This window comes from Vigna unguiculata, chromosome 10 (assembly GCF_037176805.1).
Source record: "Vigna unguiculata cultivar grain cowpea cultivar isolate G323 ecotype 2 chromosome 10, ASM3717680v1, whole genome shotgun sequence".
NCBI classification, from domain to species: Eukaryota; Viridiplantae; Streptophyta; class Magnoliopsida; order Fabales; family Fabaceae; genus Vigna; species Vigna unguiculata.
In genome coordinates, this window is record NC_140801.1 from 45,077,765 (window position 1) to 45,149,853 (window position 72,089).

At 33.0% G+C, this 72,089-nt stretch overlaps 4 protein-coding genes across 4 annotated transcripts; 2 read left to right on the top strand and 2 right to left on the bottom strand.

The window, feature by feature from the left end:
- The first annotated feature begins 7,908 nt into the window (after window positions 1-7,908).
- On the top strand, window positions 7,909-10,459 carry LOC146883316 (uncharacterized). The gene is made up of 4 exons (XM_085667616.1): window positions 7,909-8,031; window positions 8,481-8,565; window positions 9,042-9,275; window positions 10,115-10,459. The coding sequence occupies exons 1-4, from the start codon at window positions 7,915-7,917 to the stop codon at window positions 10,138-10,140; spliced, it is 462 nt and encodes a 153-aa protein (XP_085523742.1). The 5' UTR covers window positions 7,909-7,914; the 3' UTR covers window positions 10,141-10,459.
- A 19,502-nt stretch (window positions 10,460-29,961) lies between these two features.
- LOC146883317 (uncharacterized) lies at window positions 29,962-32,612 on the bottom strand. The gene is made up of 4 exons (XM_085667589.1): window positions 32,490-32,612; window positions 31,953-32,037; window positions 31,243-31,476; window positions 29,962-30,428 (listed from the first exon to the last, which is right to left on the bottom strand). The coding sequence occupies exons 1-4, from the start codon at window positions 32,604-32,606 to the stop codon at window positions 30,403-30,405; spliced, it is 462 nt and encodes a 153-aa protein (XP_085523715.1). The 5' UTR covers window positions 32,607-32,612; the 3' UTR covers window positions 29,962-30,402.
- Window positions 32,613-49,902: 17,290 nt separating this feature from the next.
- Window positions 49,903-51,771, top strand: LOC146883318 (zinc transporter 3-like). The gene is made up of 3 exons (XM_085668354.1): window positions 49,903-50,499; window positions 50,643-50,792; window positions 51,466-51,771. Exons 1-3 carry the CDS (start codon window positions 49,903-49,905, stop codon window positions 51,769-51,771), a joined length of 1,053 nt encoding a protein of 350 aa, XP_085524480.1.
- A 14,470-nt stretch (window positions 51,772-66,241) lies between these two features.
- On the bottom strand, window positions 66,242-69,293 carry LOC146883319 (uncharacterized). Its single transcript, XM_085667570.1, has 4 exons — window positions 68,804-69,293; window positions 68,267-68,351; window positions 67,557-67,790; window positions 66,242-66,708 (listed from the first exon to the last, which is right to left on the bottom strand). Exons 1-4 carry the CDS (start codon window positions 68,939-68,941, stop codon window positions 66,683-66,685), a joined length of 483 nt encoding a protein of 160 aa, XP_085523696.1. The 5' UTR covers window positions 68,942-69,293; the 3' UTR covers window positions 66,242-66,682.
- Between the last annotated feature and the right edge of the window lie 2,796 nt (window positions 69,294-72,089).

The following is a 72,089-nucleotide window of genomic DNA, read 5'->3' on the forward strand; positions in this document are numbered from 1 at the left end:
TGTAAGTCAGTCGAAACTACCAACGTTGGTAAATTCTAATCAAGTCATCAAATCTAGGGGTGGCAATTAGGCCTGGCTCGGTGGGTCACCCTGTAGGCCTGCACAAAATACGCGGGGTAGGCCTAGAAGTTGAACCCGCAAGTCCAGCCCGTCCTGCATAAGCCCATGACCCAAACTGGCTGGCCTGCGACCCACACGGGTCGGCCCGCACGCCTGCATAAAAAAAGGATTTAATTATGTCTTTGGTCCCATTTTCATAGCAAAATCTCAATTTGGTCCCGTTATTTTTTTTTATCTCAATTTGCTCCCTGTTTTGAGAATTTTGATCTCAATTTAGTCCTTTCTGTTAGTGGTACAGTAACAACGTTAAATGGGACTCCACGTGGATTTTTTTATTTATTTTTTTTGAATTTATTTATTTATTTTTTTGAATTTTTTTTAAAAATAAAAAAATTTGCCACGTGTCAAACTGTCGTCGTGCCACGTGTCAGTGACAGAGTGATGTGACAGTGATAATGTCAAGTGTCAGTATTATGCCACGTGTCATTTATTCATAAATTGTTTCAATTTAGTCCCTATTTTTGTAAAAATAGTACAATTTCATCCCTCTCCAAATTGAAACAAAAATTAATTTTTATATAAATGTTATACAAATATTTTTATTAAATTTGATATTTTATTCAAATTGATATTTTATTATATATTTTTAACATAGCTAAGTTTATTTAAATTTGTGTTTCACATTCAACTTTACTTAAAATTGTTTTCAAATTTAAAATTTATATGTTTTTTACTGTTACATGAACTAGTTAATTTATGAATTTTTTTCTATTAACATTATTTTCTATTAACAACTTTAAAACAATTTTAAATAAAGTTCAATGTAAAATATTAATTAAATGAACTTAATTTTGTTAAAAATATTTACTTGAAATATCAATTTTGATAGAAATATTTGTGTACATTTATATAGAAATTAAATTTGATTTCAATTTGGAGAGGGATAAAATTGCCGAATTTTTACAAAAATTGGAATTGAATTGAGACAAAAATTAAAATAAAAGGACCAAATTGAGAAAGTGGAAATGACACCTGACATATAAGTGACACATGTCATTGTCACTACCACATCACTCTCACTACCACGTGGCACAATGACAACTTAACACATGGCAAATTTTTTATTTTAAAAAAAAAATCAAAAATAAAAAATCAAAAAAATTAAAAAAAAAAGTCAAAAAATCCAAGAACTGACACTTGACACTCCCTCTAACGAAAATGGGGACCAAAGATATGATTAGATAAAAAACAAAACTTGCATTTGTGTATATTAGTTACTTTTTTTATGGATTGTTGTACTAACGTTCCAAATTCTTGTATAATTGGAAAACAAAAGTATTATGTATTTTTTAATGTGCTAAAAATTAAAGAATACATTGTGTATGTCATAGTATGAAGATGAATATGATGAAAATGTTGAATTATCAATTTATCATCCAACTCCCCAAAGTCTTTACTTAATTTTTGTGAACTTCTTAAAGTTTCCGAATTTTTAAATATTGAAAGTTTTATCATAAAAATTAAAAAATAAATAAATAAACAAAAGCAGGCTAGCCAACGGACCGACAAATCAAATAATGTGAGACGAACCAGTGATTGCAGCTCGCATAAATTATGCAGAACAGGACGAGCCAGTCCGCGATATATGAATCTTATGCGGACCGAACCAGTCAACATTACCATCCCTAATGAAATTTCAACATTATAAACAACTTGGTAAAATGTAATCATATGATCAAATCTCAACATTATTAACTCTTATCTATAACAATTCAATTCATGAAAAGGTTCACTTCTTTAATTTACGTATTTCAAAATACTCATTTTACCATTTAATATATAATTATTTATTAAATTTTTATATATTGTTAAATTATTATTATAGCCGATAGATGAACCCAAGCGGCTATCAGTAAAAAAAAAAAAATCAAATTAGCAGGGAATTCAAATTCCATTTAAACTCTTCTTCTTCTTCATCGCACACAAATACTTTTTGATGAACAATGTCAGAACTACAACCACCTTCTTCACCTTTTTCTTCATCCGCCATGGATCCTCTCGGCTTGCTCAAAAATAAACTCAACCCCGACGGTTCCCTCACCAAAAACGACATCATTCCGAGTGAAAAATCAACTACTTTAAACTTTAATCAAGCTTATTCTTGTTATATGCTGAATATAACTTTTATTTGTATATAATGCAAACAAAATTACATGATTTACACAAATGTCAATATGAGTGAAACACTTGTACGATATATATGTGATGCAAAGTGTCTTTATTGGTGTAGTTTTTCATCCATATGACATATGATGAACCCAGTTGGCAGAATAGGTAAAAAATATGATGTCCAACCTCATCTTTTTTTTCTTGTAATGCATGCGTAATAATTAACAAATATATTATGAATCTTGTTTTAATTTTTATTATTTGACTTGTATGTTTTAATATTCTATACAGGGATCATATATTTTTATCATAGAATAATTAATTTTTTAACATTAAAATTAAACAGTTAATTTTATATACCATCAAATTAGCTATACTAGATTTACTAGCGAAAATTAATGAAATATAGATTATCTAACATAGATTTACTAAGTTAGATATAGATTAACAGTTGCTATATATAAAATAAACTGTACAATCTACGGTGATAAAATTTACTGATCAGGAAGCTCTCAAATAGATTATTAACGTATTGAATCTAGCACTGGACTAAAGGAATGAATCCAATAATTGTCAATGTGTACCAACTTGAATAAGTTCCTATGAGTGGATATTCTTAAGATGGTACTTTTTAGTTGTACTTTGAATATGTAGGTCCTCTATTTGCCTTTGATATTTTTGCTACACACATCTATTAGGTTGTTTTTTTTATCTAAGAACCTCAATGTAAAATCAGGATCTGTATAAGGGTTGAGACACCCCTAAAGTGTCTCTGTATATATATTAATATTCTTTGCTGATAAAAAAAATATACACAATAAAAAAAAGAAAATATACATATATATATATATATATATATATATATATATATATATATATATATATATTTTAAAGACGGCAGTTTGTTGTTTCAAAATCTTGAATTCGTCATTAATTAAATTAGAATTAAAATTTTAAAAGATATAATTACTAAAAAATTTTTTTTGATGAATAAGTTATAGTTAAAAATTAATTATAAAAAATATATAATATAAAAAATTACATGTATAGGAAAATATTGTTCTATAAAAATAAGATTTCACATTCAAATAAGTAAAAGAGTTGAATAATTTTATCTTATTCGATTATTGAAGATAGCACATGAAAAATAAGTAGAAACCAATAGTTTGTGATTTATTTCCACCGTTTCTTCACTAAATAATACAAAAACATATAAGAATTGAGAAAAAAGAATGCATAGTTTGAAAAGAGATTTTTTTTTACAGCAATAAGTTTGAAAAGCAAATTAACTAGACACCATTGAAGAGACAATACAAAAAATTATCTTAATTTTCTTCCTCTATTCATGTCACCAATTTTTTTATTCTTATTATGTGTTCATTTTTGTTAAAATTGAATGACTTGGATTATAAAATAAATGTTAAAATGTCATTTTGGTCTCATTTTTGTCAACTTTTATTAAATATAGGTCCCAATTTTTGTTTTGTACTCAAAAATGATCCTAATTTTTGTCATTTTGATTCAATTAGGTCCTAACGTCATTTAAATTGTTAACGTTTCATTGTGCAGTTGGCATTTATGTGCTACATGTCGCATTAGTAAACCTGTGTGGCAATGTTTTAAGTTTAATGAGATGTTTAATCATATATTTAAACAAATTATTTTAAAATAAATGAAAAGGAAAAGTAAAAAAATAGAATGTTTAAAAATTCTTTGTCTTGGTCTTAGGGTTTATAAAAATTTAAGAGGGCATGTTCTTGCTCGTGATTGGAACGTTAAGCTTGAGTGAAATAAGTTATGTCTCGGACCCAATCTTCTTCATATATTGTAATAACTGTGTGCAGCATAGTCTTACCTCGTCTAAAGGTGGGGGGCATAAGGTTTTGGGGTTAAGACCCATTTGTGATTGTGGAGAAGTTATAGTTCTACGGACAACAAGAACTCCGAAAAATGTGGGTAGAAAGTTCTTAACATTTAAAATTAACCAAAATTAATTTTATTGATGATTTGATAAATTATTAACATTTAAAATATAAATATAAAAAAGTACATAATGTTGAAAAACGAAAATACATAATGTTATAAATATAAAACCTGAATATAGAGTTTAAAGCTACTCAAACAAAGATTAATCTATTGATCCCTTCGTTGTTCTTTTTCCTAGTCAACTATTGATTCTTTCTCAAAAAGAGAAAGATAACTCTTTGAATAGGGTTTACATTATTAGGTCATGAATATTTCTGTAGAGAGTATTTCTGGAGATGATCAGAGAGTATTTCTAGAGAGCAATGGCAACAATTTCTTATGCTATTGGAAAGTTCTATCAGTAATTTCGATACCTCTAATGCAAGTCAAATGCAAGGATCCTTGAACATGGCTTTCACAGATCATGGTGTCTAAAAACATTCTCAAATCAAATTATGTAAATTATAGTGTTAGTTAAACTGCCTATAGTCTAAAGCACAATATTATAGTGAAAAACAATGGCCAGAGCCATACGAGTATTTCTAAATTAACCCACAAATAACAATGAATTATCAACACTTGCTATATTATTAGCATGAAAGCTCACATGTTGGATAGCCAGCGGTATGATGCCAGTACAATTTTGGTCTCCCTGCAAAAATCATTATTAAAATGTAAACAAAAAAACACAACTTTAAAGATCTAGTAAATTTATAAAAATACATCATGAAGAAGATTCTAGGGAAATACATCAATGTGTTAATTTCACAAGAAATGGTAAAGAGCATACGTAGATCACTAACTTTTACCTTTGATTTGATCATATAACTTTTCACAAAGAAAATAGTCATGTTTATTTTAATCTGTAAATAGATTATTTTTAATCTTTGCAATTTTAGAGGATAAAAAGTAAAATAGAAAAATAAAACTCATGTGCATACATATGAACTAAAAATTATTGAATTGATATTTATAAGAATCAAAATAAAATAATTCTTCATTGTAGAAATCTAAAGGAAAAGTTTTTAAAACTATAAATGATTAAGCCTAAAGTTAATATTACTCTACTATAACTAAAAGATAATAAGAGATTAAAATTAACATGACTGTAAACATGACAGAACTATGATTTCTCAAGTAACATGAAAGAGTTCAGACATTAAGCAATTGCTAGCAAAAGGGCATTATGAAGTTTTGAAGTCAATCTTTTTCATTCTCCATTGAAAAATAAGTACATTAATAGTTCTTTTAATTTCTTCCTGATGGTAACTTAATTACCTGGTGTAGTGGTGCTTTCGGCACAAATACCATTATTTCCATTAATTTCATGTTAAGAAAAGAAAGTAGTAGTTCAATTGATTTCCATTAATCTTATGTATAGTACCTGATATCCTCCCACCGAGTGAATAACAATGCAAGCATTAGCAAAGTCAATAAGCCAATAAGGCTCATAAAATCCAAACCCTTTTAAGAGTCTCTAGTGTTTGATTTCCAAAAGTTGCATATCCAAAGCATCCACACAAGGCACAAACAGACAGATTATGATTAAGTAGAGCATGTTCATACAACTAACAAGGGCATCTTTCAGTCTTAATAGAAATGCAAAAATCCTCACCTCATGTTTCTCCATTTCTTGTTTCCACATAGCAGCGTCCCAAAAGTCAACTCCAATGGCTCTGCAATACGTTCCCACTTTTATATTGGTGTGGTTTTTCACGACTTCAGATTGCTAAAGTGAATCAATAACAACAAGTTAAAAAGACAAAATACAAAATGCCAAGAAGCAAAAGTATTGATCCATCACAACTACAAGAAAAATGCTTATTATCTACGAAAATTTATCAATAAATATAGTTCATAAATAATTTTATTTTATCTACGAAAGTAAAATACATTATCTACGAAAGTTTCCTAGGTAACCATAAAATATATTATTTACGACATTTTCGTAGGTAACTATAACAGAAACTTTTCATACGAAGTATTATCTACAACATTTAGTGTAGACAATAAATATCATTTAAAAAAATATAAAAATTATTTAAGAAAATGTTATTTACAAGATAATTTCGTATGCAATCTTATGTAATTTATTTTTTTATTAAAAATATGTTTTTAGTATATAGCTTATTGTAAAACAACGTTCAGTCGTTCATCCCCTCACTTTGTTCATCTCTTTCCTTTGATGCTCGCTGTTCAATATCTCTCTCATTGCTCACTGATGCTCATTCTTGTTAATCCTGCTCATCGAACGTCTCACTACAAGTTGTTCATCAAAAGCTCACTGTGGTGTTCGTCCCAGGCTGATGCTCACACTTATGCGAACCACTATGTGAACGATTGTGTGAACGATAGTAGTGTGAACGATTGACGCTCACGCTCACGCTCCCAAGCTGACGCTCACACTCTATATCTCGACCCAGCTCGCAGGTGTTTGAATGCCATTTTTCGTGAGGAAAGCAGAGATCGAACCCAATTCGAGACTGTGCGAATGAGGTTTACAGAGTGGGGTTCTTTTTTCAAAAAATAAGAAATTGGGGTTTTTAGCAAGTAAGTGAATGGTTTAGGGTTTTAGATTTTACATTTTTTTGGACAATTTTATTCGATCTTCCACTTTTTCAATGTTAATCTTAGTAACAATTTAATTTTAATGTAGGGTCTGTTTTATGAAAAAACCAATAATTGCTATGCTGAATCCACCTCTTTGGAGACTCTCTTTACAGCTACTCCTTGTTTTCCAATAGCCCCTTATACATAGTTCCAAATCCACCTTGTCCAAGCTTGTTTTCAAGGCTGAATCCATAAGTTGCTTTCGTGAGATCCCTTAGCCTAAACTTTTTCGGAGCCATAGAGGAGTATTGAATCTGTTGTATGGAGTTGATGTTGTTTATGTTGATGCCGACATGATTGTCAGGGGCATCTTCTGTGAAATTGTGTCCTGTGTCAAACTCCACTACTATAGGATAGCAGCCTGTGAAGTTCCATTGGAAGTAGCATTTACAATGCCAAGCCATTGTCTATCACTGTTTTGTGGGACAGTCCTATCTGAAGTTAAGATAAAGGCCAAGCCTTCACCACCAAGGGTAGTTTCTGGAGTTGTGTTGAGCACAAAAGTGGTGTTGAAGGAACCAATAATTGAATAAGAAAGAAAAGAAAGATTTTATTAAGAAGAAGAGCACAAGAAATAGGAGAGAAATATCGTCCAAGGATTTCCTCTTTACGAATGATTTTTCGTTTCAAAAAGAGTCAATGCTCAATCTACAAATCAACATATATCCATCCACGTTTCCCTTTACTTCCTCCTATATATTTAACTCATTAACTCCCCCTTGCCCATGACTTAGATGCTGCCCCTTTTAATAATTCTAGGAAGTTTGAACTTTAATCCTTCCTAAAGTGCACTATTTAGAATTTAAATTTTGGATAACTTCTTCGTTTTGTACCAACATATCAATATTATGACTGCAGTTTGAGTAGTGAGGAAAAGGAAAAACATAATGGTATACCGTTTCAGTTTTACAAGATATATTTGTTCTGTCAGGTTGAAGTTACAAGATATACATGATACTAATTGATCCTGATTACCAAAGATAATTACTGACACTTCTTTTGACATTTTATTCCTTTGAACTTGTTATCCATCATGAAAAAAATGAATCTACTCCTTTTAGCTGATATTTTTTTGCTTTTTATGATTTTATGTTGAAACAGGTTGGTCGAATGACATTGGTGGGCTGTTGGCTCTTGGGTATACTGTTGTGGTTAGTTATAAGCGTGCATCGACAACTGTCAATAATGGCAAGGTTACCATCTCTTTTGAGACCATTGATGTTCTTGGTGAGACATTTATATGGTGATGAGAGGAACTAATAGAAATGTATAGTTTTTTCTGATCCCATTAGACATGTTCTATGTAAGATGCGATCGTTTTGAGGACTCACCAGTCACCATGTATTTTATGTAAAGCATCTTATTGTAGATTTCATTATACTTATTGTTGTTTCTTTTTTTTTTTTACGAAGGGTCTAGTCATAGTAGTATAAATAAGGGTTAATTCTTATATCATATTTAAAATACCTTATTTTCTCATTTTTGAGGATTTTTTATCCTTGCACTGTGAACTCTTTTTTTGTTTTTACAGTTTCTTATATGAAAGACTTTCCATGGTTTCTTCCATTTTGTTAAATAGAATTTTTTTTTTATACTTTCTGCTCAGTCTGATTAAGCCTTGTCTGGTTGATAATATGGTGAGTTACTTATCTGAAAAATTGAAAAAAAAATCTCAGACTGTTGGAACGGAAGCATCAAGGATGGGTATTGATGAACCTTGGATTACCAAATCATATCTGGAAATGATTCTGGAGAGAAAAGGTAGGGATTGGGATGCTCTCCCTTTAATATAGTTTATGCACATTTAGTTAATTCAGTTGTTTTCCTTACAAGTGATGATAACTGGTACAACATGAAAAATATTGTGTTTTGAAGAGTGTGAGGACAACATATGGCCAATTACCTTCATGACTACTTGAATTGTTTATTTCCAGTAGATTATCTTAATTTTCTAGACTAGTGCAAAGATAAGAACATTTGTACACATATTTAATCTTTTTTTAAAACAGTTCAATATAATTAATTTGACAAGAGGCTATGAAAGAAGCAAATATTGTGCAGTGAGTGGTTTAGAGAGTTGTCAAAGCATGAAGGGGTCCAATAAAATGTGGAGAGCAGAAAGGGATATTTGCTATGTTGTAGTTATAGATTTAAATTATAGATATATTATAGTTATAGATTACAAATTGGAGAGAAGTTGCATTTACTTGTATTCAACTTCTCACTTCCATTTGTAGGTGTACCTCGTCTTAGTACTCCACCACTTGTGTCTAATACTACTGAGGCTGGTAGTCAAGAAACAACGATCATTGCCCCAAAACCAATACGCGTTACTCCTGATGTTGTTACTGGGCTTGAGGATTTACCTCAGCCATGGACTCGATCACCAACAAAATCTAAAATGGAACCTGTTGTGGCTGCATGGCATTTCATATCTTCAGATTCCTCCCAGCCTGACAATTCAGTCCTAGGTATTTTTCCTTGAATTGGAGGATGCAAATAATTTTGTAGATAATGCCTTTACTTTATGTATTTAAAAGAATGTGCACATTATATTAATTATTCAAACAACCATATTAAAGAAAATAAGAGTTTTCTTTTTATGTAAACAGTGAATCAAATGTGATCATGTCAATAGTTTCAGTATTTTGTCAAATACACATAGTTATGAAAGATTTTCTATCCATCTAAGACTAGAGATCATACGATCCATTTGCATATATATATATATATATATATATATATATATATATATATATATATATATATATATATATATATATATATATATATCGACCTCTAATTAAAATTTGCAATTACATTATTTATTATCTCTGCTTTTTTTTCTAATTCCACAACAAATAATTAATAATAGAATAAAAATATTTAATATTCGTTGATATTGAGAACAGTACAACATCAAACAAAAAAATATTTAACGAATTAAAATAAAAATTCAGTCTACTTTTTATTTAATATGTTTAATTGGTTGAATGGGGCCACCCAGGTTAGAATAGACTAAACATTAACCCACCTTTTCGAAAATTTATTGCATGCAAGGGCTCACAAATAGACTATACATTTTTTATTATTTAAAATTTATTTAAAAACTCAAAAAAATATTTATATCTTATTGCTTAACTAATAACTCTCTCATCTGATGTTATAATTCATAATAAAGTATTACATTTGTACACTTGATGGCAACAAGGTTGTTCTTTCTAACATCTTTAAAAGTATTAAATTGGCAATTTTGTAGCAGTTTTGGTAAATTCTTAGTGTTTTTCTCACTTGTGATGCGATTATGCAGGGACAAGAAAGTGTGTGATGGATTAACAGACGAAAGCATGGAATCAATGTGTGGAAGGTCTGAAATTCAACAGTGTGACTTGTGATCTGTACATTGCAGATGCATACTTCGGGCTTCTAATGGTAGGACCAGGTGGTGGAGTGGCTAAGCAGTTAGCCACTTCTGCAGAAGGGGTTCCGTTTAGGTTCACAAATTCCTTGGACATTCACCCCAAAACCGGTGAAGTTTACTTCACAGACAGTAGCATCCTATTCCAGAGAAGCTAAATTCTGAACCCATGTTAACTTGTTAAAAATTCGAATGCTTTGTGAGTGATTACAGTGTGTTGTGCTTTGTGTGAACGAATGTGCATGTAAAAGTCATATTGAATAATTTTCTAGTTTATTTTATATTTGTAAGTTTGTAACCTTATATAAATATTTGATTGATATTTAGTGCTAATTTGGAGTTATTAAGGTTCATAGAGTTTCAGAGAATTGAAGCTTGATTTTACTCCTGGGGGAAAGAATTATTACAACAACATTGATTGTTGTGATATAGTTATGTATAGCTAAGAAAGGAAACTAACTTCCAGGAGACTTCAAACAACTACCACTCAGCTTTCAGTTAGATAGATGAACAACCAACTGACTTAAAAACTGAAAAATACAGAGATTCTAAGAAAAACTACAGGGGGTAGAACTCTATATCTTTTAGCGCTCTCCAAGACCTGTACTTTGATATTATAATATCTCTCTACAGACCTGGTTCTTCATTCACAAGTCTCCATTTCCATTTGCCAAGTAAAGCAAAATTAAAAAATCTCATATCTTTTAAGCCTAGTCTACCCTCTTCCTTAGGTTTACACATTTGCTCCCACTTCACCCATGCAATCTTCCTCCCCTCAAACCCCATCCCCATAGGAAATCCCTTTGTATTCTTAACTTTATATCAATTTAAATATTAACTTAAGAATAAATTTATATTTACGTAGAATTAATGTAATATTATCATTTTATATTTTTATATGATATTACATAACATTGAATTTACATTGGAAACTTTTTTTTTTATTTAATGTCCTTCGAAACCGAACTTTTTTCATAGTTGATTTTTTTAAACATCAAGCCGTAGATAATATTAGGTAATATATTCCTTCTGTGTGTTTTTAGAATAAATTTCAAAATTAATACATTGAAAATCAAATCGTTTTTAATTGTGAAAAATTAATCATAATACATATAATAATATTAATAAATTTTGGATTCAAATTTGAAATCGTAACATACAATAAAAAAGAAAAAAATGTGATAACAAACATTAAATTTAACATTTAATGAAAAATATATACAAAAAATTAATTTTTGTAATAAATACTTTATAATATTTCTGATAAAAATATATAAATTCAAATATTCAAAAATTTTCGTTGACCCATAATGATATAATAATATATTAGAAAATATAATAATATATAATAATGTAAATATAAAATATAATAATATTAATATAATAAAAATATAAGGTAAAAAATAAAAATTATAAATTTTTAAACTTTTAAAGATATGAAAATAATTAACTATTTCAATTTCAATATTATTGCAAGATTAAGATTCATATATATTGTGAAAATTGGAATTCGAAATATATATATATATATATATATATATATATATATATATATATATATATATATATATATATATATTAACATTTTCTCTAAAAATAATCACCAAACTAAAACTTTAGAATGAAAGTGGTACTATTTGACTAATTAAATCAAAAATATACCAATAAAATTTGAATTTTAACATTAAAAAAAATTGTAAAATAGTGTAGGTTGTTTAATAGATTCTTATAATATCTCTAAACAACTTTCAAATATTTTTAAATTATAAGAAAGGTTCGTATTTAATAAATTATCAAAATCTGAAAAATGATAAATTGAAAAAATTTAGTGGAAATACATTAATATGCAAAATATAAAACAATAAAAGTTAAAAATATGATATAGAATGTTCCTGCAGAGAACAAACAAGATATGTTAGACACAAGTATTACCTTACCCTGGTTCGCCATCTCCTCAGCAGGCTTCTTCCCGGTTGATACATGTCGCTCATGGATATCTCGGTGTGATCGGTTTGGTCCGGAGAGGGGTTACGTGCAGAAGGGACTCCGAAGCTCAAGTCAACAAAATCTCTAAGAAAGTCAAATCTGGTGATTAGGGAAGTAATGAATAATCTAATTGCAAATTTTAATTAGAGGTCGATATATATATAAATATATATATATATATATATATATATATATATATATATATATATATATATATATATATATATATATATATATGCAAATGGATCGTATGATCTCTAGATAACTCTTAGATGGATAGAAAATCTTTCATAACTATGTGTATTTGACAAAATACTGAAACTATTGACATGATCACATTTGATTCACTGTTTACATAAAAAGAAAACTCTTATTTTCTTTAATATGGTTGTTTGAATAATTAATATAATGTGCACATTCTTTTAAATACATAAAGTAAAGGCATTATCTACAAAATTATTTGCATCCTCCAATTCAAGGAAAAATACCTAGGACTGAATTGTCAGGCTGGGAGGAATCTGAAGATATGAAATGCCATGCAGCCACAACATTTGGATCAAGATTTAAATCCAATCCACATATTTAGATCAAGTTCAAAATCCAGAATTCATTTTTTATAAAAGAAATTTAAATTGAATTTTTTAAAACTTGTGTCATTAAGGCCCGGATGACCCGGATGAGACCGATGACCCGGACGGGCTCGACGAACCGAACGGGCCGGACAACCCGGACGAGCCCGACAACCCGGACGGGCCCGACAACACGAATAAGCTCAACGACGTGAACGGGCTGGACGACCCGAATGGGTCCGACGACACGGACGAACCAGACGAACTAGACAGACCCGTCCAAACAGTCGGGCCCAATCGGGTAGTCAGACACGTTCGAGTCGTGGGGCTCGTCTGGGTCGTCGGGTACGTCAACGTCGTCAGGCCCGTCCGAGTTGTCAGGCTCGTCCGAGTTGTCGGGCCCATCCAGGTCGTCGATCATGTCCGGGTCGTCAAGCCTGTTTGGGTCGTCGGGCCCGTCCGGGTCGTAGGCCCTGTCCAGGAGGTCGAGCCCGTCTGGGTCGTAGGGCCCATCCAGGTCGACACGCCCGTTCGTGTCGTCGTGTCATCTGGGTCGTAAGGCCCGTGTAGGTTGTCAGGCTCGTCCGCGTCGTCGGGCCCATCTGGGTCGTCTGAGTCGTTAGGTCCGTCCGGATCGCTCGGATCGTTCGGCCCATCTGGCCCGTTCGTGTAGTTGTGCCCATCGGGGTCATAAGGCCCAAGTAGGTCGTTAGACCAGTTCGGGTCGTCGAGCCCGTCCAGGTCGTCGGACCCATCCGGGTCGCCGAGCCCGTCCAGGTCGTCCGCCCCATCCGGGTCTTTGGGCCCGTTTGGGTCGTCGGGCCCGTCTGGGTATCGGGCTCATCTGGTTCTTTGGGCCTTCCTGACCCGTTTGAGTCTTTGGGCAGCCTGACCTGTTTTCGTCATTGGTCCTACTTGGTTCGTTCGGGTCTTCGGGTCCACGTGACCCTTTCGGGTTTTCAGGTCATCGGGCCCGCCTGACCCGTTCGGGTCTTCGGGTCTTCGGGCCTGGCTGACCCGTTCGGTTCTTCAAGCTCGCTTGAGCCATTCGGGTCATCGGGCCCGCTTGGCCCGTTCGGTTCATCGGGCTCACTCGAATTTTCGGGATCGTTGGGCTCGATCGACTCGTTTGATTTGTCGGGCCCGCCTAGCCCGTTCATATCTTTGTCTGCCCGATCTGTATAGGTCATCGAGCAAGGCCCGTCCTAGTCTGAATTTAGCATAGTCCATCTCAACCTTTAGTCTAACCCAACTAAAAATTTAAATTGAAAATTTGGATTGGATTTTTTGGATTATCCATATTTAAAAATCTTGATTTATAAAATGGATATCCAATCCATAAAATATATAAAATGTAGATTACATTGAAATCCAGATCCATTAAATGGATTAGATTTTTAATAAAATGGATTATAAATGGATTGGATTGGAGCAAAAGTGGATTGGATCAAGAAAATTAGATTTTTTGTCCACCCCTAATTCATGAGGTGGCTCAAGCACTTGACTACCTTCATGATGGGTGTGAGAAGAGGGTTCTCCATAAAGATACCAAGGCCAGCAACATAATAATGGACTCAAATTAAAATGCCAAGTTAGGAGACTACAAGAACAACATTGTGTATTGGGTGTGAGATTTGTACAGGGAAAAGTACTTGGTGCTGTTGATGCAAGGTTGGATAAATAGTCAGTTCAGCATAGCAATTATTGGTTTTTTCATAAAACATACCCTACATTAAAATTAAATTGTTACTAAGATTAACATTGAAAAAGTGGAAGATCGAATAAAATTGTCCAAAAAAATGTAAAATCTAAAACCCTAAACCATTCACTTACTTGCTAAAAACCCCAATTTCTTCTTTTTTGAAAAAAGAACCCCACTCTGTAAACCTCATTCGCACAGTCTCGAATTGGGTTCGATCTTTGCTTTCCTCACGAAAAATGGCATTCAAACACCTGCGAGCTGGGTCGAGATATAGAGTGTGAGCGTCAGCTTGGGAGCGTGAGCGTGAGCGTCAATCGTTCACACTACTATCGTTCACACTATAGTTTACATAATCGTTCGCATAGTGGTTCGCACAAGTGTGAGCATCAGCCTGGGACGAACACCACAGTGAGCTTCTGATGAACAACTTGTAGTGAGACGTTCGATGAGCAGGATTAACAAGAATGAGCATCAGTGAGCAATGAGAGAGATATTGAACAGCGAGCATCAAAGGAAGGAGATGAACAAAGTGAGGGGATGAACGACTGAACGTTGTTTTACAATAAGCTATATACTAAAAACATATTTTTAATAAAAAACTAAATTACATAAGATTGCATACGAAATTATCTTGTAAATAACATTTTCTTAAATAATTTTTATATTTATTTAAATGATATTTATTGTCTACACTAAATGTTGTAGGTAATACTTCGTATGAAAAGTTTCTGTTATAGTTACCTACGAAAATGTCGTAAATTATATATTTTATGGTTAGGAAACTTTCGTAGATAATATATTCTACTTTCGTAGATAAAATAAAATTATTTATGAACTATATTTATTGATAAATTTTCGTAGATAATAAGCATTTTTCTTGTAGTTGTGATGGATCAATACTTTTGCTTCTTGGCATTTTGTATTTTGTCTTTTTAACTTGTTGTTATTGATTCACTTTAGCAATCTGAAGTCGTGAAAAACCACACCGATATAAAAGTGGGAACGTATTGCAGAGCCATGGGAGTTGACTTCTGGGACGCTGCTATGTGGAAACAAGAAATGGAGAAACACGAGGTCAGGATTTTTGCCTTTCTATTAAGACTAAAAGATGCCCTTGTTAGTTGTATGAACCTACTCTACTTAATCATAATCTGTCTTGTGATGGATCAGTACTTTTGCTTCTTGGCATTTTGTATTTTGTCTTTTTAACTTGTTGTTATTGATACACTTTAGCAATCTGAAGTCGTGAAAAAGCACACCGATTTAAAAATGGGAACGTATTGCAGAGCCATGGGAGTTGACTTCTGGGACGCTGCTTTGTGGAAACAAGAAATGGAGAAACATGAGGTGAGGATTTTTGCATTTCTATTAAGATTGAAAGATGCCCTTGTTAGTTGTATGAACATGCTCTACTTAATCATAATTTGTCTGTTTGTGCCTTGTGTGGATGCTTTGGATATGCAACTTTTGGAAACCAAACACTAGAGACTCTTAAAATGGTTTGGATTTTATGAGCCTTATTGGCTTATTGACTTTGCTAATGCTTGCATTGTTATTCACTCGGTGGGAGGATATCAGGTACTATACATAAGATTACTGGAAATCAATTGAACTACTACTTTCTTTTCTTAACATGAAATTAATGGAAATAATGGTATTCGTGCCGAAAGCACCACTGCACCAGGTAATTAAGTTACCATCAGGAAGAAATTAAAAGAACTATTAATATACTTATTTTTCAATGCAGAATGAAAAAGATTGACTTCAAAACTTCATAATGCCCTTTTGCTAGCAATTGCTTAATGTCTGAACTCTTTCATGTTACTTGAGAAATCATAGTTCTGTCATGTTTGCAGTCATGTTAATTTTAATCTCTTATTGTCTTTTAGCTATAATAGAGTAATATTAACTTTAGGCTTAATCATTTATAGTTTTAAAAACTTTTCCTTTAGATTTCTACAATGAAGAATTATTTTATTTTGATTCTTATAAATATCAATTCAATAATTTTTAGTTCATATGTATGTATATGAGTTTTATTTTTCTATTTTACTTTCTATCCTCTAAAATTGCAAAGATTAAAAATAATCTATTTACAGATTAAAATAAACATGACTATTTTCTTTGTGAAAAGTTATATGATCAAATCAAAGGTAAAAGTTAGTGATCTACGTATCCTCTTTACCATTTCTTGTGAAATTAACACATTGATGTATTTCCCTAGAATCTTCTTCATGATGTATTTTTATAAATTTACTAGATCTTTAAAGTTGTGTTTTTTTTTATTTACATTTTAATAATGATTTTTGCAGGGAGACCAAAATTGTACTGGCATCATACCGCTGGCTATCAAAGAGGCTTTTAGCATTATCCAAGATGTGAGCTTTCATGCTAATAATATAGCAAGTGTTGACAAGTGATTGTTATTTGTGGGTTAATTTAGAAATACTCGTACGGCTCTGGCCATTGTTTTTCACTATAATATTGTGCTTTGGACTATAGGCAGTTTAACTAACACTATAATTTACATAATTTGATTTGAAAATGTTTTTAGACACCATGATATGTGAAAGCCATGTTCAAGGATCCTTGCATTTGACTTGCATCAGAGGTATCGAAATTACTGATAGAACTTTCCAATAGCATAAGAAATTGTTGCTATTGCTCTCCAAAAAAACTCTCTGATCATCTCCAGAAATACTCTCTCCAGAAATACTCTCTCCAGAAATACTCTTTCTAGAAATATTCATCACTTAATAATGTAAACCCTATTCAAAGAGTTATCTTTCTCTTTTTGAGAAAGAATCAATAGATGACTAGGAAGAAGAACAACGAAGGGATCAATAGATTAATCTTTGTTTGAGTAGCTTTAAACTCTATATTCAGTTTTTATATTTATAACATTATGTATTTTCGTTTTTCAACATTATGTACTTTTTTATATTTATATTTTAAATGTTAATAATTTATCAAATCATCAATAAAATTAATTTTGGTTAATTTTTGTGTACTTTACAAATTTACATATTTTATTTATTTATTATTATAAAGATAATTTCATTAATTAATAAATTGTAAATGCAGGTGGGTAATTACAAATAAAGGAGGTTTCAAACATTCACAAAATAATAGACAACAATAGAAGAGGTTAAAACCCTCCACAAAATAACCTTTGCAATATAACTCGGATACCAGGGGTCACTCAAAACCTCCACAAATAGCTTGTGGCAACTCTAACTATAGAGGTTTAAAAAATCCCCACAAATTAATTTTGATCACCGTAGATTATACAGTTTATTCTATATATACCAACTGTTAATCTATATCTAACTTAGTGAATCTATGTTAGATAATCTATATTACATTAAATTAAAAGAACATAAATAACTGAATTCATCGATAATTTTGGAAAGGTTTGTACATCATTACTTTCACAGTTACAACCCTTTTCTATCAATTTTTCAGCATCATAGACAACATCACTACATTTATCAATCTAACAACACAAACCACTCCTGCTAATATAATGAACCATTTTTTAAGAACCCTATAACTACATTCTCCAGATGTTGTATCTTCATGTTTTGGCCGACGATAATAACATCTTTTTCTTCATCAACGTCTTCATATCATCATTTGAAAAAATTACACCAAACACCAACTTCACTCTCGCCTTGTTATTGAACAAAAAAACATCAAAACGAACAAAAATTAGAAGATTCATCAAATCAGACATACCCAAAAGAATAACAATTAAATCAATCTTACCTTGTAGTTAGCACAACCCAAGAACTTTCTACCCACATTTTTCGGAGTTCTTGTTGTCCGTAGAACTGTAACTTCTCCATAATCACAAATGGGTCTTAACCCCAAAACCTTATGCCCCCCACCTTCAGACGAGGTAACCCTATGCTGCACACAGTTATTACAGTATGAAGAAGATGATTGGGTCTGAGACATAACTTATTTCACACAAGCTTAACGTTCTAATCACGAGCAAGAACATGCCCTCTTAAATTTTTATAAACCCTAAGACCAAGACAGAATTTTTAAACATTCTATTTTCTTTACTTTTCCTTTTCATTTATTTTAAAATAATTTGTTTAAACATATGATTAAACATCTCATTAAACTTAAAACATTGCCACACAGGTTTACTAATGCGACATGTAGCACATAAATGCCAACTGCACAATGAAACGTTAACAATTTAAATGACGTTAGGACCTAATTGAATCAAATTGACAGAAATTAGGACCCTTTTGAGTACAAAACGAAAATTGGGATCTATTTAATAAAAGTTGACAAAAATGAGACCAAAAAGACATTTTAACATTTATTTTATAATACAAGTCATTTAATTTTAACAAAAATGAACACATGATAAGAATAAAAAAATTGGTGACATGAATAGAGGAAGAAAATTAATATAATCTTTTGTATTGTCTCTTCAATGGTGTCTGGTTAATTTGCTTTTCAAACTTATTGCTGTAAAAAAAAAAATCTCTTTTCAAACTATGCATTTTTTTTCTCAATTCTTATATGTTTTTGTATTATTTAGTGAAGAAACGGTGGAAATAAAACACAAACTATTGGTTTCTACTTATTTTTCATGTGCTATCTTCAATAATTGAATAAGATAAAATTATTCAACTCTTCTGCCTATTTGAATGTGAAATCTTATTTTTATAGAACAATATTTTCCTATACATGTAATTTTTTATATTATATATTTTTTATAATTAATTTTTAACTATAACTTATTCATCATAAAATTTTTTTTAGTAATTATATCTTTTAAAATTTTAATTCTAATTTAACTAATGACGAATTCAAGATTTTGAAACAACAAACTGTCGTCTTTAATATATATATATATATATATATATATATATATATATATATATATATATATATATATATGTATATAACATTATTTTATGATTATTATTGATTATTATTACTTATATTATATACTATTTTTATTATTTTAATAATATATATATATATATATATATATATATTTATATATTTATTGTGTATATTATTTTTATATTGTACAGTTTATTTTATATATAACAACTGTTAATCTATATCTAACTTAGTAAATCTATGTTAGATAATCTATATTTCATTAATTTTCGCTAGTAAATCTAGTATAGATAATTTGATGGTATATAAAATTAACTGTTTAATTTTAATGTTAAAAAATTAATTATTCTATGATAAAAATATATGATCCCTATATAGAATATTAAAACATACAAGTCAAATAATAAAAATTAAAACAAGAATCATAATATATTTGTTAAATATTACGCATGCATTACAAGAAGAAAAGATGAGGTTGGACATCATATTTTTTACCTATACTGCCAATTGGGTTCATCATATGTAATATGAATGAAAAAGTACACCAATAAAGACACTTTGCATCATATATCGTACAAGTGTTTCACTCATATTGACATTTGTGTAAATCATGTAATTTTGTTTGCATTATATACAAATAAAAGTTATATTCAGCATATAACAAGAATAAGCTTGATTAAAGTTTAAAGTAGTTGGTTTTTTACAACTACTTTTATTTATTCACATTCTCGAGTAAAAGTATAACCAAAATGATGTGGCAAGGCAGTTTTATTTTTCAAATTGAATTTCATTAAATGAAATTAAGTGTGGCATGTGCGTTAGTTTTGGACACAAAGGCAAAAGGGAAAAGTTTTTGGCAAAAAGAAGCGAAAACTCCTATGTCTAGCTTTTTGGAGACAACGGCTTGAAGAACTCCTCGATAGGAACACTTCATCCACATCACACCAGAAGTGACAACAACGGGATTTATCACCACTCTCCATTAATCTACTTTATACTCGCCACTTATGAAATGATCCATGCATCGTACATTATGTACATAAAAAATTTAGTCAGTACGACAACATTCACTACTGGTTATGTGGATGGTAGACCTTTTTGAAATTGTGCTAATACTGATATTGTTTGTAAATAGGAAGTACAGAAGTAGTAAGTGGGAAGTTGTGATGACTATTTGGGTCTTCATTACCCAGTTTTTATATATAAATCAAACTTCATTGTGAACATAATATCCTCACACTAACAATAACATAGTCACTAGTGCAGAATTCCCATTTTACCTCGCCTTATATACCTCGGTTGGCCAGAAACCAAAGCATATAATGGCGCGGTGGCATTTTTGCAATTAGAGCCAAGTTTTAGGCCTCGGTTCTCCAAATACCCGAGGCCAAAGAGGGGTATAGGCCCCGGTTCGCTCAAAACCGGTGCCAAAGAGGGGTATAGGCCTCGGTCCAGTAGGACCCGAAGCCAAAAGGTTGTTGGAAGTCAGGGGTATAGGCCTCAGTCCAAGGAGACCCGGTGCCAAAAGGGAGTCAATGGCTTCAGTTCCTCTTACAACCGAAGCCATACTCTTTATTTAGGGTTCGAAATTCGTGAACCCTTCTTCCTCCCCGCACCAGCGCCTCTCTCTCTCTCCGGGAGCACGAGCCCTCCCCAAAATCTCTCACAAAGTTTTCTGGCGATGGAGTGGAACCCTCAGACTCTGTAATTCCTATCAGAATGCTTTCTCCACACGCTGTCACTGGCGCCCGAGCCCCACCGCCGCGTCGAATCCTCCCTCGTCGACGCCTCCGATCGCCCCAACTATGGCCTCGTGGTCCTTCGCCTGGTCGCGGAGACCTCCGTGGACGAGCAGATCAGGCAAGCCGCCGCCGTGAACGAACTGCAGGAGAAAGGATGTGGGGTAGTGAGGGAGGGTTTGAATTGGAGGTAAAAGGAGGAGAGTTAGCAGAAGCGTCACCGTTTGGACGTTTGAGACGCTTGTTTTTTCTGCAGCCACCACCAACGGCAACGTTTCTGAGAGTTCCACCTCGGGTCCAGTATCGCTTGCAGGCTTTGCAGAAGTGTCTGGGCTGTGACAAACTGTAGTTGTTGTAGTAGCAGAACTTGGTGTTTGAAGAATCGCAATGAGGGCACTTGAGGGCTTGTTGCTGCTGGTGAAGAAGATCTTGGGTTGTTCTACTCTCCTGCAGTTTGTGTTTTGGTTTGAATGCAGGGTGATCAAGCACGCGGGGTTGGACTTGAAGCAGTTCGTGGAGGGTATCAGAGAGGGTGCTGCGGGTTCTAAAGCGTTGGAGATATTTGGGGAGAGAATGATCGAAGGGGATTTCCGACCAGGTGGGTTTGCAGAGTACCAGGTTAAGGATTTGGGAATGGGAGTTGATGTTGTTGAAGGAGCCGAAGACGATGATGTTGTTGTGTTGCCTGGGGCTTCCTTGTGGAAACAACTTTTTACTAGTATGGTGGCCAATGGACAGGGGAAGCTTGGCACGCAAGGGGTTATCTCTATCATTCAGAACATCAATGGGATGAATCAATGAATCAATGAATCAAAATCCCTGTTCTATGTAACCAAATAAAATGCTGATGTTGTAGAATGCTTAAGGTGGAGCAAGTGTGTTGTGTTTTGTTTAAGGTTTTTTCTTCTTTGGTTATGTGCTGTGATAACTCTGCAGCAGCCATGAGTAAGCAAAAGGGTGAGGTTCAGTCTGGCATGGTGGCCTGCGAAAATTTGAATTAAAAAAAATATTTATCACCTATGGCCTCGGTCCTAACTGACCCGAGGCAGAAAGCTGTGTATATGGCACCGGTTTCAAAACAACCGAGGCATAAAACTGGGTCTATGGCTTCGGGTGATAACCGAGGCCAAAAGGTGTACCTTTTGGCCTCGCCCCAATATGCCTCGGTTCCAGACCCGAGGCAAAATGTGGAAAATAACCGGGGCAGAAAGCCCTTACTGCACTGGTGAGTACAAATTCATTTCTATGACCATGACACTAAATACTAGGTAATGTGGCCATGGGGATTTTTTGGAATTTTCGAGTCACTATGTTTGAAAGTGAGGAGTGAAGAACAATTAAGTGGAAAGTTATGTTGAATATTTTGGTCATCAGTACTGGTTTTTGTTTCATATTTTGAGTTACTACAACTGATAATAAAAAAAATTTACAATAACTCTCCAGTTAATCCAACACGGCTCCCCACATACCATTTACAATACTTATGGGATAATTTGTAATGTTCACCATCGAAATAAGCTACTATTTAATTTAGTTGTCATGGAAATAGTTTACTTTTGCTGTTCATAACTCAAGATCAAAATGTCTATCATAACTCCCCACTTAATCCATCATTAGTTATGAGACCTTTTTCCATTATCCCTATCCAATTAACATTTAGTAGTCTTGGAAATATTATTGTGCTATCATATGATTACAATGAACATTTTTTTTTGACTCTCAAGTTTTTTATTTTCCATTGAATTATTGCAACTGATGTTTAAAATAATAAGAATAACTCACAAGTTAATCCAATAGGAATCCCCACATACCTCATACATATTTTAAGGGACATCTTTTCATTACACCATCCAAAAAACCTGCTTAGCGATGTTCATAATATTAAGAACATTTTATAGTTTTGTCCTATGATACGATGACAACGAACATTTTGTCTTAACACTTAAGTTTCATATTTTTGCATTAAAAAAACTATTAGTGATGTTCATAATATTAAGAAAAATTCTCCACTTATTCCAACACTACTCCCCGCATACAAAACCCACCACGAATGAACGTTGACGAAGGAAAGATTCCAACAACAACACTCAAAAAACTTGATTCTCCCAACCTTGTAATCACTCTTACTGCATTCCTTGCTTGCAATGATTCCTACTACCCAAAGATTTGACCATTTTGCTTAAATAAATCCAATGTTTCAACTTATCTGGTGAATCTCACACAGACCAAACATTTCGATGTTTGAGTTGTGGGTTCTCGGTGCCAAAGAAATAAACAAATCATGATTGGGTTACCAACCCAGAAATGATGAAGGTGTGAGAAAGTTGTGAGATAAAATTAAAGGAAACTCACAAACAACCGTGGGCATGGATGACGACAACGGAAACCCTTCTTCTCAACGATGTGTTTTCGTCACCTCTACCTTCTCTCAGCAAAACAAAATGCCTTTGTCTTCTCTCTGTAAAACACAATGATTTTTTCTTTTGCCTCCAAAATTGTCCGCACATGCAAGAATTAAAAACTTTTAATGAAAATCAATTTAAAAAACTTAACTACAGTGCCACCTCTTTTATGTCAAAATTGAGTCCAGAAATTTTGTTTAAATATCATTTTTGAAAGTATAATTAAAGTATAATTCATGGATTCAGTTGGTTTTTATAGATAAAGTTTTCAAAAATTATGAGAAAGATTTTATAAAGTACGATTACTGTAAAAATTATATTAAAATTTAGAGTTAATTTATTATCAATTAATTTGTAAAATTTATTTTTAAATCTTTAAACTTTTATCGTCGTGTTAATTAAATTATATTATATTTATTGAACAATATTAAGTATTTTTCGTATATCTTTATCTTTGCCATTGACTTTTTGGAATTTTTTTAGGGTCATATAATCTTCTGGTACAATAATTTTTTCCAGTGGACAAAATTTTAGAATAAAAAATTGTAAACAAGATTGCAAACACTCTTTTTAATTTTTGGGTTAATTATATTTTGAGTCTTTGAATTTTGACCCAACATTAGAATTTATTTTCGTCAGAAACTTCAATACATTTTGGTCCCTGAACTAAATAAATGAATGAATACAGTCTTTTTAACCTAATTACGTTAACTTTTTTTAGGTGTTGGTGTTTTATGTTAGTATTTGACTTTTTTATAACGTTAGAATATGTGAATGAGGATCCAAAATGCTTATATGTGAGTGAGGATCCAAGATGCTTTGTGTGAAATGATTTGTGACTGGGACCATGTGTGTTGTTGTGTTGGTATGGAACAAACAACCCAGGATTTTTGAACCTGTTTTTTTTTTATCTAATACTATCCCATGCCTGCTTTCTAACCCACTTTTTTAATTAAATTAATTAATGGCTTGATCCATCATTTACAAGTACAATATATGTGGGACCATATACGACTTTTCAACGGTAAATATTTAACTTTTAAATCAAAATATTTCCTAGGTAAAAAAAAATTGTTTAGATGTATGACTTTGATGAACTATATTATTAATCACCACGCAATTTTTGTGTGATGTTAGTCATTATACATGACAACTAATGGTTTGGTAGATGGTATCCATAAGCTTATAAGTGTATGTGGGAGGAATTCATATATATAGAGACTGTTTGTATCGTTTAAAAAGTTGGTGAATAATTATAATTTAGCGAAGAAAATATGGTTAATTCTGTAGTTATGTCTTCTATCTGCAACTTTATGTGTATTTTTGAGAATTTCACTCCTCAGGAATGGAGAGGGATAAAGGATCTAACTTATAAATAAGTTCTATTGTTGTAGGCAAACTTCAAAAGAGTATCTGTGACAGTAATGGGATTGTTCTTTGCCTTGACTACTCCGGTGGGAATTGGAATTGGCATAGGAATCTCACGTATTTATGATGAAAACAGTCCAACTGCTCTTATTGTGGAAGGAGTTTTGAATGCAGCTTCAGCAGGAATCTTAATCTATATGGCTTTGGTTGATCTTCTTGCAGCTGATTTCATGAGTCCAAGAATGCAACAAAGTGGCACACTCCGTCTTCGAGCAAATGTTTTTCTTTTGCTTGGAGCTGGTTTTATGTCTCTCTTGGCTAAATGGGCTTAAGAAATACTTTTATTTGTATGACTGTTTTTTAGACTTCAATAATCTAATGAACTTGTTTTTTACGGTTAATTTTATTATTCAATTACTTTATATTTCGAAGTATATTAAAACTGATTCATTTCCGAGATATGAATTTTCAAGTAGAAGTATGAGAGATTTAATAAAACATAACTATCTGTATCATCTAGAAATTGTATTGAAACTTGGGACGATAATAATTTTAAAATTCTTTTATATTTAAATTTAATTTATTATAAATTAATTTGTAACATAGATGCCATCAGATAAAGTGTTCTAAAAGTATAGAGTTTCAATATTGATAACAAGAGCATTTGTTTTAGGTGAAGGATTCGATATCGGTTTACGGATGAAAATGCTATAGCACAACAATTTCACCCATATTGACATTTGTGTACATCATGTAATTTTGTTTGCATTACATATAAATAAAAGTTACATTCAGCATATAACAATAATAAGCTTGATTAAGGTTGAAAGTAGTTAGTTTTTTACAACTACTTTTATTTTATTTATTCACATTTTCGAGTAAAAGTATAATTCATGGATTCAGTTAGTTTTGATAGATAAAGTTAGTGGCCATGACAGCACAAATTTCAATGAGTTTTTTATTTTGTTAAAAATTTAATAAGTTGTTTAGTCTTTAATGGCCTAATTGTCAACGCAATTTAATAAGGATACTATACAATGAGTATTAATTAAATCAATCCTTGTATAAAATAAACAAATCTAACTTCCAAAATATTATGCTTAGGGAGTGTGTTAACATTGCTAGTATGTTAAAATATAACAAATTTTCTGTAAGCTATCAGTCATAAGCAACAAACATTTTGGCACTTATCTTTGGTGAATGAAATAGGAATTTTACCTGCAGAGGACAAGTGAATCAATTTAAGCAACATTACTAACTATGAAATACATCTAAAGGAAGCAACAATAAATACTTGCCAAGCGCAAATCATTATCAAGATCATAAAAAACTTCTTGTTCTATTTATCTATAGTTTTAAAGTTTTATATCATTACTGTACACTCGTTAACTTCGAATATGTTTTTGTTTGTCCTTTTTTTGTTTTTCAGGGTGGTGACTCAAATGTGGGAGCAGCAGAGGCAGTGGAGAATGTGGGAGAAAGTGGACACTGCTTTAATTTAGGAGTTTTGCTTTCAATTGTTTGGGATTAACGTGTTAATCTGCATCTTTCCTCGGTAGAGTAAGTTTAAATTCATCTTTGTAATTCTCATTTTAATCTTGCTAATCTTCACGCACTGCTTTAACATTCAACAAAAGCAGAGCTAAACAAGGTCTCAGTGGCAACCGGTAACAAACGGAATCTCTTAAACAGTTACCATTTTCAAGCTATGGCCAACTAATCAACGCAATAACAGTGGATTTTGGGAGATGATTTACCAGATTTGTGACATTTTCCCGCTTCAAAACAACCAGCTCCGCCCCAATTTTCCAAGACCTTCCAAGGCCAAAACCATAGCTCAGTTAGTGATTTTTATATCTTTACAAATTTTAAGAATGTATAATTTTAACTTGTAATTATATACCGATGTCTATGTTATAAAAATTATTTTTTAAATTATTGTTTAAGTTTGTGTAAAATGTCAAAAATATGTGAAAATTATTTAAAAATATTTATAAATTCATATTTAAATTTTACAATTATTTATTTATTATTTTACACCATATTTTAATTATTTTTACTATTATTTTTATTATATTAGGACTAATATGTTAATATATTATTTTATTATTATATTATTAAGAACCATAGAGCTTTTGTTCCTAAATATTATATTACTTGTTTATTTTTTATGTACCACACCTAGCCGGCCTAGTCGAATAATAACTAGAAAACCCGTCCATGTAACTACCAAGGCTATAAATAATAACAATTACCATACACATGCTAAGATACCCGGACTAAACCGCTAAGGAGCAACATTGATCAGACAAACCAAAGCAACAATAACTGCCTAAGCCGCTAAAGGGTAACCGGCATAGGCCGTTAACTCCACGAAACTAACCAAGGACTTGGCAAAACTAGAACATTCCCATAAGATTCATCAAGCCCACAATAATCGAACTAAGGGTCTGGGCTAGGGTCCAGGCCCACCTATAGCCCAAACAAGGGCTCAGCGCATGACGTGGCCAGACATAATTATTAATCTATAAATACGCATGGACCCTACGAATTAAAGGTACGCATTCATTACTTCCCTAATCACCAGATTTGACTTTCTTAGAGATTTTGCTGACTTGAGCTTCGGAGTCCCTTCTGCACGTAACCCCCCTCCGGACCAACCCGATCACACCGAGATATCCATGAGCGACATGTATCAACCGGAAAGAAGCCTGCTGAGGAGATGGCGAACCAGGGTAAGGTAATACTTGTGTCTAACATATCTTGTTTGTTCTCTGCAGGAACATTCTATATCATATTTTTAACTTTTATTGTTTTATATTTTGCATATTAATGTATTTCCACTAAATTTTTTCAATTTATCATTTTTCAGATTTTGATAATTTATTAAATACGAACCTTTCTTATAATTTAAAAATATTTCAAAGTTTTTTAGAGATATTATAAGAATCTGTTAAACAACCTACACTATTTTACAATTTTTTTTAATGTTAAAATTCAAATTTTATTGGTATATTTTTGATTTAATTAGTCAAATAGTACCACTTTCATTCTAAAGTTTTAGTTTGGTGATTATTTTTAGAGAAAATGTTAATATATATATATATATATATATATATATATATATATATATATATATATATATTTCGAATTCCAATTTTCACAATATGAATCTTAATCTTGCAATAATATTGAAATTGAAATAGTTAATTATTTTCATATCTTTAAAAGTTTAAAAATTTATAATTTTTATTTTTTACCTTATATTTTTATTATATTAATATTATTATATTTTATATTTACATTATTACATATTATTATATTTTCTAATATATTATTATATCATTATGGGTCAACGAAAATTTTTGAATATTTGAATTTATATATTTTTATCAGAAATATTATAAAGTATTTATTACAAAAATTAATTTTTTGTATATATTTTTCATTAAATGTTAAATTTAATGTTTGCTATCACATTTTTTTTCTTTTTTATTATATGTTACGATTTCAAATTTGAATCCAAAATTTATTAATATTATTATATGCATTATGATTAATTTTTCACAATTTAAAAACGATTTGATTTTCAATGTATTAATTTTGAAATTTATTCTAAAAACACACGGAAGGAATATATTACCTAATATTATCTACGGCTTGATGTTTAAAAAAATCAACTATGAGAAAAGTTCGGTTTCGAAGGACATTAAATGAAAAAAAAAAAGTTTCCAATGTAAATTCAATGTTATGTAATATTATATAAAAATATAAAATGATAATATTACATTAATTCTACGTAAATATAAATTTATTCTTAAGTTAATATTTAAATTGATATAAAGTTAAGAATACAAAGGGATTTCCTATGGGGATGGGGTTTGAGGGGAGGAAGATTGCATGGGTGAAGTGGGAGCAAATGTGTAAACATAAGGAAGAGGGTAGACTAGGCTTAAAAGATATGAGATTTTTTAATTTTGCTTTACTTGGCAAATGGAAATGGAGACTTGTGAATGAAGAACCAGGTCTGTAGAGAGATATTATAATATCAAAGTACAGGTCTTGGAGAGCGCTAAAAGATATAGAGTTCTACCCCCTGTAGTTTTTCTTAGAATCGTTGTATTTTTCAGTTTTTAAGTCAGTTGGTTGTTCATCTATGTAACTGAAAGCTGAGTGGTAGTTGTTTGAAGTCTCCTGGAAGTTAGTTTCCTTTCTTAGCTATATATAGCTATATCACAACAATCAAGGTTGTTGTAATAATTCTTTCCCCCACGAGTAAAATCAAGCTTCAATTCTCTGAAACTCTATGAACCTTAATAACTCCAAATTAGCACTAAATATCAATCAAATATTTATATAAGGTTACAAACTTACAAATATAAAATAAACTAGAAAATTATTCAAAATTAAAAAACAACTTTTTTAAAAAGAGTATTTCCTTTGCTTTAAATCCTTAACTTCCACTGATTTTTAGATGTAATTAATGGCTTTGTGTTACTGAGTTGGATTGTCATATTATTCAGGGATAAGAGTTTTGGGCAATTGACAGGACAAGTTTTGGAGCAATCGCTAGGACATGTAGACTCTGTAAAATTATACAAACAAAGCTCATAAGTAGATCAAGTCTAACCAGAGTTTGTCCCCAACCATGCAAAGGTTTACATCTTCTAAAGCAAATGCTTCATATTAAGTTGTTTATTACTTCAAACCATGAAGTAGGGTAATAATTAATGGGAACTAAAAATAGTGACACTAAATTAACATATCATGGTAAAAATAATTACTAAAAAAGATTGATTCCTCAGAAGAAATAAAACCATTTTTATTCATAAAAAGTAATGTGTTTGAACGTGTGACATCAATCAATATCATGCAGAGTGACCCAATCAACTTCATCTAAACTGCTCAATTACCTTACTTTAGATACCAAAGATAAATCAAGTGCGTTGAAGTCATCATATTTAAAATCCTTTACTTGTTTATAATAGCTTCCCAGGGAAACTACTTCACAACCAATTATATTTGCCATTTTATGAGCCAAACTAGTCTTCACAGACCCACTTGGACCTCCTGAAAAGCACAACTTCTCCAAGATAAGTGATTCTATCAGAACTACTACTGTTAAAAATGCATGCTGAGACTGAGATGAAGCAAAATTGATTCAGCATTATTCAGTACAGCAGTAACCAAAAGAAAAGTCTCAATATGACTTTTACATGCACATTCGTTCACACAAAGCACAACACACTGTAATCACTCACAAAGCATTCGAATTTTTAACAAGTTAACATGGGTTCAGAATTTAGCTTCTCTGGAATAGGATGCTACTGTCTGTGAAGTAAACTTCACCGGTTTTGGGGTGAATGTCCAAGGAATTTGTGAACCTAAACGGAACCCCTTCTGCAGAAGTGGCTAACTGCTTAGCCACTCCACCACCTGGTCCTACCATTAGAAGCCCGAAGTATGCATCTGCAATGTACAGATCACAAGTCACACTGTTGAATTTCAGACCTTCCACACATTGATTCCATGCTTTCGTCTGTTAATCCATCACACACTTTCTTGTCCCTGCATAATCGCATCACAAGTGAGAAAAACACTAAGAATTTACCAAAACTGCTACAAAATTGCCAATTTAATACTTTTAAAGATGTTAGAAAGAACAACCTTGTTGCCATCAAGTGTACAAATGTAATACTTTATTATGAATTATAACATCAGATGAGAGAGTTATTAGTTAAGCAATAAGATATAAATATTTTTTTGAGTTTTTAAATAAATTTTAAATAATAAAAAATGTATAGTCTATTTGTGAGCCCTTGCATGCAATAAATTTTCGAAAAGGTGGGTTAATGTTTAGTCTATTCTAACCTGGGTGGCCCCATTCAACCAATTAAACATATTAAATAAAAAGTAGACTGAATTTTTATTTTAATTCGTTAAATATTTTTTTGTTTGATGTTGTACTGTTCTCAATATCAACGAATATTAAATATTTTTATTCTATTATTAATTATTTGTTGTGGAATTAGAAAAAAAAGCAGAGATAATAAATAATCTAATTGCAAATTTTAATTAGAGGTCGATATATATATATATATATATATATATATATATATATATATATATATGCAAATGGATCGTATGATCTCTAGATAACTCTTAGATGGATAGAAAATCTTTCATAACTATGTGTATTTGACAAAATACTGAAACTATTGACATGATCACATTTGATTCACTGTTTACATAAAAAGAAAACTCTTATTTTCTTTAATATGGTTGTTTGAATAATTAATATAATGTGCACATTCTTTTAAATACATAAAGTAAAGGCATTATCTACAAAATTATTTGCATCCTCCAATTCAAGGAAAAATACCTAGGACTGAATTGTCAGGCTGGGAGGAATCTGAAGATATGAAATGCCATGCAGCCACAACAGGTTCCATTTTAGATTTTGTTGGTGATCGAGTCCATGGCTGAGGTAAATCCTCAAGCCCAGTAACAACATCAGGAGTAACGCGTATTGGTTTTGGGGCAATGATCGTTGTTTCTTGACTACCAGCCTCAGTAGTATTAGACACAAGTGGTGGAGTACTAAGACGAGGTACACCTACAAATGGAAGTGAGAAGTTGAATACAAGTAAATGCAACTTCTCTCCAATTTGTAATCTATAACTATAATATATCTATAATTTAAATCTATAACTACAACATAGCAAATATCCCTTTCTGCTCTCCACATTTTATTGGACCCCTTCATGCTTTGACAACTCTCTAAACCACTCACTGCACAATATTTGCTTCTTTCATAGCCTCTTGTCAAATTAATTATATTGAACTGTTTTAAAAAAAGATTAAATATGTGTACAAATGTTCTTATCTTTGCACTAGTCTAGAAAATTAAGATAATCTACTGGAAATAAACAATTCAAGTAGTCATGAAGGTAATTGGCCATATGTTGTCCTCACACTCTTCAAAACACAATATTTTTCATGTTGTACCAGTTATCATCACTTGTAAGGAAAACAACTGAATTAACTAAATGTGCATAAACTATATTAAAGGGAGAGCATCCCAATCCCTACCTTTTCTCTCCAGAATCATTTCCAGATATGATTTGGTAATCCAAGGTTCATCAATACCCATCCTTGATGCTTCCGTTCCAACAGTCTGAGATTTTTTTTTCAATTTTTCAGATAAGTAACTCACCATATTATCAACCAGACAAGGCTTAATCAGACTGAGCAGAAAGTATAAAAAAAAAATTCTATTTAACAAAATGGAAGAAACCATGGAAAGTCTTTCATATAAGAAACTGTAAAAACAAAAAAAGAGTTCACAGTGCAAGGATAAAAAATCCTCAAAAATGAGAAAATAAGGTATTTTAAATATGATATAAGAATTAACCCTTATTTATACTACTATATGACTAGACCCTTCGTAAAAAAAAAAAAAGAAACAACAATAAGTATAATGAAATCTACAATAAGATGCTTTACATAAAATACATGGTGACTGGTGAGTCCTCAAAACGATCGCATCTTACATAGAACATGTCTAATGGGATCAGAAAAAACTATACATTTCTATTAGTTCCTCTCATCACCATATAAATGTCTCACCAAGAACATCAATGGTCTCAAAAGAGATGGTAACCTTGCCATTATTGACAGTTGTCGATGCACGCTTATAACTAACCACAACAGTATACCCAAGAGCCAACAGCCCACCAATGTCATTCGACCAACCTGTTTCAACATAAAATCATAAAAAGCAAAAAAATATCAGCTAAAAGGAGTAGATTCATTTTTTTCATGATGGATAACAAGTTCAAAGGAATAAAATGTCAAAAGAAGTGTCAGTAATTATCTTTGGTAATCAGGATCAATTAGTATCATGTATATCTTGTAACTTCAACCTGACAGAACAAATATATCTTGTAAAACTGAAACGGTATACCATTATGTTTTTCCTTTTCCTCACTACTCAAACTGCAGTCATAACATTGATATGTTGGTACAAAATGAAGAAGTTATCCAAAATTTAAATTCTAAATAGTGCACTTTAGGAAGGATTAAAGTTCAAACTTCCTAGAATTATTAAAAGGGGCAGCATCTAAGTCATGGGCAAGGGGGAGTTAATGAGTTAAATATATAGGAGGAAGTAAAGGGAAACGTGGATGGATATATGTTGATTTGTAGATTGAGCATTGACTCTTTTTGAAACGAAAAATCATTCGTAAAGAGGAAATCCTTGGACGATATTTCTCTCCTATTTCTTGTGCTCTTCTTCTTAATAAAATCTTTCTTTTCTTTCTTATTCAATTATTGGTTCCTTCAACACCACTTTTGTGCTCAACACAACTCCAGAAACTACCCTTGGTGGTGAAGGCTTGGCCTTTATCTTAACTTCAGATAGGACTGTCCCACAAAACAGTGATAGACAATGGCTTGGCATTGTAAATGCTACTTCCAATGGAACTTCACAGGCTGCTATCCTATAGTAGTGGAGTTTGACACAGGACACAATTTCACAGAAGATGCCCCTGACAATCATGTCGGCATCAACATAAACAACATCAACTCCATACAACAGATTCAATACTCCTCTATGGCTCCGAAAAAGTTTAGGCTAAGGGATCTCACGAAAGCAACTTATGGATTCAGCCTTGAAAACAAGCTTGGACAAGGTGGATTTGGAACTATGTATAAGGGGCTATTGGAAAACAAGGAGTAGCTGTAAAGAGAGTCTCCAAAGAGGTGGATTCAGCATAGCAATTATTGGTTTTTTCATAAAACAGACCCTACATTAAAATTAAATTGTTATTGAGATTAACATTGAAAAAGTGGAAGATCGAATAAAATTGTCCAAAAAAATGTAAAATCTAAAACCCTAAACCATTCACTTACTTGGAAAAAACCCCAATTTCTTCTTTCTGAAAAAAAAAAAACCCACTTTGTAAACCTCATTCGCACAGTCTCGAATTGGGTTCGATCTCTGCTTTCCTCACGAAAAATGGCGTTCAAACACTCGCGAGCTGGGTCGAGATATAGAGTGTGAGCGTCAACTTGGGAACGTGAGCGTGAGCGTCAATCGTTCACACTATTATCGTTCGCACTATAGTTCACACAATTGTTCGCTTAGTTGTTCGCACAAGTGTGAGCATCAGCCTGGGACGAACACCACAGTGAGCTTCTGATCAACAACTTGTAGTGAGACGTTCGATGAGCAGGATTAACAAGAATGAGCATCGGTGAGCAATGAGAGAGATATTGAACAGCGAGCATCAAAGGAAAGAGATGAACAAAGTGAGGGGATGAACGACTGAACGATGTTTTACAATAAGCTATATACTAAAAACATATTTTTAATAACAAAATAAATTACATAAGATTGCATACGAAATTATCTTGTAAATAACATTTTCTTAAATAATTTTTATATTTTTTTATATGATATTTATTGTCTACACTAAATGTCGTAGATAATACAAAAAAATTTATTATTTTTCTCAATCTCTTTTAATAAATATATATTTACTAACCTAAAAAAACTCAAACAAACATCAATCCTTATTTAAAAAACACACACAAAACATGAATCTGTGTTTAAAAAAAACATCAACATTAATTTTTTTTAACAACTTCATATTTTAAATATTCAGATTTATTTATTCATAACAATACTAAAACTAAATTTGTAAACTAAAATCCACATTTTAGTACATTAATTTATTATTATTAAATTGCACATAAAAAATGAAATAAGAAATATATTGTAATAATATACTGTAATAAACAACCATAACTAGGGATGTCGACGAGGCGGGTAGGGTACGGGTAGTAGCTCCCGCGTACCCTACCCGCTAGATAAATATTTGCCCCGTACCTGTACCCATATCCGTCGGGTATCCGTTATGCGGGTATCCGCCTATTTTTTTCATATCCGTGAGTATCCACGGGTACCCGCGGGTATTTACAAATTTATTTAAAAAACAAATATTTAATCATAAATTCAAATAAAATAAAATAAAATACATCACTATCATAAATTTTAAATAAAGTTCAAATAAATTCAAGTTCACACAAGTCCAAATAATTATAAAAGTAAATATAAAATGACATTCAACACAATTAAAATTCTTTAATTAGTGTTTTGATCAAAAAGTCCATTTTCTCCAATTGATTCTTAAAAAATAAACAAAATAAACAAATAATAAACCTCAATTGCCACGTGCCAAGTATTCTTATTTTGATTTCATCATCTGACAACAAGTGTACCATAAACGTCATTATCTATCTAGGATTTGATGTATATGCCCAATTTCAAGTAAAGGAAAGAGAAGAATGTCAATGGGTGTACTTGGAAGAAGACAACGTACCAATACTTGAAGTTTGAAGAATGAAGACAGAAGACAAGATGTGCAACTTAGAAAAAATTAGGCTAGAATGTTTTTTACTAATATATATATATATATATATATATAAGGGTACTTTTTGTGAATTAAAGTTTAGCGGGTACGGGTATCCAGGGGTACGGATACTATGATATCCGTACCTGCCCCGTTATCATGCGGGTATCAAAAATAGCCGTACCCGCGGGTAGCGGCTATTGGAAAACAAGGAGGTAGCTGTAAAGAGAGTCTCCAAGAACTCACGCTAAGGGAAGAAAGAGTTTGTGGCATAAGTAACAACAATTGGAAGCCTTCACAAAAATTTGGTGAAACTAACTTGTTGATGCTATGAGAATATAAAGCTTCTCTTTGCCTACGAGTTCATGCCTAATGGCAGCCTAAACAACTACCTTTTTGGTGACAAATTTTGGTAATGATTATGACTTTGGAGGAGGATATTCCATAACATTGGATTGGGAAACTAGGCTCGGAGTGATTCATGATAGGGGTGGGCATGGATTGGATTTTTAATGATCCAATCCACATCCATTTTATATCCAAATAATTGGATTATATTTTTGACCCAAATCCATTTCTTTAGCAAAAGTAGTTTGGATTTTTTTAAAATCCAGATCCAAATATTTGGATCAAGATTTAAATCCAATCCACATATTTAGATCAAGTTCAAAATCCAGAATCCATTTTTTATAAAAGAAATTTAAATTGAATTTTTTAAAACTTGTGTCATTAAGGCACGGATCACCCGGATGAGACCAACGACCCGGACGGGCCGGAAAACCCGGACGCGCCGGACAACCCGAACGGGCCGGACAACCCGGACGGGCCCGACAACACGAACAAGCTCAACGACGTGAACGGGTCGGACGACCCGAATGGGTCCGACGACATGGACGGGCCAGATGACCCGGACGGACCCGTCCAAACAGTCGGGCCCAATCGGGTAGTGAGACACGTTCGAGTCGTGGGGCTCGTCTGGGTCGTCGGGTACGTCAATGTCGTCAGGCCCGTCCGAGTTGTCAGGCTCGTCCGAGTTGTCGGGCTCATCCAGGTTTTCGATCATGTCCGGGTCGTCAAGCCTGTTTGGGTCGTTGGGCCCATCCGGGTCGTAGGCCTTGTCCAGGAGGTCGAGCCCGTTTGGGTCGTAGGGCCCATCCGGGTCGACGCGCCCGTTCGTGTCGTCGTGCCATCTGGGTCGTAAGGCCCGTGTAGGTCGTCAGGCTCGTCCACATTGTCGGGCCCATCTAGGTCGTCTGAGTTGATAGGTCCGTCCAGATCGCCCGGATCGTTCAGCCCCTCTGGCCCATTCGTGTAGTCGTGCCCATCGGGGTCGTAAGGCCCAAGTAGGTCGTTAGACCAGTTCGGGTCGTCGAGCCCGTCCAGGTCGTCGGGCCCATCTGGGTCGTCGGGCCCATCCGGGTCACCGAGCCCGTCCAGGTCGTCTGCCCCATCCGGGTCTTTGGGCTCGTTCGGGTCGTCGAGCCCGTCCGGGTATCGGGCTCATCTGGGTCTTTGGGCCTTCCTGACCCGTTCGGGTCTTTGGGCAGCCTGACCTGTTTTCGTCATTGGTCCTACCTGGTTCGTTCGGGTCTTCGGGTCCGCGTGACCCTTTCGGCTTTTCGTGTCTGCCTGACTCGTTCGGGTCATCGGGCCCGCCTAACCCGTTCTGGTCTTCGGGCCTGGCTGACCCGTTCGGTTCTTCGAGCTCGCTTGAGCCATTCGGGTCATCGGGCCCGCTTGGCCCGTTCGGGTCTTCCAGCCTGCTTGGCCCGTTCGGATTTTCAGGCTGCCTTGTTCGGTTCATCGGGCTCACTCGAATTTTCGGGATCGTTGGGCTCAATCGACTCGTTCGATTTGTCGGGCCCACCTAGCCCGTTCATATCTTTAGGCCCGCCCAACTTCTTATGCTCGTCGGGTCTGCCCGATCCGTATAGGTCGTCGAGCAAGGCCCGTCCTAGTCTGAATTTAGCATAGTCCATCTCAACCTTTAGTCTAACCCAACTAAGAATTTAAATTGAAAATTTGGATTGGATTTTTTGGATTATCCATATTTAAAAATCTTGATTTATAAAATGGATATCCAATCCGTAAAATATATAAAATGTAGATTACATTGAAATCCAGATCCATTAAATGGATTTTAAATGGATTAGATTTTTAATAAAATGGATTATAAATGGATTGGATTGGAGCAAAAGTGGATTGGATCAAGAAAATTAGATTTTTTGCCCACCCCTAATTCATGAGGTGGCTCAAGCACTTGACTACCTTCACGATGGGTGTGAGAAGAGGGTTCTCCATAAAGATATCAAGGCCACCAACATATAATGGACTCAAATTACAATGCCAAGTTGGGAGACTACAAGAACATAATTGTGTATTGGGTGTGAGATTTGTACAAGGGAAAGTACTTGGTGCTGTTGATGCAAGGTTGGATAAATAGTCAGTTCAGCATAGCAATTATTGGTTTTTTCATAAAACAGACCCTACATTAAAATTAAATTGTTACTAAGATTAACATTGAAAAAGTGGAAGATCGAATAAAATTGTCCAAAAAAATGTAAAATCTAAAACCCTAAACCATTCACTTACTTGCTAAAAACCCCAATTTCTTCTTTTTGAAAAAAAAACCCCACTCTGTAAACCTCATTCGCACAGTCTCGAATTGGGTTCGATCTCTGCTTTCCTCACGAAAAAAGGCGTTCAAACACTCGCGAGCTGGGTCGAGATATAGAGTGTGAGCGTCAACTTGGGAGCGTGAGCGTGAGCGTCGATCGTTCACACTATTATCGTTCGCACTATAGTTCACACAATTGTTCGCTTAGTTGTTCGCACAAGTGTGAGCATCAGCCTGGGACGAACACCACAGTGAGCTTCTGATGAACAACTTGTAGTGAGACGTTCGATGAGCAGGATTAACAAGAATGAGCATCAGTGAGCAATGAGAGAGATATTGAACAACGAGCATCAAACGAAGGAGATGAACAAAGTGAGAGGATGAACGACTGAACGTTGTTTTACAATAAGCTATATACTAAAAACATATTTTTAATAAAAAAATTAATTATATAAGATTACATATGAAATTATATTGTAAATAACATTTTCTTAAATAATTTTTATATTTTTTTAAATGATATTTATTGTCTACGCTAAATGTTGTAGGTAATACTTCGTATGAAAAGTTTCTGTTATAGTTACCTATCAAAATGTCGTTAATAATATATTTTATCGTTACCTAGGAAACTTTCGTACATAATGTATTCTACTTTCGTAGATAAAAGAAAATTATCTATGAACCATATTTCATAGATAAATTTTCGTAGATAATAAGCATTTTTCTTATAGTTGTGATGGATCAATACTTTTTCTTCTTGGCATTTTGTATTTTGTCTTTTTAACTTGTTGTTATTGATTCACTTTAGCAATCTGAAGTCATGAAAAACCACACCGATATAAAAGTGGGAACGTATTGCAGAGTCATGGGAGTTGACTTCTGGGACGCTGCTATGTGGAAACAAGCAATGGAGAAACATGAGGTCAGGATTTTTGCCTTTCTATTAAGACTAAAAGATGCCCTTGTTAGTTGTATGAACCTACTCTACTTAATCATAAGTTGTCTTGTGATGGATCAGTACTTTTGCTTCTTGGCATTTTGTATTTTGTCTTTTTAACTTGTTGTTATTGATACACTTTAGCAATTTGAAGTCGTGAAAAAGCACACCGATTTAAAAGTGGGAACGTATTGCAGAGCCATGGGAGTTGACTTCTGGGACGCTGCTATGTGGAAACAAGAAATGGAGAAACATGAGGTGAGGATTTTTGCATTTCTATTAAGACTGAAAAATGCCCTTGTTAATTGTATGAACATGCTCTACTTAATCATAATTTGTCTGTTTGTGCCTTGTGTGGATGCTTTGGATATGCAACTTTTGGAAATCAAACACTAGAGATTCTTAAAAGGGTTTGGATTTTATGAGCCTTATTGGCTTATTGACTTTGCTAATGCTTGCATTGTTATTCACTCGGTGGGAGGATATCAGGTACTATACATAAGATTAATGGAAATCAATTGAACTACTACTTTCTTTTCTTAACATGAAATTAATGGAAATAATGGTATTCGTGCCGAAAGCACCACTGCACCAGGTAATTAAGTTACCATCAGGAAGAAATTAAAAGAACTATTAATATACTTAGTTGTCAATGGAGAATGAAAAAGATTGACTTCAAAACTTCATAATGCCCTTTTGCTAGCAATTGCCTAATGTCTGAACTCTTTCATGTTACTTGAGAAATCATAGTTCTGTCATGTTTGCAGTCATGTTAATTTTAATCTCTTATTGTCTTTTAGCTATAATAGAGTAATATTAACTTTAGGCTTAATCATTTATAGTTTTAAAAACTTTTCCTTTAGATTTCTACAATGAAGAATTATTTTATTTTGATTCTTATAAATATCAATTCAATAATTTTTAGTTCATATGTATGCACATGAGTTTTATTTTTCTATTTTACTTTTTATCCTCTAAAATTGCAAAGATTAAAAATAATCTATTTACAGATTAAAATAAACATGACTATTTTCTTTGTGAAAAGTTATATGATCAAATCAAAGGTAAAAGTTAGTGATCTACGTATCCTCTTTACCATTTCTTGTGAAATTAACACATTGATGTATTTCCCTAGAATCTTCTTCATGATGTATTTTTATAAATTTACTAGATCTTTAAAGTTGTGTTTTTTTTTTTGTTTACATTTTAATAATGATTTTTGCAGGGAGACCAAAATTGTACTGCCATCATACTGTTGGCTATCAAAGATGCTTTTAGCATTATCCAACATGTGAGCTTTCATGCTAATAATATAGCAAGTGTTGATAAGTCATTGTTATTTGTGGGTTAATTTAGAAGTACTCGATGGCTCTGGCCATTGTTTTTCACTATAATATTGTGCTTTGGACTATAGGCAGTTTAACTAACACTATAATTTACATAATTTGATTTGAAAATGTTTTTTAGACACCATGATCTGTGAAAGCCATGTTCAAGGATCCTTGCATTTGACTTGCATCAGAGGTATCGAAGTTACTGATAGAACTTTCTAATAGCATAAGAAATTGTTGCCATTGCTCTCCAGAAATACTCTCTCCAAAAATATTCATCACTTAATAATGTAAACCCTATTCAAAGAGTTATCTTTCTCTTTTTGAGAAAGAATCAATAGAGGAATAGGAAGAAGAACAATGAAGGGATCAATAGATTAATCTTTGTTTGAGTAGCTTTAAACTTTATATTCAGTTTTTATATTTATAACATTATGTATTTTCGTTTTTCAACATTATGTACTTTTTTTATATTTATATTTCAAATTTTAATACTTTATCAAATCATCAATAAAATTAATTTTGGTTCATTTTTGTGTACTTTACAAATCTACATATTTTATTTATTTATTATTATAAAGATAATTTCATTAATTAATAAATTATAAATGCAAGTGGGTAATTACAAATAAAGGAGGTTTCAAACCTTCACAAAATAATAGACAACAATAAAAGAGGTTAAAACCCTACACAAAATAACCCCTGCAATATAACTCGGATACCAGAGGTCACTCAAAACCTCCCCAAATAGCTTGTGGCAACTCTAACTATAGAGGTTTAAAAAATCCCAACAAATTAATTTGCAGAAGGTAAAAATCTCCATAGATCGAAAAAAAAAACCTCCACTAAATAATAATTTTTTTATAGTGTGTGTATATTATTTTGATCACCGTAGATTATACAGTTTATTCTATATATGCCAACTGTTAATCTATATCTAACTTAGTAAATCTATGTTAGATAATCTATATTACATTAAATTAAAAGAACATAAATAACTGAATTCATCGATAATTTTGGAAAGGTTTGTACATCATTACTTTCACAGTTACAACCCTTTTCTATCAATTTTTAAGCATCATGGACAACATCACTACATTTATCAATCTAACAACACAAACCACTCCTGCTAATATAATGAACCATTTTTTAAGAACCCTATAACTACATTCTCCAGATGTTGTATCTTCATGTTTTGGCCGACGATAATAACATCTTTTTCTTCATCAACGTCTTCATATCATCATTTGAAAAAATTACACCAAACACCAACTTCACTCTCGCGTTGTTATTGAACAGAAAAACATCAAAACGAACAAAAATTAGAAGATTCATCAAATCAGACATACCCAAAAGAATAACAATTAAATCAATCTTACCTTGTAGTTAGCACAACCCAAGAACTTTCTACCCACATTTTTCGGAGTTCTTGTTGTCCGTAGAACTGTAACTTCTCCACAATCGGTCTTAACCCCAAAATCTTATGCCCCCCACCTTAAGACGAGGTAACCCTATGCTGCACACAGTTATTACAGTATGAAGAAGATGATTGGGTCTGAGACATAACTTATTTCACACAAGCTTAACATTCTAATCACGAGCAAGAACATGCCCTCTTAAATTTTTATAAACCCTAAGACCAAGACAAAGAATTTTTAAACATTCTATTTTCTTTACTTTTCCTTTTCATTTATTTTAAAATAATTTGTTTAAACATATGATTAAACATCTCATTAAACTTAAAACATTGCCACACAGGTTTACTAATGCGACATGTAGCACATAAATGCCAACTGCACAATGAAACGTTAACAATTTAAATGACGTTAGGACCTAATTGAATCAAATTGACAGAAATTAGGATCCTTTTGAGTACAAAACGAAAATTGGGACCTATTTAATAAAAGTTGACAAAAATGAGACCAAAAAGACATTTTAACATTTATTTTATAATACAAGTCATTTAATTTTAACAAAAATGAACACATAATAAGAATAAAAAAATTGGTGACATGAATAGAGGAAGAAAATTAATATAATTTTTTGTATTGTCTCTTCAATGGTGTCTGGTTAATTTGCTTTTCAAAGTTATTGCTGTAAAAAAAAAAATCTCTTTTCAAACTATGCATTTTTTTTCTCAATTCTTATATGTTTTTGTATTATTTAGTGAAGAAACGGTGGAAATAAAACACAAACTATTGGTTTCTACATATTTTTCATGTGCTATCTTCAATAATTGAATAACATAAAATTATTCAACTCTTCTACCTATTTGAATGTGAAATCTTATTTTTATAGAACAATATTTTCCTATACATGTAATTTTTTATATTATATATGTTTTATAATTAATTTTTAACTATAACTTATTCATCATAAAAAAAATTTTAGTAATTATATCTTTTAAAATTTTAATTCTAATTTAACTAATGACGAATTCAAGATTTTGAAACAACAAACTGTCGTCTTTAGTGTATATATATATATATATATATATATATATATATATATATATATATATATATATATATATATATATATATATATATATATATATATATATATATATATATATATATATATATATATATATATATATATATATATAACATTACTTTATGATTATTATTGATTATTATTACTTATATTATATACTATTTTTATTATTTTAATAATATATATATATATATATATATTTATTTATTTATTTATTGTGTATATTATTTTTATCACCGTAGATTGTTTAGTTTATTTTATATATAACAACTGTTAATCTATATCTAACTTAGTAAATCTATATTAGATAATCTATATTTCATTAATTTTCGCTAGTAAATCTAGTATAGATAATTTGATGGTATATAAAATTAACTGTTTAATTTTAATGTTAAAAAATTAATTATTCTATGATAAAAATATATGATCCCTATATAGAATATTAAAACATACAAGTCAAATAATAAAAATTAAAACAAGAATCATAATATATTTGTTAAATATTACGCATGCATTACAAGAAGAAAATATGAGGTTGGACATCATATTTTTTACCTATAGTGCCAATTGGGTTCATCATATGTAATATGAATGAAAAACTACACCAATAAAGACACTTTACATCATATATCGTACAAGTGTTTCACTCATATTGACATTTGTGTAAATCATGTAATTTTGTTTGCATTATATACAAATAAAAGTTATATTCAGCATATAACAAGCTTGATTAAAGTTTAAAGTAGTTGGTTTTTTACAACTACTTTTATTTATTCACATTCTCGAGTAAAAGTATAACCAAAATGATGTGGCAAGACAGTTTTATTTTTCAAATTGAATTTCATTAAATGAAATTAAGTGTGGCATGTGCGTTAGTTTTGGACACAAAGGCAAAAGGGAAAAGTTTTTGGCAAAAAGAAGCGAAAACTCCTATGTCTAGCTTTTTGGAGACAACGGCTTGAAGAACTCCTCGATGGGAACACTTCATCCACATCACACCACAAGCGACAACAACGGGATTTATCACCACTCTCCATTAATCTACTTTATACTCGCCACTTATGAAATGATCCATGCATCGTACATTATGTACATAAAAAATTTAGTCAGTACGACAACATTCACTACTGGTTATGTGGATGGTAGACCTTTTTGAAATTGTGCTAATCCTGATATTGTTCGTAAATAGGAAGTACAGAAGTAGTAAGCGGGGAGTTGTGATGACTATTTGGGTCTTCATTACCCAATTTTTATATATAAATCAAACTTCATTGTGAATATAATATCCTCACACTAACCATAACATAGTCACTAGTGCAGAATTCCCATTTTACCTCGCCTTATATGCCTCGGTTGGCCAGAAACCAAAGCATATAATGGCGCGGTGACATTTTTGCAATTAGAGCCAAGTTTTAGGCCTCGGTTCTCCAAATATCCGAAACCAAAGAGGGGTATAGGCCCCAGTTCGCTCAAAATCGGTGCCAAAGAGGGGTATAGGCCTCGGTCCAGTAGGACCCGAAGCCAAAAGGTTGTTGGAAGTCAGGGGTATAGGCCTCAGTCCAAGGAGACCCGGTGCCAAAAGGGAGTCAATGGCTTCAGTTCCTCTAACAACCGAAGCCATACTCTTTATTTAGGGTTCGAAATTCGTGAACCCTTCTTCCTCCCCGCACCAGCGCCTCTCTCTCTCTCCTCGAGCACGAGCCCTCCCAAAAATCTCTCACAAAGTTTTCTGGCGATGGAGTGGAACCCTCAGACTCTGCAATTCCTATCGGAATGCTTTCTCCACACACTGTCACTGGCGCCCGAGCCCCGCCGCCGCGTCGAATCCTCCCTCGTCGATGCCTCCGATCGCCCCAACTATGGCCTCGTGGTCCTCCGCCTGGTCGCGGAGACCTCCGTGGACGAGCAGATCAGGCAAGCCGCCGCCGTGAACGAACTGCAGGAGAAAGGATGTGGGGTAGTGAGGGAGGGTTTGAATTGGAGGTAGAAGGATGAGAGTTAGCAGAAGCGTCACCGTTTGGACGTTTGAGACGCTTATTTTTTCTGCAGCCACCACCAACGGGAACGTTTCTGAGAGTTCCACCTCGGGTCCAGTATCGCTTGCAGGCTTTGCAAAAGTGCCTGGGCTGTGACAAACTGTAGTTGTTGTAGTAGCAGAACTTGGTGTTTGAAGAGTCGCGGCGAGGGCACTTGAGGGCTTGTTGTTGCTGGTGAAGAAGATCTTGGGTTGTTCTACTCTCCTGCAGTTTGTGTTTTGGTTTGAATGCAGGGTGATCAAGCACGCGGGGTTGGACTTGAAGCAGTTCGTGGAGGGTATCAGAGAGGGTGCTGCGGGTTCTAAAGCGTTGGAGATATTTGGGGAGAGAATGATCGAAGGGGATTTCCGACCAGGTGGGTTTGCAGAGTACCAGGTTAAGGATTTGGGAATGGGAGTTGATGTTGTTGAAGGAGCCGAAGACGATGATGTTGTTGTGTTGCCTGGGGCTTCCTAGTGGAAACAACTTTTTACTAGTATGGTGGCCAATGGACAGGGGAAGCTTGGCACGCAAGGGGTTATCTCTAGCATTCAGAACATCAATGGGATGAATCAATGAATCAATGAATCAAAATCCCTATTCTATGTAACCAAATAAAATGCTGATGTTATAGAATGCTTAAGGTGGAGCAAGTGTGTTGTGTTTTGTTTAAGGTTTTTTCTTCTTTGGTTATGTGATGTGATAACTCTGCAGCAGCCATGAGTAAGCAAAAGGGTGAGGTTCAGTCTGGCATGGTGGCCTGCAAAAATTTGAATTAAAAAAGATATTTATCACCTATGGCCTCGGTCCTAACTGACCCGAGGCAGAAAGCTGTGTATATGGCACCGGTTTCAAAACAACCGAGGCATAAAACTGGGTCTATGGCTTCGGGTGTACCTTTTGGCCTCGCCCCAATATGCCTCGGTTCCAGACCCGAGGCAAAATGTGGAAAATAACCGGGGCAGAAAGCCCTTACTGCACTAGTGAGTACAAATTCATTTCCATGACCATGACACTAAATACTGGGTAATGTGGCCATGGGGATTTTTTGGAATTTTCGAGTTACTATGTTTGAAAGTGAGGAGTGAAGAACAATTAAGTGGAAAGTTATGTTGAATATTTTGGTCATCAGTACCGGTTTTTGTTTCATATTTTGAGTTACTGCAACTGATAATAAAAAAAATTTACAATAACTCTCCAGTTAATCCAACACGGCTCCCCACATACCATTTACAATACTTATGGGATAATTTGTAATGTTCACCATCGAAATAAGCTACTATTCAATTTAGTTGTCATGGAAATAGTTTACTTTTGTTGTTCATAACTCAAGATCAAAATGTCTATCATAACTCCCCACTTAATCTATCATTAGTTATGAGACCTTTTTCCATTATCCCTATCCAATTAACATTTAGTAGTCTTGGAAATATTATTGTGCTATCATATGATTACAATGAACATTTTTCTCTTGACTCTTAAGTTTTTTATTTTCCATTGAATTATTGCAACTGATGTTCAAAATAATAAGAATAACTCACAAGTTAATCCAATAGGAATCCCCACATACCTCATACATATTTTAAGGGACATCTTTTCATTACACCATCCAAAAAACCTGCTTAGCGATGTTCATAATATTAAGAACATTTTATAGTTTTGTCCTATGATATGATGACAACGAACATTTTGTCTTAACACTTAAGTTTTGTATTTTTGCATTAAAAAAATGAACGTTGACGAAGGAAAGATTCCAACAACAACACTAAAAAAACTTGATTCTCCCAACCTTGTAATCACTCTTACTGCATTCCTTGCTTGCAATGATTCCTACTACCCAAAGATTTGACCATTTTGCTTAAATAAACCCAATGTTTCAACTTATCTGGTGAATCTCACACAGACCAAACATTTCGATGTTTGAGTTGTGGGTTCTCGGTGCCAAAGAAATAAACAAATCATGATTGGGTTACCAACCCAGAAATGATGAAGGTGTGAGAAAGTTGTGAGATAAAATTAAAGGAAACTCACAAACGACCGTGGGCATGGATGACGACAACGGAAACCCTTATTCTCGACGATGTGTTTTCGTCACCTCTACCTTCTCTCAGCAAAACAAAATGCCTTTGTCTTCTCTCTGCAAAACACGATGCTTTTTTCTTTTGCCTCCAAAATTGTCCGCACATGCAAGAATTAAAAACTTTTAATGAAAATCAATTTAAAAAACTTAACTACAGTGCCACCTCTTTTATGTCAAAACTGAGTCCAGAAATTTTGTTTAAATATCATTTTTGAAAGTATAATTAAAGTATAATTCATGGATTCAGTTGGTTTTTATAGATAAAGTTTTCAAAAATTATGAGAAAGATTTTATAAAGTACGAATTACTGTAAAAATTATATTAAAATTTAGAATTAATTTATTATCAATTAATTTGTAAAATTTATTTTTAAATCTTTAAACTTTTATCGTCGTGTTAATTAAATTATATTATATTTATTGAACAATATTAAGTATTTTTCGTATATCTTTATCTTTGCCATTGACTTTTTGGAATTTTTTTAGGGTCATATAATCTTCTGGTACAATAATTTTTCAGTGGACAAAATTTTAGAATAAAAAATTGTAAACAAGATTGCAAACACTCTTTTTAATTTTTGGGTTAATTATATTTTGAGTCTCTGAATTTTGACCCAACATTAGAATTTATCTTCGTCAGAAACTTCAATACATTTTGGTCCCTGAACTAAATAAATGAATGAATACAGTCTTTTTAACCTAATTACGTTAATTTTTTTTAGGTGTTGGTGTTTTATGTTAGTATTTGACTTTTTTATAACGTTTGACACATTTTCGATTCAATATCTGCTTAGAGATGCGTTCAACACGTCAAAAAAAGTTAACGTAATTGGATTAAAATGACTATTCATTCATTTTTTAAGTTTAAAATGCAAAATATATCAAAATTTCAGACAAAAACGAATTTTAATTTTAATTCAAAGTTCATAGACGAAAGACATACTTAATCCTTAATTTTCTAAAGACAAAATTTTCAATGACAGATAGCCAACTCTCATATAGATCTATTAAGTTGCGTTGGTAATTCTCAAACCTTATCACTTTTATTCACTTTAGTCAACGTGTAACTTGGTAAATATCCATTCAAAACAACATATTATCCGTGGGAGAAAGTCTAGAAAGGGACTGTGTTTGTAACTTTAAATAATGGGCTATATTATGTTTTAAGTTTTATATTATTAGTAGAACTGAAGAATAAGTAGATCTATATTTGAGAATTTCATGTTTCAAATAGAGTGAAAAAGGATAAATGGTCAATATAGATGAGTTTTGAAATGAATTGTTACGGCAAATTTCAAGAAATGTCATACTGATGAGATTGTTCTTTACCTTGACTACTCTAGTGGAAATTGGGATTGGAATGGACACAGGAATCACAAGTGTTTACATGAGAATAATCCAAGTGTACTTATTGTGGAAGGAGTATCCAAATAGCTTCAGCCAAATTTTATTCACACTTTTTTATTTTCTTGCCACTAATTTCATGCATATTGTCACTAATTTCATGCATACAAGGATGCAACTAAGTGACAGACTTCACTTTAGGGTCAACGTTTCTCTTTGACTTAGAGCTTGTTTGATGTGCCTCATATTTAAATGGACTTAAGATGTATTTTATTATACCAAAAGCAAAAAAAGAAAAAAACGTTTCCAACAAAACCCTTCCTCTAAAGCCCTTCCTTAAAATGGATAGCAAATTCATTATAACAAGAGTGTCACAGCTATCTCACAAAAACAACGGTGAAACTCAGACTTATTGGTTACGTCCCTTTTTTATTTTTAAGAAAATATTAATATTAATAAGGGCTAGGCCCTTGCTAAAAATTTATTTTCTAAAAAAATATTGGTTACGTAACTTTTTCTGCTGTTGTTGTTGTGATCAATTGTGTGTTTAAATTCTACACATAAGTAAAAAAGATTAAACCATCAACCCAGCTTACAGGTTTTGTTTTTTAAGTCATCCAACTCATTATGTAGTTCTGCTATAGTCAAACATATATCATTAAACATATATATGGTATTTGCATGGTCAGACTCAACAGTGTATCCGTATGAGTAACAAGGCAATGAACAACATAGTTTTCTGGGTAGAAACAAACACATTATCTCCAATCCAAAATAATTCAGACTCCGATTATAAAGAAACAAGGAACACATACACTTGGATAATATAACAATATAATTCGGGAAAGAAGAAAGTGCATCAAAACATCAAATAAGAAAAAGAAAGCATCAAAAGAGATATACTAATTACAAGCCATGGCAGCCACAATTTTCAATAAGTTTTTGATTTTGTTCCTTTAAAAAAAACTTTAATAAATTGTTTAGAATTAGTCTTTTGCTTTCTTTGCTGAATTTTAGTCTTTAATGGACTAATTGTCAACGCAATCTAATAAGGGTACGTTACAATGAGTATTATTAAATCAAGTATTAAATCAGTTCCTGTATAAAATAAACAAATCTAACTTCCAAAATGTTATGCTTAAGGAGTGTGGTAACATTGCTAATATGTTAAAATACAACCAATTCTGTAACTTGTCAGACTCTTGAGCTATCAGTCATAAGCAACAAACAGTTTGGCACTAAATTAAACTAAAAAAATAATGCTAGATAGTCAAATATTATATTCTTTCTTTTTCTAATCTTGGCACTTATCTTTGGTGAAACAGGAGTTTTACTTGCAGAGAACAAGCGAATCAATTGAAGCAACAATAAAATTGCATAATATAACAATAAAATTTGGAGAAGCAAGAAAGTGCATCCAAACATCAAATAAGAAAAAGAAAGTACCAAAAAAGAAGATATATCAGTTATCAATGATGAGATTCCACATGATCCTGTTATTAATAAGACATTACCTAAGAAAACAAGAAAACAAGTTATATGACATGCAAAGAATAAAGTATGTGAAAAAATAACCAATAAATTTCTAAAAGATATTAAGAAAGTGTATTGTCTCTTTGCCAAAAATCATCTTGCTTCATAATCACTTAGCTATAAGTTAGAAAGTGGGTTAGTTTGATTCTGCACAAAAACCACTTACTTTGACAACACCGTTTTCTATTTAAACAATCCTTCAAAGTTTTTTCTCCATTCTACTCCTACTTTTCTCTTCCTTCTAATTTCTCTTATTCTTCTTGTTGGTGAAAATGGATAGAGTCAAGATAAACTATTTGTTTTCTTCTTTTATTCTCGTCTTTTTGATCGTAGTTCCAATAGTTGCAGCAGAATGTGAGGGAGAAAACGAAGATAGTAACACAGCTAAATCTTTGAAATATAAAATAATAGCTTTGCTATCGATCTTAATAGGGAGTGGAATTGGAGTTTGTATTCCTCTTCTGGGAAGAGTGATACCCGCTTTAAGTCCCGAGAAGAATATTTTCGTCTTGATAAAGGCTCTCGCAGCGGGTGTAATTCTGGCAACCGGCTTCATCCATGTCTTACCTGATGCATTTGAGAATCTGGCATCCCCGTGCTTGAAGGAGCATCCCTGGGGAGATTTTCCCTTCACGGGCTTTGTGGCAATGTGCACTGCCATGGGGACTCTCATGCTGGATACATATGCCACTGCTTATTTTCAGAAACACCATTCCAATGTACAGATTGAGAGTGGGGATGTGGAGAGAGAGACAGGGTACGAGGGGCATGTGGAACTTCACATGCATGCAACACAGGGCCATGGTCATGGCCCTGTTCACTCCCACGATCAATCCTCCCAGCTTCTTCGCCATCGAGTCATATCACAGGTATTCATTAAGACTCTAAGTCAATGAAAAAAAATAAATAAATATATAAGGTTAAGGGACAAACTAATATTTTTTCTTCAAAAATCAGGGTTTCATTCTCGGTTTCTTTATTTGACAACGGGGGTTTTGAATCTGTTACACAGGTGTTGGAGTTGGGGATAATTGTTCACTCTGTTATTATTGGAATTTCCTTGGGAGCTTCAGAGAGTCCTAACACGATAAGACCACTGGTAGCTGCGCTGACTTTTCATCAATTCTTTGAAGGCATGGGACTTGGAAGCTGCATATCTCAGGTATCCAAATGAATTTGGTTGATTGATTTAATCTGAACAAAAAGAATATGTGAATGAGGATCCAAAATGCTTATATGTGAGTGAGGATCCAAGATGCTTTGTGTGAAATGATTTGTGACTGGGACCATGTGTGTTGTTGTGTTGGTATGGAACAAACAACCCAGGATTTTTGAACCTGTTTTTTTTTTATCTAATACTATCCCATGCCTGCTTTCTAACCCACTTTTTTAATTAAATTAATTAATGGCTTGATCCATCATTTACAAGTACAATATATGTGGGACCATATACGACTTTTCAACGGTAAATATTTAACTTTTACATCAAAATATTTCCTAGGTAAAAAAAAATTGTTTAGATGTATGACTTTGATGAACTATATTATTAATCACCACGCAATTTTTGTGTGATGTTAGTCATTATACATGACAACTAATGGTTTGGTAGATGGTATCCATAAGCTTATAAGTGTATGTGGGAGGAATTCATATATATAGAGACTGTTTGTATCGTTTAAAAAGTTGGTGAATAATTATAATTTAGCGAAGAAAATATGGTTAATTCTGTAGTTATGTCTTCTATCTGCAACTTTATGTGTATTTTTGAGAATTTCACTCCTCAGGAATGGAGAGGGATAAAGGATCTAACTTATAAATAAGTTCTATTGTTGTAGGCAAACTTCAAAAGAGTATCTGTGACAGTAATGGGATTGTTCTTTGCCTTGACTACTCCGGTGGGAATTGGAATTGGCATAGGAATCTCACGTATTTATGATGAAAACAGTCCAACTGCTCTTATTGTGGAAGGAGTTTTGAATGCAGCTTCAGCAGGAATCTTAATCTATATGGCTTTGGTTGATCTTCTTGCAGCTGATTTCATGAGTCCAAGAATGCAACAAAGTGGCACACTCCGTCTTCGAGCAAATGTTTTTCTTTTGCTTGGAGCTGGTTTTATGTCTCTCTTGGCTAAATGGGCTTAAGAAATACTTTTATTTGTATGACTGTTTTTTAGACTTCAATAATCTAATGAACTTGTTTTTTACGGTTAATTTTATTATTCAATTACTTTATATTTCGAAGTATATTAAAACTGATTCATTTCCGAGATATGAATTTTCAAGTAGAAGTATGAGAGATTTAATAAAACATAACTATCTGTATCATCTAGAAATTGTATTGAAACTTGGGACGATAATAATTTTAAAATTCTTTTATATTTAAATTTAATTTATTATAAATTAATTTGTAACATAGATGCCATCAGATAAAGTGTTCTAAAAGTATAGAGTTTCAATATTGATAACAAGAGCATTTGTTTTAGGTGAAGGATTCGATATCGGTTTACGGATGAAAATGCTATAGCACAACAATTTCACCCATATTGACATTTGTGTACATCATGTAATTTTGTTTGCATTACATATAAATAAAAGTTACATTCAGCATATAACAATAATAAGCTTGATTAAGGTTGAAAGTAGTTAGTTTTTTACAACTACTTTTATTTTATTTATTCACATTTTCGAGTAAAAGTATAATTCATGGATTCATTTAGTTTTGATAGATAAAGTTAGTGGCCATGACAGCACAAATTTCAATGAATTTTTTATTTTGTTAAAAATTTAATAAGTTGTTTAGTCTTTAATGGCCTAATTGTCAACGCAATTTAATAAGGATACTATACAATGAGTATTAATTAAATCAATCCTTGTATAAAATAAACAAATCTAACTTCCAAAATATTATGCTTAGGGAGTGTGTTAACATTGCTAGTATGTTAAAATATAACAAATTTTCTGTAAGCTATCAGTCATAAGCAACAAACATTTTGGCACTTATCTTTGGTGAATGAAATAGGAATTTTACCTGCAGAGGACAAGTGAATCAATTTAAGCAACATTACTAACTATGAAATACATCTAAAGGAAGCAACAATAAATACTTGCCAAGCGCAAATCATTATCAAGATCATAAAAAACTTCTTGTTCTATTTATCTATAGTTTTAAAGTTTTATATCATTACTGTACACTCGTTAACTTCGAATATGTTTTTGTTTGTCCTTTTTTTGTTTTTCAGGGTGGTGACTCAAATGTGGGAGCAGCAGAGGCAGTGGAGAATGTGGGAGAAAGTGGACACTGCTTTAATTTAGGAGTTTTGCTTTCAATTGTTTGGGATTAACGTGTTAATCTGCATCTTTCCTCGGTAGAGTAAGTTTAAATTCATCTTTGTAATTCTCATTTTAATCTTGCTAATCTTCACGCACTGCTTTAACATTCAACAAAAGCAGAGCTAAACAAGGTCTCAGTGGCAACCGGTAACAAACGGAATCTCTTAAACAGTTACCATTTTCAAGCTATGGCCAACTAATCTATTAGAGTATAATGCAAATTCTAGAAGAATCTAGAAAAATATAAGATAGAGTTGTTGAAATGTAAAGAAACTTCTAGAGTATTGGAGAAAAGCCTAGGATAGAAAGAAAAATCAAGAACATTCAACTATGTAGAAAAATCTAGAAGTATTTGCATTAGTTCTAGCTAGGAGATTCTAGAATAATCTATGGGACTATAAATACCCATGTATCCTACCATTTTGTAACATAAAGAACAACTAACACAACATCCAATACAACTACTCTCAACTACAAATACACTTCTCCAACTACTACTTTCACACTCTACAATCTACACATTTTCTCTATCCCTTCAACTATCCCTTTCACAACCTTGAATTACTATCAGTGGTATCAGAGCTACGTTCGGTCATCTACTGGGCGTAGATAAACTTTTCAACTACTTCAAAAAAATTAGAACTTCATTCTATACTACTTCCAAAATATTTTCTCAACCTATGGCCCCTACCAATCAAACATCATCAATTCCAGTACCTATTTTCACAGGAGAAAATTATGATTTTTGGAGTGTCAAAATGAAGACATTCTTTCGCTCCCAAGATTTATGGGACATTATAGAAGAGGGATTCATTATTCCAGAAGACACTTCCACTCTTACTGCAGCTCAGAAGAAGGAGTTGAAGGAAAACAAACAGAAGGATTCAAGGGCTTTATTTTCTCTTCAACAAGCAGTTGATGACACAATCTTTCCGAGAATAATAGGTGCCACAAACGCAAAGCAAGCTTGGAACACAATACAAGAAGAGTTTCAAGGAAGTGATGAGGTACGCAATGTTAAACTTCATTCCCTAAGACGAGAGTTTGAATTAATAAGAATGAAAGAATCTGAGACCATTAAAGACTACTATTCTAGAATAAAGGAAATAGTTAGTCAGATGAGAGCCTATGGGGAAACTATTCTTGACAAAAAAATCGTTGAGAAAATTTTAATTTCTATTCCCCAAAAATATGATGCAATCGCAACTGCGATTGAACAAACAAAAGATTTGGCCACATTGTCAGTAACACAACTAATGGGCTCTCTTGAAGCTTATGAACAAAGATTGAAAAGGCATGAAGAAGACTCAGTCGAAAATGCCTTTCAATCAAAACTAAAATTACGGTCTCAAAATAAAGAATATGAAGGAAATAAAAGTAGAGGAGAAATTTCTAGAAATAAAGAAAATTCTAGAAGCTTCCCTATGACTCGTCAAGGAAAATATCCCCCATGTGGCATATGTAAAAAGACAAGTCACATGGAAAAAGATTGTTGCAATCATGGAAAACCTCAATGTCAATACTGCAAGAAATTTGGCCATGTAGAGAAGTATTGTCGTAATAAAAATAAGCATCAAGCAAACTTTGCTGAAGAACATAATCAGGAGCAACGCTTATTTTATGCCAATCAAGAATCTCCTAACAGAGGAGAAAGTTGGTACTTGGATAGTGGATGCAGCAATCACATGGCCAAAGATCAAAGCATATTCAAAGACATTGATAAATCTGTCAATGTCAAAGTTCGACTAGGAAACGGTACCACAGTGGAGTCTCAAGGCAAAGGAACTGTCATGGTGGAGACAAAGAAAGGTACAAAATTCATCAAGGATGTTTTATTGGTTCCCAATCTTAAAGAGAATCTTTTAAGTATTGGTCAAATGATGGAGAATGGATATTCTCTCCACTTTGAGAAAGATACATGCAAAATTTATGACAGTAGAAAGATAGAAATTGGCCAAGTAAAAATGGAGAAGAGAAATAGAAGCTTTCCCATAAGCTTCAAACCTGGTACTAATATTGCCATGAAGGCAGAAGTTGATGACTCGTGGCTTTGGCATAGGAGATTTGGTCACTTCAACACATATGCCTTAAAGCTTCTATATAAGAAAAACATGATGAGAGATCTTCCATGCTTAAAAGAGAATAATGAATCATGCGAAGGATGTCTCCTTGGTAAACAACATCGATTACCATTCTCGACCGACAAAGCATGGAGAGCTAAAGACTTACTAGAGTTGATACATACTGATGTTTGTGGACCAATGAGGACGCCTTCACATCACAACAACAGGTACTTCATCCTCTTCATTGATGACTTCTCTAGAATGACATGGGTTTATTTCTTAAAGGCAAAGTCAGAAGTCTTTGGAATATTCAAGAAATTCAAGGCCCTTGTTGAGAAGCAAAGTGGAAAACAAATAAAAGTACTTAGAAGTGATCGTGGAAAGGAGTATACATCTCGCGAGTTTGACAAATTCTGCGAAGATGAAGGCATAGAGAGACAGCTCACAGTCGCATATACTCCACAACAAAACGGTGTATCAGAAAGAAAAAATCGCACAGTCATGGAGATGGCAAGATCAATGCTAAAAGAGAAAGGTATGCCTAACACTTTTTGGGCTGAAGCACTCTACACTGCAGTTTACATTTTAAACAGATGTCCAACTAAGGCAGTCAAAGACAAGACTCCTATTGAAGCTTGGAGTGGAAGAAAGCCATCAGCCAAACACCTACGAGTATTTGGATCTATCTGCTACATACATGTTCCTGATCAAAGGAGGCACAAGCTTGAAGACAAGACTTTACGAGGAATATTCTTGGGATATAGCACACAATCAAAAGGCTATCGAGTTTACAACCTACAAACAAAAAAGCTCGTCATTAGTCGAGATGTTGAAATTGATGAAAATGCTTCTTGGAATTGGGAAGAAGAAAAAGTTGTTAAAAGCACCACTTTAGTTCCAGTGCAACAATATCAAGAAGAAATTCAAGAAGAGGCAGAAGCTTCAGGTACGCCTTCTCCACCTCCATTAGAAGATTCTTCACTAGAGTCCACTCCAAGACGAGTAAGATCTTTGGTAGACATATACGAAACCTGCAATATGGCCATGATTGAGCCTAACTGCTATGAGGAAGCATCAAAGCAAGAAATATGGGTCAAGGCTATGGAAGAAGAGGTTAAAATGATTGAGAAGAATAACACTTGGGAGCTCGTAAACTGTCCTCAAGGAAAAGACATCATTGGAGTGAAATGGGTATATAAAACAAAGCTCAATCCTGATGGAACTATACAAAAGCATAAGGCCAGATTGGTCGCAAAAGGATACTCACAACAACCAGGAATCGACTACAATGAGACATTTGCTCCAGTCGCACGACTAGATACAATAAGAGCTCTAATAGCCCTAGCAGCACAAAAAGGATGGAACATCTATCAACTAGATGTCAAATCAGCCTTCCTAAATGGAGTGCTCGAAGAAGAGATTTATGTTGAACAACCTCAAGGCTTCATCAATAAAGGCAATGAAGGCAAAGTACTAAGACTAAAAAAAAGCCTTATACGGCTTGAAGCAAGCTCCTCGAGCATGGTATAGCAAGATTGATCAATACTTCATCGATCAAGGATTCAGGAGGAGCAAAAGTGAGCCAACACTATATATTAAAGCACAAGGTCAGTATCACCTCATTGTCTCCTTATATGTCGATGATCTTATCTATACAGGAAACAATTTGGAGATGATGAAAGAATTTAAAGAAGACATGATGAAGACATTTGAGATGACCGACCTTGGGTTGATGAACTATTTCCTCGGTATAGAGGTGAAACAACAAGAAGACGGCATATTTATCTCTCAAAAGAAATATATTGAAGCCCTATTGAAGAAGTTCAAGATGTATGATTGTAAACCTGTCGCTACTCCATTGGTGGTAAATGAGAAACTACAAAAAGATGATGGAGCACAAGAAACAGATGCATCACGCTACAGAAGTTTGATTGGAAGTCTCTTATATCTCACAGCCACAAGACCAGACATTATGTATGCCACAAGTCTTCTATCAAGATTCATGCAAAAGCCAAGTCAGATTCATTATGGAGTAGGGAAAAGAATTTTAAGATATCTACAAGGCACAAAGGAGTTTGGAATATGGTACAAAACCATGACTAACTCAAGGATCATTGGCTACACCGATAGTGATTGGGCAGGATCAAAAGATGACATGAAAAGCACCTCAGGCTATGCTTTCTCGCTTGGATCGGGAATATTCTCTTGGGCATCAAAGAAGCAAGCAACTGTTGCACAATCAACAGCTGAAGCAGAATATGTGGCTGCTGCTGAAGCAACAAGTCAAGCTATATGGCTTCGAAAGATATTCAAAGATATGGGAGAGAAACAAAGTGGACCTACTACAATCAACTGTGATAATAAATCAGCTATCGCAATGACGAAGAACCCAATACATCACAGTAGAACAAAACACATAGCAATTAAATACCACTTCATCAGAGAAGCGGAAACAAATATGAAGATACGACTTGAGTACTGCCCGACAGAAGATCAAATTGCAGATATCTTCACAAAGGCCTTACCAAGACCAAGATTTGAACTACTACGCGCTATGCTTGGAGTTACCGAATTTGCATCAAGGAGGAGTATTAGAGTATAATGCAAATTCTAGAAGAATCTAGAAAAATATAAGATAGAGTTGTTGAAATGTAAAGAAACTTCTAGAGTATTGGAGAAAAGCCTAGGATAGAAAGAAAAATCAAGAACATTCAACTATGTAGAAAAATCTAGAAGTATTTGCATTAGTTCTAGCTAGGAGATTCTAGAATAATCTATGGGACTATAAATACCCATGTATCCTACCATTTTGTAACATAAAGAACAACTAACACAACATCCAATACAACTACTCTCAACTACAAATACACTTCTCCAACTACTACTTTCACACTCTACAATCTACACATTTTCTCTATCCCTTCAACTATCCCTTTCACAACCTTGAATTACTATCAGTGGTATCAGAGCTACGTTCGGTCATCTACTGGGCGTAGATAAACTTTTCAACTACTTCAAAAAAATTAGAACTTCATTCTATACTACTTCCAAAATATTTTCTCAACCTATGGCCCCTACCAATCAAACATCATCAATTCCAGTACCTATTTTCACAGGAGAAAATTATGATTTTTGGAGTGTCAAAATGAAGACATTCTTTCGCTCCCAAGATTTATGGGACATTATAGAAGAGGGATTCATTATTCCAGAAGACACTTCCACTCTTACTGCAGCTCAGAAGAAGGAGTTGAAGGAAAACAAACAGAAGGATTCAAGGGCTTTATTTTCTCTTCAACAAGCAGTTGATGACACAATCTTTCCGAGAATAATAGGTGCCACAAACGCAAAGCAAGCTTGGAACACAATACAAGAAGAGTTTCAAGGAAGTGATGAGGTACGCAATGTTAAACTTCATTCCCTAAGACGAGAGTTTGAATTAATAAGAATGAAAGAATCTGAGACCATTAAAGACTACTATTCTAGAATAAAGGAAATAGTTAGTCAGATGAGAGCCTATGGGGAAACTATTCTTGACAAAAAAATCGTTGAGAAAATTTTAATTTCTATTCCCCAAAAATATGATGCAATCGCAACTGCGATTGAACAAACAAAAGATTTGGCCACATTGTCAGTAACACAACTAATGGGCTCTCTTGAAGCTTATGAACAAAGATTGAAAAGGCATGAAGAAGACTCAGTCGAAAATGCCTTTCAATCAAAACTAAAATTACGGTCTCAAAATAAAGAATATGAAGGAAATAAAAGTAGAGGAGAAATTTCTAGAAATAAAGAAAATTCTAGAAGCTTCCCTATGACTCGTCAAGGAAAATATCCCCCATGTGGCATATGTAAAAAGACAAGTCACATGGAAAAAGATTGTTGCAATCATGGAAAACCTCAATGTCAATACTGCAAGAAATTTGGCCATGTAGAGAAGTATTGTCGTAATAAAAATAAGCATCAAGCAAACTTTGCTGAAGAACATAATCAGGAGCAACGCTTATTTTATGCCAATCAAGAATCTCCTAACAGAGGAGAAAGTTGGTACTTGGATAGTGGATGCAGCAATCACATGGCCAAAGATCAAAGCATCTTCAAAGACATTGATAAATCTGTCAATGTCAAAGTTCGACTAGGAAACGGTACCACAGTGGAGTCTCAAGGCAAAGGAACTGTCATGGTGGAGACAAAGAAAGGTACAAAATTCATCAAGGATGTTTTATTGGTTCCCAATCTTAAAGAGAATCTTTTAAGTATTGGTCAAATGATGGAGAATGGATATTCTCTCCACTTTGAGAAAGATACATGCAAAATTTATGACAGTAGAAAGATAGAAATTGGCCAAGTAAAAATGGAGAAGAGAAATAGAAGCTTTCCCATAAGCTTCAAACCTGGTACTAATATTGCCATGAAGGCAGAAGTTGATGACTCGTGGCTTTGGCATAGGAGATTTGGTCACTTCAACACATATGCCTTAAAGCTTCTATATAAGAAAAACATGATGAGAGATCTTCCATGCTTAAAAGAGAATAATGAATCATGCGAAGGATGTCTCCTTGGTAAACAACATCGATTACCATTCTCGACCGACAAAGCATGGAGAGCTAAAGACTTACTAGAGTTGATACATACTGATGTTTGTGGACCAATGAGGACGCCTTCACATCACAACAACAGGTACTTCATCCTCTTCATTGATGACTTCTCTAGAATGACATGGGTTTATTTCTTAAAGGCAAAGTCAGAAGTCTTTGGAATATTCAAGAAATTCAAGGCCCTTGTTGAGAAGCAAAGTGGAAAACAAATAAAAGTACTTAGAAGTGATCGTGGAAAGGAGTATACATCTCGCGAGTTTGACAAATTCTGCGAAGATGAAGGCATAGAGAGACAGCTCACAGTCGCATATACTCCACAACAAAACGGTGTATCAGAAAGAAAAAATCGCACAGTCATGGAGATGGCAAGATCAATGCTAAAAGAGAAAGGTATGCCTAACACTTTTTGGGCTGAAGCACTCTACACTGCAGTTTACATTTTAAACAGATGTCCAACTAAGGCAGTCAAAGACAAGACTCCTATTGAAGCTTGGAGTGGAAGAAAGCCATCAGCCAAACACCTACGAGTATTTGGATCTATCTGCTACATACATGTTCCTGATCAAAGGAGGCACAAGCTTGAAGACAAGACTTTACGAGGAATATTCTTGGGATATAGCACACAATCAAAAGGCTATCGAGTTTACAACCTACAAACAAAAAAGCTCGTCATTAGTCGAGATGTTGAAATTGATGAAAATGCTTCTTGGAATTGGGAAGAAGAAAAAGTTGTTAAAAGCACCACTTTAGTTCCAGTGCAACAATATCAAGAAGAAATTCAAGAAGAGGCAGAAGCTTCAGGTACGCCTTCTCCACCTCCATTAGAAGATTCTTCACTAGAGTCCACTCCAAGACGAGTAAGATCTTTGGTAGACATATACGAAACCTGCAATATGGCCATGATTGAGCCTAACTGCTATGAGGAAGCATCAAAGCAAGAAATATGGGTCAAGGCTATGGAAGAAGAGGTTAAAATGATTGAGAAGAATAACACTTGGGAGCTCGTAAACTGTCCTCAAGGAAAAGACATCATTGGAGTGAAATGGGTATATAAAACAAAGCTCAATCCTGATGGAACTATACAAAAGCATAAGGCCAGATTGGTCGCAAAAGGATACTCACAACAACCAGGAATCGACTACAATGAGACATTTGCTCCAGTCGCACGACTAGATACAATAAGAGCTCTAATAGCCCTAGCAGCACAAAAAGGATGGAACATCTATCAACTAGATGTCAAATCAGCCTTCCTAAATGGAGTGCTCGAAGAAGAGATTTATGTTGAACAACCTCAAGGCTTCATCAATAAAGGCAATGAAGGCAAAGTACTAAGACTAAAAAAAAGCCTTATACGGCTTGAAGCAAGCTCCTCGAGCATGGTATAGCAAGATTGATCAATACTTCATCGATCAAGGATTCAGGAGGAGCAAAAGTGAGCCAACACTATATATTAAAGCACAAGGTCAGTATCACCTCATTGTCTCCTTATATGTCGATGATCTTATCTATACAGGAAACAATTTGGAGATGATGAAAGAATTTAAAGAAGACATGATGAAGACATTTGAGATGACCGACCTTGGGTTGATGAACTATTTCCTCGGTATAGAGGTGAAACAACAAGAAGACGGCATATTTATCTCTCAAAAGAAATATATTGAAGCCCTATTGAAGAAGTTCAAGATGTATGATTGTAAACCTGTCGCTACTCCATTGGTGGTAAATGAGAAACTACAAAAAGATGATGGAGCACAAGAAACAGATGCATCACGCTACAGAAGTTTGATTGGAAGTCTCTTATATCTCACAGCCACAAGACCAGACATTATGTATGCCACAAGTCTTCTATCAAGATTCATGCAAAAGCCAAGTCAGATTCATTATGGAGTAGGGAAAAGAATTTTAAGATATCTACAAGGCACAAAGGAGTTTGGAATATGGTACAAAACCATGACTAACTCAAGGATCATTGGCTACACCGATAGTGATTGGGCAGGATCAAAAGATGACATGAAGAGCACCTCAGGCTATGCTTTCTCGCTTGGATCGGGAATATTCTCTTGGGCATCAAAGAAGCAAGCAACTGTTGCACAATCAACAGCTGAAGCAGAATATGTGGCTGCTGCTGAAGCAACAAGTCAAGCTATATGGCTTCGAAAGATATTCAAAGATATGGGAGAGAAACAAAGTGGACCTACTACAATCAACTGTGATAATAAATCAGCTATCGCAATGACGAAGAACCCAATACATCACAGTAGAACAAAACACATAGCAATTAAATACCACTTCATCAGAGAAGCGGAAACAAATATGAAGATACGACTTGAGTACTGCCCGACAGAAGATCAAATTGCAGATATCTTCACAAAGGCCTTACCAAGACCAAGATTTGAACTACTACGCGCTATGCTTGGAGTTACCGAATTTGCATCAAGGAGGAGTATTAGAGTATAATGCAAATTCTAGAAGAATCTAGAAAAATATAAGATAGAGTTGTTGAAATGTAAAGAAACTTCTAGAGTATTGGAGAAAAGCCTAGGATAGAAAGAAAAATCAAGAACATTCAACTATGTAGAAAAATCTAGAAGTATTTGCATTAGTTCTAGCTAGGAGATTCTAGAATAATCTATGGGACTATAAATACCCATGTATCCTACCATTTTGTAACATAAAGAACAACTAACACAACATCCAATACAACTACTCTCAACTACAAATACACTTCTCCAACTACTACTTTCACACTCTACAATCTACACATTTTCTCTATCCCTTCAACTATCCCTTTCACAACCTTGAATTACTATCATAATCAACGCAATAACAGTGGATTTTGGGAGATGATTTACCAGATTTGTGACATTTTCCCGCTTCAAAACAACCAGCTCCGCCCCAATTTTCCAAGACCTTCCAAGGCCAAAACCATAGCTCAGTTAGAAAGGATTTATTAAATGGTAACATAAGATTTGGGAGAAGAATGCTTAAACGAGTAGTGTCCGTCGCAAGTGGGAGGGAGGAAAACAAAAACTATCTTTTAAATTCAATCTTTCACTCTTTTTTTTCTTTTTTTTTTTACAGTTGTTGGGACGGCCAGCTAACAACGACCGTACAATACACGTGTAAACATCCTAATGGGAAAAGCTTTTCTCATTTTTCTTAAACTAGGTTTGGATTATTTTATTAAATTAAAAGAACGTAAATATATGAATTCATCTATAATTTTGGAAAGGTTCGTACATCATTAGTTTCACAGTTATAACCTTTTTTCTATCAATTTTTCAGCATCAGGGACAACATCAGTATCTTTATCAACCCAGCAACACAAACTACTCCTGCTAATATACCGAGATCATTAGTGATTTTTATATCTTTACAAATTTTAAGAATGTATAATTTTAACTTGTAATTATATACCGATGTCTATGTTATAAAAATTATTTTTTAAATTATTGTTTAAGTTTGTGTAAAATGTCAAAAATATGTGAAAATTATTTAAAAATATTTATAAATTCATATTTAAATTTTACAATTATTTATTTATTATTTTACACCATATTTTAATTATTTTTACTATTATTTTTATTATATTAGGACTAATATGTTAATATATTATTTTATTATTATATTATTAAGAACCATAGAGCTTTTGTTCCTAAATATTATATTACTTGTTTATTTTTTATGTACCACACCTAGCCGGCCTAGTCGAATAATAACTAGAAAACCCGTCCATGTAACTACCAAGGCTATAAATAATAACAATTACCATACACATGCTAAGATACCCGGACTAAACCGCTAAGGAGTAACATTGATCAGACAAACCAAAGCAACAATAACCGCCTAAGCCGCTAAAGGGTAACCGGCATAGGCCGTTAACTCCACGAAACTAACCAAGGACTTGGCAAAACTAGAACATTCCCATAAGATTCATCAAGTCCACAATAATCGAATTAAGGGTCTTGGCTAAGGTCCAGGCCCACCTATAGCCCAAACAAGGGCTCAGCGCATGACGTGGCCAGACATAATTATTAATCTATAAATACGCATGGACACCACGAATTAAAGGTACGCATTCATTACTTCCCTAATCACCAGATTTGACTTTCTTAGAGATTTTGCTGACTTGAGCTTCGGAGTCCCTTCTGCACGTAACCCCTCTCCGGACCAAACCGATCACACCGAGATATCCATGAGCGACATGTATCAACCGGGAAGAAGCCTGCTGAGGAGATAGCGAACCAGGGTAAGGTAATACTTGTGTCTAACATATCTTGTTTGTTCTCTGCAGGAACATTCTATATCATATTTTTAACTTTTATTGTTTTATATTTTGCATATTAATGTATTTCCACTAAATTTTTTCAATTTATCATTTTTCAGATTTTGATAATTGATTAAATACGAACCTTTCTTATAATTTAAAAATATTTGAAAGTTGTTTAGAGATATTATAAGAATCTGTTAAACAACCTACACTATTTTACAATTTTTTTTAATGTTAAAATTCAAATTTTATTGGTATATTTTTGATTTAATTAGTCAAATAGTACCACTTTCATTCTAAAGTTTTAGTTTGGTGATTATTTTTAGAGAAAATGTTAATATATATATATATATATATATATATATATATATATATATATATATATATATATATATATTTCGAATTCCAATTTTCACAATATATGAATCTTAATCTTGCAATAATATTGAAATTGAAATAGTTAATTATTTTCATATCTTTAAAAGTTTAAAAATTTATAATTTTTATTTTTTACCTTATATTTTTATTATATTAATATTATTATATTTTATATTTACATTATTACATATTATTATATTTTCTAATGTATTATTATATCATTATGGGTCAACGAAAATTTTTGAATATTTGAATTTATATATTTGTATCAGAAATATTATAAAGTATTTATTACAAAAATTAATTTTTTGTATATATTTTTCATTAAATGTTAAATTTAATGTTTGCTATCACATTTTTTTTCTTTTTTATTGTATGTTACGATTTCAAATTTGAATCCAAAATTTATTAATATTATTATATGCATTATGATTAATTTTTCACAATTTAAAAACGATTTGATTTTCAATGTATTAATTTTGAAATTTATTCTAAAAACACACGGAAGGAATATATTACCTAATATTATCTACGGCTTGATGTTTTAAAAAATCAACTATGAGAAAAGTTTGGTTTTGAAGGACATTAAATGAAAAAAAAAAGTTTCCAATGTAAATTCAATGTTATGTAATATTATATAAAAATATAAAATGATAATATTACATTAATTCTACGTAAATATAAATTTATTCTTAAGTTAATATTTAAATTGATATAATGTTAAGAATACAAAGGGATTTCCTATGGGGATGGGGTTTGAGGGGAGGAAGATTGCATGGGTGAAGTGGGAGCAAATGTGTAAACCTAAGGAAGAGGGTAGACTAGGCTTAAAAGATATGAGATTTTTTAATTTTGCTTTACTTGGCAAATGGAAATGGAGACTTGTGAATGAAGAACCAGGTCTGTAGAGAGATATTATAATATCAAAGTACAGGTCTTGGAGAGCGCTAAAAGATATAGAGTTCTACCCCCTGTAGTTTTTCTTAGAATCTCTGTATTTTTCAGTTTTTAAGTCAGTTGGTTGTTCATCTATCTAACTGAAAGCTGAGTGGTAGTTGTTTGAAGTCTCCTGGAAGTTAGTTTCCTTTCTTAGCTATATATAGCTATATCACAACAATCAATGTTGTTGTAATAATTCTTTCCCCCAGGAGTAAAATCAAGCTAAAATTCTCTGAAACTCTATGAACCTTAATAACTCCAAATTAGCACTAAATATCAATCAAATATTTATATAAGGTTACAAACTTACAAATATAAAATAAACTGTGAGAAAATTATTCAAAATTAAAAAACAACTTTTTTAAAAAGAGTATTTCCTTTGCTTCAAATCCTTAACTTCCACTGATTTTTAGATGTAATTAATGGCTTTGTGTTACTGAGTTGGATTGTCATATTATTCAGGGATAAGAGTTTTGGGCAATTGACAGGACAAGTTTTGGAGCAATCGCTAGGAAATGTAGACTCTGTAAAATTATACAAACAAAGCTCATAAGTAGATCAAGTCTAACCAGACTTTGTCCCCAACCATGCAAAGGTTTACATCTTCTAAAGCAAATGCTTCATATTAAGTTGTTTATTACTTCAAACCATGAAGTAGGGTAATTAATGGGAACTAAAAATAGTGACACTAAATTAACATATCATGGTAAAAATAATTACTAAAAAAGATTGATTCCTCAGAAGAAATAAAACCATTTTTATTCATAAAAAGTAATGTGTTTGAACGTGTGACATCAATCAATATCATGCAGAGTGACCCAATCAACTGCATCTAAACTGCTCAATTACCTTACTTTAGATACCAAAGATAAATCAAGTGCGTTGAAGTCATCATATTTAAAATCCTTTACTTGTTTATAATAGCTTCCCAGGGAAACTACTTCACAACCAATTATATTTGCCATTTTATGAGCCAAACTAGTCTTCACAGACCCACTTGGACCTCCTGAAAAGCACAACTTCTCCAAGATAAGTGATTCTATCAGAACTACTACTGTTAAAAATGCATGCTGAGACTGAGATGAAGCAAAATTGATTCAGCATTATTCAGTACAGCAGTAACCAAAAGAAAAGTCTCAATATGACTTTTACATGCACATTCGTTCACACAAAGCACAACACACTGTAATCACTCACAAAGCATTCGAATTTTTAACAAGTTAACATGGGTTCAGAATTTAGCTTCTCTGGAATAGGATGCTACTGTCTGTGAAGTAAACTTCACCGGTTTTGGGGTGAATGTCCAAGGAATTTGTGAACCTAAACGGAACCCCTTCTGCAGAAGTGGCTAACTGCTTAGCCACTCCACCACCTGGTCCTACCATTAGAAGCCCGAAGTATGCATCTGCAATGTACAGATCACAAGTCACACTGTTGAATTTCAGACCTTCCACACATTGATTCCATGCTTTCGTCTGTTAATCCATCACACACTTTCTTGTCCCTGCATAATCGCATCACAAGTGAGAAAAACACTAAGAATTTACCTAAACTGCTACAAAATTGCCAATTTAATACTTTTAAAGATGTTAGAAAGAACAACCTTGTTGCCATCAAGTGTACAAATGTAATACTTTATTATGAATTATAACATCAGATGAGAGAGTTATTAGTTCAGCAATAAGATATAAATATTTTTTTGAGTTTTTAAATAAATTTTAAATAATAAAAAATGTATAGTCTATTTGTGAGCCCTTGCATGCAATAAATTTTCGAAAAGGTGGGTTAATGTTTAGTCTATTCTAACCTGGGTGGCCCCATTCAACCAATTAAACATATTAAATAAAAAGTAGACTGAATTTTTATTTTAATTCGTTAAATATTTTTTTGTTTGATGTTGTACTGTTCTCAAGATCAACGAATATTAAATATTTTTATTCTATTATTAATTATTTGTTGTGGAATTAGAAAAAAAAGCAGAGATAATAAATAATCTAATTGCAAATTTTAATTAGAGGTCGATATATATATATATATATATATATATATATATATATATATATATATATATATATATATATATATATATATATATATATATGCAAATGGATCGTATGATCTCTAGATAACTCTTAGATGGATAGAAAATCTTTCATAACTATGTGTATTTGACAAAATACTGAAACTATTGACATGATCACATTTGATTCACTGTTTACATAAAAAGAAAACTCTTATTTTCTTTAATATGGTTGTTTGAATAATTAATATAATGTGCACATTCTTTTAAATACATAAAGTAAAGGCATTATCTACAAAATTATTTGCATCCTCCAATTCAAGGAAAAATACCTAGGACTGAATTGTCAGGCTGGGAGGAATCTGAAGATATGAAATGCCATGCAGCCACAACAGGTTCCATTTTAGATTTTGTTGGTGATCGAGTCCATGGCTGAGGTAAATCCTCAAGCCCAGTAACAACATCAGGAGTAACGCGTATTGGTTTTGGGGCAATGATCGTTGTTTCTTGACTACCAGCCTCAGTAGTATTAGACACAAGTGGTGGAGTACTAAGACGAGGTACACCTACAAATGGAAGTGAGAAGTTGAATACAAGTAAATGCAACTTCTCTCCAATTTGTAATCTATAACTATAATATATCTATAATTTAAATCTATAACTACAACATAGCAAATATCCCTTTCTGCTCTCCACATTTTATTGGACCCCTTCATGCTTTGACAACTCTCTAAACCACTCACTGCACAATATTTGCTTCTTTCATAGCCTCTTGTCAAATTAATTATATTGAACTGTTTTAAAAAAAGATTAAATATGTGTACAAATGTTCTTATCTTTGCACTAGTCTAGAAAATTAAGATAATCTACTGGAAATAAACAATTCAAGTAGTCATGAAGGTAATTGGCCATATGTTGTCCTCACACTCTTCAAAACACAATATTTTTCATGTTGTACCAGTTATCATCACTTGTAAGGAAAACAACTGAATTAACTAAATGTGCATAAACTATATTAAAGGGAGAGCATCCCAATCCCTACCTTTTCTCTCCAGAATCATTTCCAGATATGATTTGGTAATCCAAGGTTCATCAATACCCATCCTTGATGCTTCCGTTCCAACAGTCTGAGATTTTTTTTTCAATTTTTCAGATAAGTAACTCACCATATTATCAACCAGACAAGGCTTAATCAGACTGAGCAGAAAGTATAAAAAAAAAAATTCTATTTAACAAAATGGAAGAAACCATGGAAAGTCTTTCATATAAGAAACTGTAAAAACAAAAAAAGAGTTCACAGTGCAAGGATAAAAAATCCTCAAAAATGAGAAAATAAGGTATTTTAAATATGATATAAGAATTAACCCTTATTTATACTACTATGACTAGACCCTTCGTAAAAAAAAAAAAAAGAAACAACAATAAGTATAATGAAATCTACAATAAGATGCTTTACATAAAATACATGGTGACTGGTGAGTCCTCAAAACGATCGCATCTTACATAGAACATGTCTAATGGGATCAGAAAAAACTATACATTTCTATGAGTTCCTCTCATCACCATATAAATGTCTCACCAAGAACATCAATGGTCTCAAAAGAGATGGTAACCTTGCCATTATTGACAGTTGTCGATGCACGCTTATAACTAACCACAACAGTATACCCAAGAGCCAACAGCCCACCAATGTCATTCGACCAACCTGTTTCAACATAAAATCATAAAAAGCAAAAAAATATCAGCTAAAAGGAGTAGGTTCATTTTTTTCATGATGGATAACAAGTTCAAAGGAATAAAATGTCAAAAGAAGTGTCAGTAATTATCTTTGGTAATCAGGATCAATTAGTATCATGTATATCTTGTAACTTCAACCTGACAGAACAAATATATCTTGTAAAACTGAAACGGTATACCATTATGTTTTTCCTTTTCCTCACTACTCAAACTGCAGTCATAACATTGATATGTTGGTACAAAACGAAGAAGTTATCCAAAATTTAAATTCTAAATAGTGCACTTTAGGAAGGATTAAAGTTCAAACTTCCTAGAATTATTAAAAGGGGCAGCATCTAAGTCATGGGCAAGGGGGAGTTAATGAGTTAAATATATAGGAGGAAGTAAAGGGAAACGTGGATGGATATATGTTGATTTGTAGATTGAGCATTGACTCTTTTTGAAACGAAAAATCATTCGTAAAGAGGAAATCCTTGGACGATATTTCTCTCCTATTTCTTGTGCTCTTCTTCTTAATAAAATCTTTCTTTTCTTTTTTATTCAATTATTGGTTCCTTCAACACCACTTTTGTGCTCAACACAACTCCAGAAACTACCCTTGGTGGTGAAGGCTTGGCCTTTATCTTAACTTCAGATAGGACTGTCCCACAAAACAGTGATAGACAATGGCTTGGCATTGTAAATGCTACTTCCAATGGAACTTCACAGGCTGCTATCCTATAGTAGTGGAGTTTGACACAGGACACAATTTCACAGAAGATGCCCCTGACAATCATGTCGGCATCAACATAAACAACATCAACTCCATACAACAGATTCAATACTCCTCTATGGCTCCGAAAAAGTTTAGGCTAAGGGATCTCACGAAAGCAACTTATGGATTCAGCCTTGAAAACAAGCTTGGACAAGGTGGATTTGGAACTATGTATAAGGGGCTATTGGAAAACAAGGAGTAGCTGTAAAGAGAGTCTCCAAAGAGGTGGATTCAGCATAGCAATTATTGGTTTTTTCATAAAACAGACCCTACATTAAAATTAAATTGTTACTAAGATTAACATTGAAAAAGTGGAAGATCGAATAAAATTGTCCAAAAAAATGTAAAATCTAAAACCCTAAACCATTCACTTACTTGCTAAAAACCCCAATTTCTTATTTTTTGAAAAAAGAACCCCACTCTGTAAACCTCATTCGCACAGTCTCAAATTGGGTTCGATCTCTGCTTTCCTCACGAAAAATGGCATTCAAACACCTGCGAGCTGGGTCGAGATATAGAGTGTGAGCGTCAGCTTGGGAGCGTGAGCGTGAGCGTCAATCGTTCACACTACTATCGTTCACACAATCGTTCACATAGTGGTTCGCATAAGTGTGAGCATCAGCCTGGGACGAACACCACAGTGAGCTTTTGATGAACAACTTGTAGTGAGACGTTCGATGAGCAGGATTAACAAGAATGAGCATCAGTGAGCAATGAGAGAGATATTGAACAGCGAGCATCAAAGGAAAGAGATGAACAAAGTGAGGGGATGAACGACTGAACGTTGTTTTACAATAAGCTATATACTAAAAACATATTTTTAATAAAAAAATAAATTACATAAGATTGCATACGAAATTATCTTGTAAATAACATTTTCTTAAATAATTTTTATATTTTTTTAAATGATATTTATTGTCTACACTAAATGTTGTAGATAATACTTCGTATGAAAAGTTTCTGTTATAGTTACCTACGAAAATGTCGTAAATAATATATTTTATGGTTACCTAGGAAACTTTCGTAGATAATGTATTTTACTTTCGTAGATAAAATAAAATTATTTATGAACTATATTTATTGATAAATTTTCGTAGATAATAAGCATTTTTCTTGTAGTTGTGATGGATCAATACTTTTGCTTCTTGGCATTTTGTATTTTGTCTTTTTAACTTGTTATTGATTCACTTTAGCAATCTGAAGTCGTGAAAAACCACACCAATATAAAAGTGGGAACGTATTGCAGAGCCATTGGAGTTGACTTTTGGGACGCTGCTATGTGGAAACAAGAAATGGAGAAACATGAGGTGAGGATTTTTGCATTTCTATTAAGACTGAAAGATGCCCTTGTTAGTTGTATGAACATGCTCTACTTAATCATAATCTGTCTGTTTGTGCCTTGTGTGGATGCTTTGGATATGCAACTTTTGGAAATCAAACACTAGAGACTCTTAAAAGGGTTTGGATTTTATGAGCCTTATTGGCTTATTGACTTTGCTAATGCTTGCATTGTTATTCACTCGGTGGGAGGATATCAGGTACTATACATAAGATTAATGGAAATCAATTGAACTACTACTTTCTTTTCTTAACATGAAATTAATGGAAATAATGGTATTTGTGCCGAAAGCACCACTACACCAGGTAATTAAGTTACCATCAGGAAGAAATTAAAAGAACTATTAATGTACTTATTTTTCAATGGAGAATGAAAAAGATTGACTTCAAAACTTCATAATGCCCTTTTGCTAGCAATTGCTTAATGTCTGAACTCTTTCATGTTACTTGAGAAATCATAGTTCTGTCATGTTTACAGTCATGTTAATTTTAATCTCTTATTATCTTTTAGTTATAGTAGAGTAATATTAACTTTAGGCTTAATCATTTATAGTTTTAAAAACTTTTCCTTTAGATTTCTACAATGAAGAATTATTTTATTTTGATTCTTATAAATATCAATTCAATAATTTTTAGTTCATATGTATGCACATGAGTTTTATTTTTCTATTTTACTTTTTATCCTCTAAAATTGCAAAGATTAAAAATAATCTATTTACAGATTAAAATAAACATGACTATTTTCTTTGTGAAAAGTTATATGATCAAATCAAAGGTAAAAGTTAGTGATCTACGTATGCTCTTTACCATTTCTTGTGAAATTAACACATTGATGTATTTCCCTAGAATCTTCTTCATGATGTATTTTTATAAATTTACTAGATCTTTAAAGTTGTGTTTTTTTGTTTACATTTTAATAATGATTTTTGCAGGGAGACCAAAATTGTACTGGCATCATACCGCTGGCTATCCAACATGTGAGCTTTCATGCTAATAATATAGCAAGTGTTGATAATTCATTGTTATTTGTGGGTTA

What these genes read in the sequence shown, in the direction of transcription:
- LOC146883316 (XM_085667616.1), top strand. Translation starts at nt 7,915, where the DNA reads ATGACATTGGTGGGCTGTTGGCTCTTGGGTATACTGTTGTGGTTAGTT. An exon ending in AATGATTCTGGAGAGAAAAG is followed by an intron (nt 8,566 to 9,041) that starts GTAGGGATTGGG and finishes TTCCATTTGTAG; the next exon opens with GTGTACCTCGTCTTAGTACT. An exon ending in GCCTGACAATTCAGTCCTAG is followed by an intron (nt 9,276 to 10,114) that starts GTATTTTTCCTT and finishes GCGATTATGCAG; the next exon opens with GGACAAGAAAGTGTGTGATG.
- LOC146883317 (XM_085667589.1), bottom strand. Translation starts at nt 32,606, where the DNA reads ATGACATTGGTGGGCTGTTGGCTCTTGGGTATACTGTTGTGGTTAGTT. An exon ending in TGAGACCATTGATGTTCTTG is followed by an intron (nt 32,038 to 32,489) that starts GTGAGACATTTA and finishes AAAAAATCTCAG; the next exon opens with ACTGTTGGAACGGAAGCATC. An exon ending in AATGATTCTGGAGAGAAAAG is followed by an intron (nt 31,477 to 31,952) that starts GTAGGGATTGGG and finishes TTCCATTTGTAG; the next exon opens with GTGTACCTCGTCTTAGTACT.
- LOC146883318 (XM_085668354.1), top strand. Translation starts at nt 49,903, where the DNA reads ATGGATAGAGTCAAGATAAACTATTTGTTTTCTTCTTTTATTCTCGTC. An exon ending in GCCATCGAGTCATATCACAG is followed by an intron (nt 50,500 to 50,642) that starts GTATTCATTAAG and finishes TCTGTTACACAG; the next exon opens with GTGTTGGAGTTGGGGATAAT. An exon ending in TTGGAAGCTGCATATCTCAG is followed by an intron (nt 50,793 to 51,465) that starts GTATCCAAATGA and finishes CTATTGTTGTAG; the next exon opens with GCAAACTTCAAAAGAGTATC.
- LOC146883319 (XM_085667570.1), bottom strand. Translation starts at nt 68,941, where the DNA reads ATGTTGAAACAGGTTGGTCGAATGACATTGGTGGGCTGTTGGCTCTTG. An exon ending in AATGATTCTGGAGAGAAAAG is followed by an intron (nt 67,791 to 68,266) that starts GTAGGGATTGGG and finishes TTCCATTTGTAG; the next exon opens with GTGTACCTCGTCTTAGTACT. An exon ending in GCCTGACAATTCAGTCCTAG is followed by an intron (nt 66,709 to 67,556) that starts GTATTTTTCCTT and finishes GCGATTATGCAG; the next exon opens with GGACAAGAAAGTGTGTGATG.